The 72,089-nt window shown below is 44.3% G+C and overlaps 1 pseudogene; it reads right to left on the bottom strand.

Moving 5' to 3' along the window:
- Positions 1 to 13,685: 13,685 nt before the first annotated feature.
- Positions 13,686 to 46,544, bottom strand: LOC135570657 (neutral amino acid transporter A-like; annotated as a pseudogene).
- Between the last annotated feature and the right edge of the window lie 25,545 nt (positions 46,545 to 72,089).

The raw sequence follows: 72,089 nt of genomic DNA, 5'->3' as shown, positions 1-72,089 counted from the left end.
TTCCTTATCTTTATCTGTTCTATATCTCTATTTGTTCCTTATCTATATCTGTTCTATATCTGTTCTATATCTCTATCTGTTTTATATCTGTTCTATATCTCTATCTGTTCTATATCTCTATCTGTTCCTTATCTTTATCTGTTCTATATCTCTATCTGTTCTATATCTCTATCTGTTCTATATCTCTATTTGTTCCTTATCTCTATCTGTTCTATATCTCTATCTGTTCTATATTTCTATCTGTTCTATATCTGGTCTTTATCTCTATCTGTTTTATATCTATTCTATATCAGGATAGCCTAGTGGTTAGAGTGTTGGACTAGTAACTGAAAGGTTGCAAGTTCAAATCCCTGAGCTGACAAGGTACAAATCTGTCGTTCTGCCCCTGAACAGGCAGTTAGTTAACCTACTGTTCCTAGGCTGTCATTGAAAATAAAAATTTGTTCTTAACTGACTTGCCTAGTTAAATAAAGGTTAAAAAAAATATATATATTTGTTCTATATCTACATCTGTTCTTTATCGCTATCTGTTTTATTTTTAAAAGTCCACAGACCCACTCCAAAAGGCTTTCGGACCATCATCGACTCAGTGGGTTTTGTCCAACATGTCTCCTGACCTACTCACAAACACAGTCATACTCTGGACCTAGTTTTGTCCCGTGAAATAAATGTTGCGGATCTTGATGTTTTTCCTCATAATCCTGAACTATCGGACCACCATTTTATTATGTTTGCAATCGCAACAAATAATCTGCTCAGACCCCCAACCAAGGATCATCAAAAGTCGTGCTATAAATACTTGGACAACCCAAAGATTCCCAGATGCTCCTCCAGACTCCCTCTGCCTACCCGAGGATGTCAGAGTAAAAAAAACAGTTAACCACCTAACTGAGGAACTCAATTTAACCTTGCGCAATACTCTAGATGCAGTCGCACCCCTAAAAACAAAAAACATTTGTCATAAGACACTAGCTCCCTGGTATCCAGAAAATAGCGAGCTCTGAAGGAAGCTTCCAGAAAATTGAAACAGAAATGGCGCTACACCAAACTGGAAGTCTTCCCACTAGCTTTGAAAGACAGTACCGTGCAGTATCGAAGAGCCCTCACTGCTGCTACACCAAACTGGAAGTCTTCCGACTAGCTTGGAAAGACAGTACCGTGCAGTACCGAAGAGCCCTCACTGCTGCTCAATCATCCTATTTTTCCAATTTAATTGAGGAAAATAAGAACAATCCAAAATGTATTTTTGATACTGTCGCAAAGCTAACTAAAAAGCAGCATTCCCAAAAGAGAATGGCTTTCACTTCAGCAGTGATAAGTTCACAAACTTCTTTGAGGAAAAGCTCATGATCATTAGAAAGCAAATTACGGCCTCCTCTTTAAACCTGCATATTCCTCCAACGCTCAGGTGTCCTGAGTCTGCACAACTCTGCCAGGACCGAGGATCAAGGGAGACACTCAAGTGTTTTAGCACTATATCTCTTGACACAATGATGAAAATAATCATGGCCTCTAAACCTTCAAGCTGCATACTGGATGGACCCTATTCCAACTAAACTATTGAAAGAGCTGCTTCCTGTGCTTGGCCCTCCTATGTTGAACATAATAAACGGCTCTCTATCCACCGGATGTGTACCAAACTCACTAAAAGTGGCAGTAATAAAGCTTCTCTTGAAAAAGCCAAACCTTGACCCAGAAAATATAAAAAACTGTCGACCTATATCTAATCTCCCATTCCTCTCCTAAAAAAATTGAAAAAGCTGTTGCGCAGCAACTCACTGGCTTCCTGAAGACAAACAATGTATGCTAAACGATTCAGTCTGGTTTTAGACCCCATCATAGCACTGTGACTGCACTTGTGAAGGTGGTAAATGACCTTTTAATTGCTTCAGATCGAGGCTCTGCCAACGTCTACCGAATAGAACTTCCGCACTCAACAACCCGGTCGCATTCCGCTTCGCTCCACAGGTAGTATCACATTTTCATTTCATTTCATTACAGTACAACGGTTTGATTTGTTTGATCGTAGCTAGCTACATAGCTAGCTACATAGCCGTCTTTGTATCAAAGATAATTGTGTAGTCTAGAGCGATTTTCTAGGTTAGCTAGCCAGCTATTGTCGTTCTTTTAACGCAACGTAACGTAATCAACACTGTAGAAACTATTACACTCAACGGAACGACTTGATTAGTGTAGTGTCAACAACGCAGCCACTGCCAGCTAGCCTACAAAGTCAAACAACGTAGCCACTGCCAGCTAGCCTACTTCAGCAGTACTGTATCATTTTAATCATCTTAGTCAATAAGATTCTTGCTACGTAAGCTTAACTTTCTGAACATTCGAGACGTGTAGTCCACTTGTCATTCCAATCTCCTTTGCATTAGCGTAGCCTCTTCTGTAGCCTGTCAACTATGTGTCTGTCTATCCCTGTTCTCTCCTCTCTGCACAGACCATACAAACGCTCCCACACCGCGTGGCCGCGGCCACCTAATCTGGTGGTCCCAGCGCGCACGACCCACGTGGAGTTCCAGGTCTCCGGTAGCCTCTGGAACTGCCGATCTGCGGCCAACAAGGCAGAGTTCATCTCAGCCTATGCCTCCCTCAGTCCCTCGACTTCTTGGCACTGACGGAAACATGGATCACCACAGATAACACTGCTACTCCTACTGCTCTCTCTTCGTCCGCCCACGTGTTCTCGCACACCCGAGAGCTTCTGGTCAGCGGGGTGGTGGCACCGGGATTCTCATCTCTCCCAAGTGGTCATTCTCTCTTTCTCCCCTTACCCATCTGTCTATCGCCTCCTTTGAATTCCATGCTGTCACAGTTACCAGCCCTTTCAAGCTTAACATCCTTATCATTTATCGCCCTCCAGGTTCCCTCGGAGAGTTCATCAATGAGCTTGATGCCTTGATAAGCTCCTTTCCTGAGGACGGCTCACCTCTCACAGTTCTGGGCGACTTTAACCTCCCCACGTCTACCTTTGACTCATTTCCTCTCTGCCTCTTTCTTTCCACTCCTCTCCTCTTTTGACCTCACCCTCTCACCTTCCCCCCCTACTCACAAGGCAGGCAATACGCCGACCTCATCTTTACTAGATGCTGTTCTTCCACTAACCTCATTGCAACTCCCCTCCAAGTCTCCGACCACTACCTTGTATCCTTTTCCCTCTCGCTCTCATCCAACACTTCCCACACTGCCCCTACTCGGATGGTATCGCGCCGTCCCAACCTTCGCTCTCTCTCCCCCGCTACTCTCTCCTCTTCCATCCTATCATCTCTTCCCTCTGCTCAAACCTTCTCCAACCTATCTCCTGATTCTGCCTCCTCAACCCTCCTCTCCTCCCTTTCTGCATCCTTTGACTCTCTATGTCCCCTATCCTCCAGGCCGGCTCGGTCCTCCCCTCCCGCTCCGTGGCTCGACGACTCATTGCGAGCTCACAGAACAGGGCTCCGGGCAGCCGAGCGGAAATGGAGGAAAACTCGCCTCACTGCGGACCTGGCAGCCTTTCACTCCCTCCTCTCTACATTTTCCTCTTCTGTCTCTGCTGCTAAAGCCACTTTCTACCACTCTAAATTCCAAGCATCTGCCTCTAACCCTAGGAAGCTCTTTGCCACCTTCTCCTCCCTCCTGAATCCTCCTCCCCCTCCTCCTCCTCTCTGCAGATGACCGTCAACCATTTTGAAAAGAAGGTCGACGACATCCGATCCTCGTTTGCTAAGTCAAAGCGACACCGCTAGTTCTGCTCACACTGCCCTACCCTGTGCTCTGACCTCTTTCTCCCCTCTCTCTCCAGATGAAATCTCGCGTCTTGTGGCAATGTGACCGCCCAACAACCTGCCCGCTTGACCCTATCCCCTCCTCTCTTCTCCAGACCATTTCCGGAGACCTTCTCCCTTACCTCACCTCGCTCATCAACTCATCCCTGACCGCTGGCTACGTCCCCTTCCGTCTTCAAGAGAAGCGAGAGTTGCACCCCTTCTGAAAAAACCTACACTCGATCCCTCCGATGTCAACAACTACAGACCAGTATCCCTTCTTTCTTTTCTCTCCAAAACTCTTGAACGTACCGTCCTTGGCCAGCTCTCCCGCTATCTCTCTCAGAATGACCTTCTTGATCCAAATCAGTCAGGTTTCAAGACTAGTCATTCAACTGAGACTGCTCTTCTCTGTATCACGGAGCGCTCCGCACTGCTAAAGCTAACTCTCTCTCCTCTGCTCTCATCCTTCTAGACCTATCGGCTGCCTTCGATACTGTGAACCATCAGATCCTCCTCTCCACCCTCTCCGAGTTGGGCATCTCCGGTGGCCCACGCTTAGTTGCGTCCTACCTGACAGGTCGCTCCTACCAGGTGGCGTGGCGAGAATCTGTCTCCTCACCACGTGCTCTCACCACTGGTGTCCCCCAGGCTCTGTTCTAGGCCCTCTCCTATTCTCGCTATACACCAAGTCACTTGGCTCTGTCATAACCTCACATGGTCTCTCCCTATCATTGCTATGCAGACGACACACAATTAATCTTCTCCTTTCCTCCTTCTGATGACCAGGTGGCGAATCGCATCTCTGCATGTCTGGCAGACATATCAGTGTGGATGACGGATCACCACCTCAAGCTGAACCTCGGCAAGACGGAGCTGCTCTTCCTCCCGGGGAAGGACTGCCCGTTCCATGATCTCGCCATCACGGTTGACAACTCCATTGTGTCCTCCTCCCAGAGCGCTAAGAACCTTGGCGTGATCCTGGACAACACCCTGTCGTTCTCAAATAACATCAAGGCGGTGGCCCGTTCCTGTAGGTTCATGCTCTACAACATCCGCAGAGTACGACCCTGCCTCACACAGGAAGCAGCGCAGGTACTAATCCAGGCATTTGTCATCTCCCGTCTGGATTACTGCAACTCGCTGTTGGCTGGGCTCCCTGCCTGTGCCATTAAACCCCTACAACTCATCCAGAACGCCGCAGCCCGTCTGGTGTTCAACCTTCCCAAGTTCTCTCACGTCACCCCGCTCCTCCACTCTCTCCACTGGCTTCCAGTTGAAGCTCGCATCCGCTACAAGACCATGGTGCTTGCCTACGGAGCTGTGAGGGGAACGGCACCTCAGTACCTCCAGGCTCTGATCAGGCCCTACACCCAAACAAGGGCACTGCGTTCATCCACCTCTGGCCTGCTCGCCTCCCTACCACTGAGGAAGTACAGTTCCCGCTCAGCCCAGTCAAAACTGTTCGCTGCTCTGGCCCCCCAATGGTGGAACAAACTCCCTCACGACGCCAGGACAGCGGAGTCAATCACCACCTTCCGGAGACACCTGAAACCCCCACCTCTTTAAGGAATACCTAGGATAGGATAAAGTAATCCTTCTTACCCCCCCCCCTTAAAAGATTTAGATGCACTATTGTAAAGTGGCTGTTCCACTGGATGTCATAAGGTGAATGCACCAATTTGTAAGTCGCTCTGGATAAGAGCGTCTGCTAAATGACTTAAATGTAATGTAATGTAAATGTGCTCCTAGACCGTAGTGCTGCTTTTGATACCATCGATCACTACTTTCTTTTGGAGAGATTGAAAACCCAAATTGGTCTACACAGACATATCTTTGATATGTCAATGCCATATTTGATTGTCATATTTATTTTTTTGCCTCTTGTCAACATGCTGGAAAATCCTTGAATATCCTTTGCAGAATACTAACCTGTGGTTTGGAGATTTATTTCTATATTTTCTTGGTCTCTTAACATTAATAAGTTGGCCTGGTTTAGATTTTATCTGTCAGAAAGATATCAGTTTGTCTCTGTAGATGGTTTGTCCTCTGACAAATCAACTGTAAATTTCGATGTTCCTCAAGGCTCTATTTTAGGACCACTATTGTTTTCACTATATATTTTACATCTTAGTGATGTCATTCGGAAACATAATGTTAACTTTCACTGCTATGCAGACGACAAACAGCTGTATTTTCGATGAAACATGGTGAAGCCCCAAAATTGCCCTCCCTGGAAGCCTGTGTTTCAGACATATGGAAGTGGATTGCGGCAAATGTTCTACTTTTAAACTCGGACAAAACAGATATGCTAGTTCTAGGTCCCAAGAAACAAAGAGATCTTCTGTTGAATCTGACAATTAATTTTGATGGTTGTACAGTCCTCTCAAATAAAACTGTGAAGGACCTCGGCATTACTCTGGACCCTGATCTCTTTTTTGACGAATATATCAAGACTGTTTCAAGGACAGCTTTTTTTCATCTACGTAAAATTGCAAAAATCAGAAACTTTCTGTCCAAAAATGATGCAGAAAAGTTAATCCATGCTTTTGTCACTTCTAGGTTAAACTACTGCAATGCTCTACTTTCCGGCTACCCGGATAAAGCACAAAATAAACTTCAGTTAGTGCTAAACACGGCTGCTAGAATCTTCACTAGAACCAAAATATTTGATCATATCACTCCAGTGCTAGCCTCCCTACACTGGCTTCCTGTTAAGGCAAAGGCTAATTTCAAGGTTTTACTGCTAACTGTCATGACGTTGGCCTGGGGATAGGTTTATGACAGTCATAAATACTTCTTCCCCCTTTTTCCTCTCTCTACCGTACTGATGTTACATTTGCAATCCCCTTTGGTTAACATAGAGATTCTGGGAACATCAGAAGGTGGGGGGAAATGAACTATATTCTGGTAATCCGACCAATTGAACATATGCGGTGGTACTTAATGAATATGATGTCAGTTCGGTTGTCATCTGAGACATTCTCATCAATGATAAGATGACATAAACTCTACAGTGGAAAGTCTACACATCAGAGTTATCGGATTCACATGGAATTGTGGTTCAATTTAAATGTTTGAATATGAAATTATTCGTGACGGGATGAAATGTGATTTTAGCTTCTAAAATGTGAGATTTGGGTTTTCATAAGGTAGGGCTCTGCTCAATCAGTGGCCTGCCCCTGTGAAGGACATGGGCTATAAAACTTTTCAAACACGCCCTCCTCTCCTTCCTATAAAAAGCCTTGACGACAATGTAACCTCCTATTCCGAGGATGTGAGGACGACGGTCCGATGTCAGAATGGTTCAGATAATAACTACAGAACGAAGCCAACATCAGTGTGAGCTTTGGTTGCGAATAGTATGAGCTTTGAACTCTTATTCACTACAGAAGTGATACCTCCTAGCCGTTGGGTTAGCAACAGCAGCAGCTGCAAGCGCAAGTTGGGAAGTAACAGACAGAGTATCCCATCTACCCCACAATGACGTTACTACAATGTATACAATTTACCAGCAGAGATATTCTTCAAAGGACAAAGGACTCGGTTGGGCAACACAGCCTTCCATCTACCACCAACCTACCGAAGCGCAGCTCAGAGTAAATATTTATTGCATTTTCCTTTTCCAAATGGGCAGTAATTTAGAATGCATAAGATACTGTATTTACGATAGCACAGCTTCACCCTTTGTCCCTCAGTCTTCCCTCTCTTTCACTCAAACCCAGACCCTTTTCTTTTGTGTAACAAGCTGTCATATCTGTTCCGCCCGCTAGGGACGTTTTCCTTTATGACATCATTTGTAATCAAGTTATGATTAATTATGTGTATGTATAATTAGTTAGGTATTTAGTAAATAAATAATTAAACCCACTTTTGTATTTCTGATTCAACTTGTTAGCCAGGGTTCGTGCAGATAACCAAGAATTTACAACTTTCAGATGAGAGTGAATTAAGATGAAGATTAATATTGACTGCTATTGATGTAAAATATTACTAGCTCTTTAAGAGTTTGTTCTAAATCTATCTGTACTATATCTGTTTTTTTATCTGTCTGTTCTATATCTCTATCTGTTTTATATCTGTTCTAAATCTATATCTGTTCTATATCTGTTCTATATCTCTATCTGTTTTATATCTGTTCTAAATCTATATCTGTTCTATATCTGTTCTATATCTCTATCTGTTCTATATCTATTCTATATCTTCTCTTTTTAAATCTCTGTCTGGTCTTTATCTCTATCTGTTTTATATCTGTTCAATGTCTATATCTGTTCTATTTCTCTATCAGTTCTATATCTGTTATAAATCTATCTGTTCTATATCTTTCTTTGTCTGTTCTTTATCTCTATCTGTTTTGTATCTGTTCTAAATTTATATCTGTTCTATATTTATATCTGTTCTATATCTGTTTTTGTTTTTTTTAAATATCTGTCTGTTCTTTATCTCTATCTGTTTTATATCTGTCTGTTCTATATCTCTATCAGTTCTATATCTGTTCTAAATCTCTATCAGTTCTATATCTGTTCTAAATCTCTATCTGTTCTATATCTATTCTATATCTGTTTTTTTTATCTCTGTCTGTGCTTTATCTCTATCTGTTTTATATCTGTTCAATGTCTATATCTGTTCTAAATCTATATCTGTTCTAAATCTATATCTGTTCTATATCTCTATCAGTTCTATATCTGTTATAAATCTATCTGTTCTATATCTTTCTTTGTCTGTTCTTTAACTCTAACTGTTTTGTATCTGTTCTAAATCTATATCTGTTCTAAATCTATATCTGTTCTATATTTATATCTGTTCTATATTTATATCTGTTCTATATCTGTTTTATTTGATTTATCTCTGTCTGTTCTTTATCTATCTGTTTTACATCTGTTCTATATCGGTCTATTCGATATCAGTATCTGTTCTTTATCTATCTGTTTTACATCTGTTCTATATCGGTCTATTCAATATCAGTATCTGTTCTTTATCTCTATCTGTTTTATATCTGTTCAATAACTCTATCAGTTATATATCTCTCTGTTCTATATCTCTATCTATTCTATATATGTCCAATGCTGGTCAGACCAAGCTGACTCCACACTCCAAGACTGCTTCCATCACGTGGACTGGGACATGTTTCGTATTGCGTCAGATAAAAATATTGACGAATACGCTGATTCGGTGTGCGAGTTCATTAGAACGTGCGTTGAAGATGTCGTTCCCATAGCAACGATAAAAACATTCCCTAACCAGAAACCGTGGATTGATGGCAGCATTCGAGTGAAACTGAAAGCGCGAACCACTGCTTTTAATCAGGGCAAGGTGTCTGGCAACATGACCGAATACAAACAGTGCAGCTATTCCCTCCGCAAGGCTATTAAACAAGCTAAGCGTCAGTACAGAGACAAAGTAGAATCTCAATTCAACGGCTCAGACACAAGAGGCATGTGGCAGGGTCTACAGTCAATCACGGACTACAAGAAGAAACCCAGCCCAGTCACGGACCAGGATGTCTTGCTCCCAGGCAGACTAAATAACTTTTTGCCCGCTTTGAGGACAATACAGTGCCACTGACACGGCCTGCAACGAAAACATGCGGTCTCTCCTTCACTGCAGCCGAGGTGAGTAAGACATTTAAACGTGTTAACCCTCGCAAGGCTGCAGGCCCAGACGGCATCCCCAGCCGCGCCCTCAGAGCATGCGCAGACCAGCTGGCGGTGTGTTTACGGACATATTCAATCAATCCCTATACCAGTCTGCTGTTCCCACATGCTTCAAGAGGGCCACCATTGTTCCTGTTCCCAAGAAAGCTAAGGTAACTGAGCTAAACGACTACCGCCCGTAGCACTCACTTCCGTCATCATGAAGTGCTTTGAGAGACTAGTCAAGGACCATATCACCTCCACCCTACCTGACACCTAGACCCACTCCAATTTGCTTACCGCCCAAATAGGTCCACAGACGATGCAATCTCAGCCACACTGCACACTGCCTAACCCACCTGGACAAGAGGAATACCTATGTGAGAATGCTGTTCATCGACTACAGCTCGGCATTCAACACCATAGTACCCTCCAAGCTCGTCATCAAGCTCGAGACCCTGGGTCTCGACCCATCCCCTGTGCAACTGGGTACTGGACTTCCTGACGGGCCGCCCCCAGGTGGTGAGGGTAGGCAACAACATCTCCTCCCCGCTGATCCTCAACAGGGGGCCCCACAAGGTGCGTTCTAAGCCCTCTCCTGTACTCCCTGTTCACCCACGACTGCGTGGCCACGCACGCCTCCAACTCAATCATCAAGTTTGCGGACGACACAACAGTGGTAGGCTTGATTACCAACAACGACGAGACGGCCTACAGGGAGGAGGTGAGGGCCCTCGGAGTGTGGTGTCAGGAAAATAACCTCACACTCAACGTCAACAAAACTAAGGAAATGATTGTGGACTTCAGGAAACAGCAGAGGGAACACCCCCCTATCCACATCGATGGAACAGTAGTGGAGAGGGTAGCAAGTTTTAAGTTCCTCGGCATACACATCACAGACAAACTGAATTGGTCCACTCACACTGACAGCGTCGTGAAGAAGGCGCAGCAGCGCCTCTTCAACCTCAGGAGGCTGAAGAAATTCGGCTTGTCACCAAAAGCACTCACAAACTTCTACAGATGCACAATCGAGAGCATCCTGGCGGGCTGTATCACCGCCTGGTACGGCAACTGCTCCGCCCTCAACCGTAAGGCTCTCCAGAGGGTAGTGAGGTCTGCACAACGCATCACCGGGGGCAAACTACCTGCCCTCCAGGACACCTACACCACCCGATGTTACAGGAAGGCCATAAAGATCATCAAGGACATCAACCACCCGAACCACTGCCTGTTCACCCCGCTATCATCCAGAAGGCGAGGTCAGTACAGGTGCATCAAAGCTGGGACCGAGAGACTGAAAAACAGCTTCTATCTCAAGGCCATCAGACTGTTAAACAGCCACCACTAACATTGAGTGGCTGCTGCCAACACACTGTCATTGACACTGACCCAACTCCAGCCACTTTAATAATGGGAATTGATGGGAAATGTTGTAAATATAACACTAGCCACTGTACTCTACATCATCGACTGCATCCTTATGTAATACATGTATCACTAGCCACTTTAACTATGCCACTTTGTTTACTTTGTCTACATTCTCATCTCATATGTATATACTGTACTCGATACTATCTACTGTATGCTGCTCTGTACCATCACTCATTCATATATCCTTATGTACATATTCTTTATCCCCTTACACTGTGTATAAGACAGTAGTTTTGGAATTGTTAGTTAGATTACTTGTTGGTTATCACTGCATTGTCGGAACTAGAAGCACAAGCATTTCGCTACACTCGCATTAACATCTGCTAACCATGTGTATGTGACAAATACAATTTGATTTGATTTGATTTGATCAGTATCTGTTCTATATCTGTTCTATATCTTTATCTGTTCTATATCTCTATCTGTTCTATATCTTTGTCTGTTCTATATCTATCTGTTCTATATCTATATCTGTTCTATATCGTTATCTGTTCTATATCTCTATCTATTCTATATCTCTATCAGTTCTATATCTCTATATGTTCTATATCTATCTGTTCTATATCTATATATGTTCTATATATCTATCTAATCTATATCCTACCTGTGTCTTTCTCTATCTGTTCTATATCTCTATCTGTTCTATATCTATATCTATTCTATATATCTATCTAATCTATATCCTACCTATCTATATCTGTTCTATATATCTGTTTTCTCTGTCCTACCTGTGTATATCTCTATCAGTGCAATATCTATATCTGTTCTATAGCTCTATCTAATCTATATCCTACCTGTTTATATCTATCAGTTCTATATCTATATCTGTTCTATGTCTATATCTAATCTATATCCTACCTGTGTATTTCTCTATCTGTTCTATATCTCTATCTAATCTATATCCTACCTGTTTATATCTATCAGTCCTATATCTATATCTGTTCTATATCTCTTATCTCTGTCCTACCTGTGTATATCTCGATTTGTTCTATATCTCTATCTGTTCTATATCCTACCTGTGTAAATCGATCTGTTCTATGTGGTTGATGGTTTTATGTCTTTGACATAGTGCTCTTGAATGCTGGACACATTTCCTGTAAAAGGCCTAATAAATGAACTGAACTGATTATGGGGCTTATCACTGAGCCAACCATCTGTAGTAGGCTTTGCAACATTAAACAAGGTACAACGAGACTTGTAGCTGTTGTGGTCCATTTTAGCTAAATTGGAAGAGCATAGCGTTTGTACCACCAGGGTAGTGGGTTTGATTCCCGGGACCACCCATATATAATATGCATGCAGCAGGACTGTTAGTCTCTTTGGATAAAAGCGTCTGCTGAATGGCATATATTATTATATTATACAGTGCCTTCAGGACATATTCACACCACCTGACTTTTTCTAAATGTTGTGTTACATGGTGGGATTAAAATGGATTGAATGTCATTTTTTGTTAACGATCTACACAAAACACTCTAATGTCATAGTGGAAGAACAATTAACATTTGTTAAAAATGTATAAAAACCCCCACTAATATTCAGTTTTTCTGGGTAAGTCTCTAAAAGATTTGCACACCCGGTGTACAATATTTGCACATTATTCTTTAGCTTTTCAAGCTGATTTAAGTCAAAACTGTAACTAGACCACTCATTCAATTCATCTCCAGTGTAGATTTGGGCCTTGTGTTTTAGATTTGGCCTCGTGTTTTAGGTTATTGTCCTTCTGAAAGGTGAATTTGTATCCCAGTGTTTGTAGGAAAGCAAACTGAACCAGATTTTTCTCTAGGATTTTGTCTGTGCTTAGCTCTATTCCTTTTCTTTTTATCCAAAAAAACTCCCCAGTCCTTGCCGATGACAAGCATACTCATAACATGATGCAGCTACCACAATGCTTGAAAATATGAAGAGTGGTACTCAGTGATGTGTTGGATTTGTCCCAAACATAACACTTTGTATTCAGGACATAAAGTACATTTCTTTGCCACATGTTTTTATTGTTACTTTGTTGCAAACAGGATGCATGTTTTGGAATATTTTTATTCTGTACAGGCTTCCTTCTTTTCACTCTGTCGTTTAGGTTAATATTGTGGAGTAACTACAATGTTATTGGTCCATTCTCAGTTTTCTCCTATCACAGCCATTAAACTCTGTAACTGTTTTAAAGTCACCATTGGCCTCATGGTGAAATCCCTGAGCCGTTTCCTTCCTCTCCAGCAAGTGAATTAGCAAGGATGTCTGTATTCTTGTAGTGACTGGGTGTATTGATACACCATCCAAAGTGTCATTAATATATTCACCATGCTAATATCCAATGTCTGCTTTTAAAAATGTTTACCCATCTACCAATAGGTGCTCTTCTTTGCGAGGCAAACCTACCTGGTCTTGTGGTTAAATCTGTGTTTGAAATTCACTGCTCGACTGAGGTACCTTACAGATAATTGTATGTGTGGGGTACAGAGAGGAGGTAGGTATTCAAAAATCATGTTAAACCCTATTACTGTACACGGAGTGAGTCCATGCAACTTACACTACATATTTTCCTCCAAGCCTCATTGGGGCACATAACGCCACCTATACTCTAGTCTAGTCTAGACAGACAGGTTGCCTTCCACAATGTTCCTCCAAGCCTCATTGGGGCAAATAACGCCACCTATACTCTAGTCTAGTCTAGACAGACAGGTTGCCTTCCACTATGTACCAATGTTCCAGCATAGGTCTGGGATTTCCAAGACTTACCTATATGCCCACCTAAACATGTATTTATTACATATTTGACATGGGTACACCTCTAACCTCATCTCCAGTCTGATTCTGGTAAACCAACAGACTAGGCTACTATTCAGACAATCAGCAAAACACCAGCAAATCATCTCTGTTGCGTGAAACACATTTATATTTAACGTTAAAAGACAGAGACAGGTAAAAGAGACAGCTGTGTTACAAAGATAGACATCATCATTGCACATGAAACAAAGTAGTTATTCCTGTTGGTCAAAATACCACAAAACAAAATGGAGGACATACTTTATAGCCTGTGTGCCAGATCTGTTTGTGCTACCATGTCATGCCACTCATTGTCATGCCAACAGATTGTCTTGACAATTACATCAATGGAGTTGGCAAGAGCACAACCAGAGCTGGACCAGGCTACATACTTTAGGCTGTAAGAAAAGTAGTTCCACATCAGAGAAAGGCGTTAGGAACAGATTTGGCAACTAGAAATTGAGAGAAAATACCTAAATCGTATTTCAAAAATAGAAATTATGCAAAATGATAACACAATTAGAATAAAATAAAAAATTCCTTCATATAGTTTACTCAAATACATATCTGCGATTGTTCCAGATTATTTCAACATATTCTCACGAATACTTTCAATTCAGTCAGCTTCAGGGTAAAAGATTTAAAAGTCATTATAAAAGTAAAGGGTTGTTCGATTGAAAGATGATCATGTTAATTAGAGAAAGAATATTCAAACTTTATTTTACTAGTAGGCAAGTCAGTTAAGAACAAATTCTTATTTTCAATGACGGCCTAGGAACAGTGGGTTAACTGCCTGTTCAGGGGCAGAACGACAGATTTGTACCTTGTCAACTCGGGGATTCGAACTTGCAACCTTTCAGTTACTAGTCCAACGCTCTAACCACTAGGCTACCCTGCTCCTTCTCACAACCAGTTTCTGGTTTCCAAAAAATACATCATTCACTGTCAAACTATGTAGAGCCTCAGTATTCCAATGACAGATTGGCAACCTTTTCACATTTTTAAGGACATGTTTATAGTTTAGAGACAATATATTCCCAAAGATCCTGACAAATCAGGGTGCATAACATTTTGTATAAAACAGTTAATAACATATAATTGTCCTTTCTAGAGGGACAACCTTCCATTTCCAACATCTAAAAACTGCTTCAACAAACAATTAGTCTGAGTAGAAGTGGAATTGTGGAACAGAGTTGATACATTAGTGAGTTAGTACAACATAATTTCCCCCCATACATCAGAGTAAATCATTTCCAGCAAACAGCAATAGTGATTCATTACAAAGAAAAAAAGAAATACATTTGACCAGATAGATAAACGAGGCCACATTGGCCCATATAGGATCAAATTAAAGTACGCTGTAGTACGCTGTATAGTACGCTGTACTATCAAATGCCTGCTCCATTCTCATGTCAGAACTCAAAACATTGAGCCACGCCACCACTAGGTGGCAGCAGAACCACTACACCACGCCACCACTAGGTGGCAGCAGAACCACTACACCACGCCACCAATAGGTGGCAGCAGAACAACTACACAACGCCACCACTAGGTGGAAGCAGAACCACTACGCCACACCACCACTAGGTGGCAGCAGAACCACTACGGCACGCCATCAATAGGTGGCAGCAGAACAACTAAACAACGCCAAAATTTTAGTCATTTGGAAAACATACACGTATCCCATAGACTGTATAAGATGTATCTAGCAACAGGAAAAGGCTGCTCTAACAACTTTGGCAGTTTCCAACATGTCCAAGGATTTTGATAAATACTAGTCAATAATGAGAGCATGCCTTTATCAATGCCATGTGTCGTCACAAATGGCTATCTATTCCTTACATAATGTAATGCTTTTAACCAGAGCCCTATGGGGCAAAATGTAGTGCCCTATATAGGGAACCGGGTGCTGGGCTCAGGTTAAAAGAAGTGCACTATGTAGGGAACAGGCTACCATTTGTAACATAGCCTGTCTGACCATGCTTCCTCTCAATTCAAAAAGAAAAAGTTCCAAAGAACGTATGGTTTGGTTTCTTCAGTAAATGAAACCCATAGTAGCAAGGGTCTGGGACATCACTGATGGAGGCAACAGAAAGGATAGAAGGATAGTTGGCCTCGGTCTGCACTTTAACAGTTTAGTAAATGGAGTGTGCTCACCACCATATTTCTAAAGTCCATTTAAGGCAGATGTCCACGTAGTCCTGCACTGATGTCAATCTGAGACAAAGTGAAAATCAAATTTAAGTAGAAGATAGGATTTGCTCTAATTGAACCTGCACTATATCGACACAGATCCTTATGGTCCTAAATCCAATATTAGATACAGGCACCATAGTAGGCCATTGGGTCAGTATGTTCCCAGTACATAAACAGAAAGTCAACTGTGGCTCTTCCTCAATATTTACCCCAAATATTTGAGAGACTTTTGTCATTCCAGGGGTTAATGTTTCACGTTCTGTGTTGACTATCGACAGAAAACAAACAAAAAACTCCAGGTCAGTTAGTAAAAATGATTCTCCTTCCCATCTGCCTTGTGAGGTCACAGCCATGTCATGGTTAGGAGAGATTCCCTTTTTTAGATTCAGACCACTCTCACCCAAAACCAGAAAGCAGCCTGGATTCATTGTAAAGGGCGAGGCTAACCTTCCTGTGGCTTTTAAATACACTCTTAGAATACTCCAAATAGGAAGTACCACTATATAAAACTAACTTTATCTAGGGCACTTTTTTCCTAGAAGTGAAATGACTCATGAACTGTTTTAAGAGGTATGGTAAAGGTGATCCGAGTTGATTCAGAGACGATTCGGTTGACTCGGTCGTGTCACGAGTAGCAGCAGCAGCATCGTAACCTTAGACACCAGAGGGGGCTGGTGAGGGGAGGACGGCTAATAATAATGTCTGGAATGGAAAAAAAAACATATATTTGATGTGTTTAGATACGATTCAATTCATTTCGTTCCAGCCCTTGCTATGAGCCCGTCCTCCGAATTGAAGTGCCACCAGCCACCACTGATTGTAACCATAGAGACAGAATTCACAGTTGTTTTACGAGTTCACAGGACAGACTCAATGGCTTCCGCGGTCTCCCTGGGGGATTGGTCGCCTGCTGAACCCAGGGTTTGGTGCGTGACGAGCGGGGAGGTCTCCTCGTCAGCCTGGGTGTTGGCCACCGCTTCCACCAGGACCTCCGCTAGCTCCTCCCCCAGGTGTTGTTTCTTCATCTCCTGTTGGTTGATGTGGTGGAGGATCCCTGCCCCGAGGGCGTCTCCCTCCACGTTCACTACGGTGGTGGTGCGGTCCCTGAAAACACCCACGCACATAAGTACACGCACATGTACATACGCACACGTACACACACACAATTTATTAGGATACTTTTTGTCAGAAGCTAAGCAGTATATCAAGCCGGCTAAGATGAATCAGGAGCTCTCTTTAACTGTTAGCATACATCTAATGTAACATAACCACAGTTGCTATGCAGAACACATATATTTCTGTACAGGTCTACTGTCTACTGTACAGGTCTACTGTCTATTGTCTACTGTACAGGTCTACTGTCTACTGTACAGGTCTACTGTCTACTGTACAGGTCTACTGTACAGGTCTACTGTCTACTTTACAGATCTACTGTCTACTGTACAGGTCTACTGTCTACTGTACAGATCTACTGTCTACTGTACAGGTCTACTGTCTACTGTACAGGTCTACTGTCTACTGTCTACTGTACAGATCTACTGTCTACTGTACAGATCTACTGTCTACTGTACAGGTCTACTGTCTACTGTACACTGTCTACTGTACAGGTCTACTGTCTACTGTACACTGTCTACTGTACAGGTCTACTGTCTACTGTCTAGGTCTACTGTCTACTGTACAGATCTACTGTCTACTGTACACTGTCTACTGTACAGATCTACTGTCTACTGTACAGGTCTACTGTACAGATCTACTGTCTACTGTACAGGTCTACTGTACAGGTCTACTGTCTACTGTACAGATCTACTGTCTACTGTACAGGTCTACTGTCTACTGTACAGGTCTACTGTCTACTGTACAGATCTACTGTCTACTGTACAGGTCTACTGTCTACTGTACAGATCTACTGTCTACTGTACACTGTCTACTGTACAGGTCTACTGTCTACTGTACAGATCTACTGTCTACTGTACACTGTCTACTGTACAGATCTACTGTACAGGTCTACTGTCTACTGTACAGGTCTACTGTCTACTGTCTACTGTACAGGTCTACTGTCTACTGTACAGGTCTATTGTCTACTGTACAGGTCTACTGTCTACTGTACAGGTCTACTGTACAGGTCTACTGTCTACTGTACAGGTCTACTGTTTACTGTCTACTGTACAGGTCTACTGTCTACTGTACAGGTCTACTGTTTACTGTCTACTGTACAGGTCTACTGTCTACTGTCTACTGTACAGGTCTACTGTCTACTGTACAGGTCTACTGTTTACTGTCTACTGTACAGGTCTACTGTCTACTGTCTACTGTCTACTGTCTAGGTCTACTGTCTACTGTACAGGTCTACTGTCTACTGTCCAGGTCTACTGTCTACTGTCTAGGTCTACTGTCTACTGTACAGGTCTACTGTCTAGGTCTACTGTCTACTGTACAGGTCTACTGTCTACTGTACAGGTCTACTGTCTACTGTCTATTGTCTACTGTACAGGTCTACTGTCTACTGTCTAGGTCTACTGTCTACTGTACAGGTCTACTGTCTACTGTCTACTGTACAGATCTACTGTCTACTGTACAGGTCTACTGTCTATTGTCTACTGTACAGGTCTACTGTCTACTGTACAGGTCTACTGTCTACTGTACAGGTCTACTGTTTACTGTCTATTGTCTACTGTACAGGTCTACTGTCTACTGTACAGATCTACTGTCTACTGTACAGATCTACTGTCTACTGTCTACTGTACAGGTCTATTGTCTACTGTACAGGTCTACTGTCTACTGTACAGGTCTACTGTTTACTGTACAGGTATACAATCTACTGTACAGGTCTACTGTCTATTGTCTACTGTACAGGTCTATTGTCTACTGTACAGGTCTACTGTCTATTGTCTACTGTACAGGTATACAATCTACTGTACAGGTCTACTGTCTATTGTCTACTGTACAGGTCTACTGTCTACTGTACAGATCTACTGTCTACTGTACAGGTCTACTGTCTACTGTCTACTGTACAGGTCTACTGTATCTTACTGGAAATAACACCTGATATTTTGATATAGCAGCTGGCCAAAATGAGTGAGTACATTAAGAGTGTGTCTATGCGTGTGTGTTTGTACATATGTCCATGCAAATGTACATACATGTGTCTGTCCATGTGTGTATGCTTGTCTGTGTGTGTGTGTGTGCTTGTCTGTTTATGTGTGTGTGTGTGTGTGCTTGTCTGTATGTGTGTGTACTTGTATGTGTATGTGTGTGTGTATGTGCGTGCGTGCGTGCGTGCGTGCGTGTGTTTGCTGTATTGGTTCTCTATACTGTACATGTGTTACTCACACGATCCAGTCGACGGCCAGCATGAGTGACAGGTCGTTGGTGGGCAGGCCGATAGCCTCCAGGATGATGGCGATGGTGATGATGCCCCCGGCTGGGATGCCTGCTGCGCCCACACTGGACGCTGTGGCTGTCACACTGTGGGGACAGAGCCACTGCATGTGATACATTGTCAGAGCATCAGACACAGGGTCGCAAAATTCCAACCCACCATTCCTTCTGTCCCCACCCACCCTTCCTTCTGACCCCACCCACCCTTCCTTCTGACCCCACCCACCCTTCCTTCTGTCCCCACCCACCCTTCCTTCTGACCCCACCCACCCTTCCTTCTGACCCCACCCACCCACCCTTCCTTCTGACCCCACCCACCCCTTCCTTCTGACCCCACCCACCCTTCCTTCTGACCCCACCCACCCTTCCTTCTGACCCCACCCACCCTTCCTTCTGACCCCACCAAACATTCCTTCTGACCCCACCAAACATTCCTTCTGACCCCACCCACCATTCTACCATTCCTTCTGTCCCCACCCATCATTCCTTCTGTCCCCACCCACCATTCCTTCTGACCCCACCCACCATTCCTTCTGACCCCACCCACCATTCCTTCTGACCCCACCCACCATTCCTTCTGACCCCACCCCACTCACAGGATGGTGAAGATCTGACCGGCGTTGAGCTCTATGTTGTTGAGCTGAGCGATGAAGACAGCCGCGACACACTGGAAGATGGCCGCCCCGTCCATGTTGACGGTGGCTCCGATGGGAAGGATGAAACGACTGATCCGCTTGTCCACTCCGTTGTTCTCCTCTACACACTTCATCATGGAGGGCAGGGTCGCCGAGCTGAGGAGAGAGATACAGGACACAGTGGTTCAATTACAGCATATTCATCTAGAACATTTTACTGTACTTTACTAGCAACTTCAGTTCCTCTGCTTTGACAATATTTACATGAGTATTCTGCAAGTAAAGATGTATTGAATAGCAAGAGAAGGAAGGGGAGAGAAATAGAGGGAGAATGAGAGCGAGAGAGAGAGACACCTGAAAAACGTATTGTAGTGTAACTTGAACCAAAACCTTTCCATACAGAGAGAGGGTAAATAACACAGAACTAAAATGAATAGAAGTCATGTTACAAGCCATTCTACTCATTCTATTTCTATGGTAAAGACCCTCCAAATAAAATAAAATAGTATTTATATAGCCCTTCGTACATCAGCTTATATCTCAAAGTGCTGTACAGAAACCCAGCCTAAAACCCCAAACAGCAAGCAATGCAGGTGTAGAAGCACAGAATGTCCTGGCTCCCCATTGATTAGATAGAGAGGTGGTGGGGTCCAGAGTCTGAAGATTGAGGTTGGAACAACTCAGCCAAAGGTTTAGGTCACTTACAGCAGGTTACTTGCAGGTCACTTACAGCAGGTCACTTACAGCAGGTCACTTACAGCAGGTCACTTACAGCAGGTCACTTACAGCAGGTTACTTACAGCAGGTCACTTACAGCAGGTCACTTACAGCAGGTTACTTACAGCAGGTCACTTACAGCAGGTCACTTACAGCAGGTCACTTACAGCAGGTTACTTACAGCAGGTCACTTACAGCAGGTCACTTACATCAGGTCACTTACAGCAGGTTACTTACAGCAGGTTACTTACAGCAGGTCACTTACAGCAGGTCTCTTACAGCAGGTCACTTACAGCAGGTCACTTACAGCAGGTTACTTACAGCAGGTCACTTACAGCAGGTCACTTACATCAGGTCACTTACAGCAGGTTACTTACAGCAGGTTACTTACAGCAGGTTACTTACAGCAGAGGATATTTGGAGAAGATGACTGTGTCCCAAATGGCACTACTTTTGACCAGAGCCCAGGTGTATGTTCAGGCTCTAGTCAAAAGTAGTGCACTATAGAGGGAATAGGGTGGGGTGTAGCCTTGGAGACAAAGCCTGCTAGCAATGCACTGCTAATGGACTGTGTTCATAGGGGTGGAGGGATTTACTGGGTAATCAGGTCACACTGGGTTAACAGAAGTGGAGGGATTTACTGGGTAATCAGGTCACACTAGGTTAACAGAAGTGGAGGGATTTACTGGGTAATCAGGTCACACTGGGTTAACAGAAGTGGAGGGATTTACTGAGTAATCAGGTCACACTGGGTTAACAGAAGTAGAGGGATTTACTGGGTAATCAGGTCACACTGGGTTAACAGAAGTGGAGGGATTTACTGGGTAATCAGTTCACACTAGGTTCACAGAAGTGGAGGGATTTACTGAGTAATCAGGTCACACTGGGTTCACAGAAGTGGAGGGATTTACTGGGTAATCAGGTCACACTGGGTTAACAGAAGTGGAGGGATTTACTGGGTAATCAGGTCACACTGGGTTCACAGAAGTGGAGGGATTTACTGGGTAATCAGGTCACACTGGGTTCACAGAAGTGGAGGGATTTACTGGGTAATCAGGTCACACTGGGTTCTGGGTAACAGGTCAAGTGGAGGGATTTACTGGGTAATCAGGTCACACTGGGTTAACAGAAGTGGAGGGATTTACTGGGTAATCAGGTCACACTAGGTTAACACTGGGTTAACAGAAGTCACACTAGGTTGAAGGATTTACTGGGTAATCAGGTCACACTAGGTTAACAGAAGTGGAGGGATTTACTGGGTAATCAGGTCACTAGGTTAACAGAAGTGGAGGATTTACTGGGTAATCAGGTCACTAGGTTAACAGGAGTGGAGGGATTTACTGGGTAATCAGGTCACACTAGGTTAACAGAAGTGGAGGGATTTACTGGGTAATCAGGTCACACTGGGTTAACAGAAGTGGATTTACTGGGTAATCAGGTCACACTGGGTTAACAGAAGTGGAGGGATTTACTGGGTAATCAGGTCACACTGGGTTCACAGAAGTGGAGGGATTTACTGGGTAATCAGGTCACACTGGGTTAACAGAGGTGGAGGGATTTACTGGGTAATCAGGTCACACTGGGTTAACAGAAGTGGAGGGATTTACTGGGTAATCAGGTCACAGGTTCACAGAAGTGGAGGGATTTACTGGGTAATCAGGTCACACTGGGTTAACAGAAGTGGAGGGATTTACTGGGTAATCAGGTCACACTGGGTTAACAGAAGTGGAGGGGAGTTTACTGGGTAATCAGGTCACACTGGGTTAACAGAAGTGGAGGGATTTACTGGGTAATCAGGTCACACTGGGTTAACAGAAGTGGAGGGATTTACTGGGTAATCAGGTCACACTGGGTTAACAGAAGTGGAGGGATTTACTGGGTAATCAGGTCACACTGGGTTAACAGAAGTGGAGGGATTTACTGGGTAATCAGGTCACACTAGGTTAACAGAAGTGGAGGGATTTACTGGGTAATCAGGTCACACTAGGTTCACAGAAGTGGAGGGATTTACTGGGTAATCAGGTCACACTGGGTTAACAGAAGTGGAGGGATTTACTGGGTAATCAGGTCACACTGGGTTCACAGAAGATTTACTGGAGGGATTTACTGGGTTAATCAGGTCACACTGGGTTCACACTAGGGAAGTGGAGGGATTTACTGGGTAATCAGGTCACACTGGGTTCACAGAAGTGGAGGGATTTACTGGGTAATCAGGTCACACTGGGTTCACAGAAGTGGAGGGATTTACTGGGTAATCAGGTCACACTGGGTTAACAGAAGTGGAGGGATTTACTGGGTTAACAGAAGTGGAGGGATTTACTGGGTAATCAGGTCACACTGGGTTAACAGAAGTGGAGGGATTTACTGGGTAATCAGGTCACACTGGGTTAACAGAAGTGGAGGGATTTACTGGGTAATCAGGTCACACTAGGTTAACAGAAGTGGAGGGATTTACTGGGTAATCAGGTCACACTGGGTTAACAGAAGTGGGAGGGATTTACTGGGTAATCAGGTCACACTGGGTTAACAGAAGTGGAGGGATTTACTGGGTAATCAGGTCACACTGGGTTAACAGAAGTGGAGGGATTTACTGGGTAATCCCAGGTCACACTGGGTTCAGAAGTGGAAGATTTACTGGGTAATCAGGTCACACTGGGTTAACAGAAGTGGAGGGATTTACTGGGTAATCAGGTCACACTGGGTTAACAGAAGTGGAGGGATTTACTGGGTAATCAGGTCACACTGGGTTAACAGAAGTGGAGGGATTTACTGGGTAATCAGGTCACACTGGGTTCACAGAAGTGGAGGGATTTACTGGGTAACTGGGTTCAGGTCACACTGGGTTAACAGAAGTGGAGGGATTTACTGGGTAATCAGGTCACACTGGGTTAACAGAAGTGGAGGGATTTACTGGGTAATCAGGTCACACTAGGTTAACAGAAGTGGAGAGGATTTACTGGGTAATCAGGTCACACTAGGTTCACAGAAGTGGAGGGATTTACTGGGTAATCAGGTCACACTAGGTTAACAGAAGTGGAGGGATTTACTGGGTAATCAGGTCACACTGGGTTAACAGAAGTGGAGGGATTTACTGGGTAATCAGGTCACACTGGGTTAACAGAAGTGGAGGGATTTACTGGGTAATCAGGTCACACTGGGTTCACAGAAGTGGAGGGATTTACTGGGTAATCAGGTCACACTGGGTTAACAGAAGTGGAGGGATTTACTGGGTAATCAGGTCACACTGGGTTAACAGAAGTGAAGGGATTTACTGGGTAATCAGGTCACACTGGGTTAACAGAAGTGGAGAGGGATTTACTGGGTAATCAGGTCACACTGGGTTAACAGAAGTGGAGGGATTTACTGGGTAATCAGGTCACACTGGGTTAACAGAAGTGGAGGGATTTACTGGGTAATCAGGTCACACTGGGTTAACAGAAGTGGAGGGATTTACTGGGTAATCAGGTCACACTGGGTTAACAGAAGTGGAGGGATTTACTGGGTAATCCCAGGTCACACTGGGTTAACAGAAGTGGAGGTTCTGGGTAACAGGTCACACTGGGTTAACAGAAGTGGAGGGATTTACTGGGTAATCAGGTCACACTAGGTTAACAGAAGTGGAGGGATTTACTGGGTAATCAGGTCACACTAGGTTAACAGAAGTGGAGGGATTTACTGGGTAATCAGGTCACACTGGGTTAACAGAAGTGGGAGGGATTTACTGGGTAATCAGGTCACACTGGGTTCACAGAAGTGGAGGGATTTACTGGGTAATCAGGTCACTGGGTTCACAGAGGTGGAGGGATTTACTGGGTAATCCAGGTCACACTGGGTTAACAGAAGTGGAGGGATTTACTGGGTAATCAGGTCACACTGGGTTAACAGAAGTGGAGGGATTTACTGGGTAATCAGGTCACACTGGGTTAACAGAAGTGGAGGGATTTACTGGGTAATCAGGTCACACTGGGTTCACAGAAGTGGAGAGGATTTACTGGGTAATCAGGTCACACTGGGTTAACAGAAGTGGAGGGATTTACTGGGTTCAGGTCACACTGGGTTAACAGAAGTGGAGGATTTACTGGGTAATCAGGTCACACTAGGTTAACAGAAGTGGAGGGATTTACTGGGTAATCAGGTCACACTGGGTTAACAGAAGTGGAGGGATTTACTGGGTAATCCAGGTCACACTGGGTTAACAGAAGTGGAGGGATTTACTGGGTAATCAGGTCACTGGGTTCACAGAAGTGGAGGATTTACTGGGTAATCAGGTCACTGGGTTCACAGAAGTGGAGGGATTTACTGGGTTCAGGTCACACTGGGTTAACAGAAGTGGAGGGATTTACTGGGTAATCAGGTCAACTGGGTTAACAGAAGTGGAGGTTACTGGTAATCAGGTCACTGGGTTAACAGAAGTGGAGGGATTTTACTGGGTTAACAGTTAACAGAAGTGGAGGGATTTACTGGGTAATCAGGTCACACTGGGTTAACAGAAGTGGGAGGGATTTACTGGGTAATCAGGTCACACTGGGTTAACAGAAGTGGAGGGATTTACTGGGTAATCAGGTCACACTGGGTTAACAGAAGTGGAGGGATTTACTGGGTAATCAGGTCACACTGGGTTAACAGAAGTGGAGGGATTTACTGGGTAATCAGGTCACACTGGGTTAACAGAAGTGGAGGGATTTACTGGGTAATCAGGTCACACTAGGTTCACAGAAGTGGAGGGATTTACTGGGTAATCAGGTCACACTGGGTTAACAGAAGTGGAGGATTTACTGGGTAATCAGGTCACACTGGGTTCACAGAAGTGGAGGGATTTACTGGGTAATCAGGTCACACTGGGTTCACAGAAGTGGAGGGATTTACTGGGTAATCAGGTCACACTGGGTTAACAGAAGTGGAGGGATTTACTGGGTAATCAGGTCACACTGGGTTAACAGAAGTGGAGGGATTTACTGGGTAATCAGGTCACACTGGGTTAACAGAAGTGGAGGGATTTACTGGGTAATCCAGGTCACACTGGGTTAACAGAAGTGGAGGGATTTACTGGGTAATCAGGTCACACTAGGTTCACAGAAGTGGAGGGATTTACTGGGTAATCAGGTCACACTGGGTTAACAGAAGTGGAGAGGGATTTACTGGGTAATCAGGTCACACTGGGTTAACAGAAGTGGAGAGATTTACTGGGTAATCAGGTCACACTGGGTTAACAGAAGTGGAGGGATTTACTGGGTAATCAGGTCACACTGGGTTAACAGAAGTGGAGGATTTACTGGGTAATCAGGTCACACTGGGTTAACAAGACGTGGAGACTGGGTCAGGTCACACTGGGTTCACAGAGTGGATTTACTGGGTAATCAGGTCACACTGGGTTAACAGAAGTGGAGGGATTTACTGGGTAATCAGGTCACACTGGGTTAACAGAAGTGGAGGGATTTACTGGGTAATACCAGGTCACACTGGGTTAACAGAAGTGGAGGATTTACTGGGTAATCAGGTCACACTGGGTTCACAGAAGTGGAGGGATTTACTGGGTAATCACTGGGTTCCAGGTCACTGGGTTAACAGAAGTGGAGGGATTTACTGGGTAATCAGGTCACACTGGGTTAACAGAAGTGGAGGGATTTACTGGGTAATCAGGTCACTGGGTTAACAGAAGTGGAGGGATTTACTGGGTAATCAGGTCACACTAGGTTAACAGAAGTGGAGGGATTTACTGGGTAATCAGGTCACACTGGGTTAACAGAAGTGGAGGGATTTACTGGGTAATCAGGTCACTGGGTTAACAGAAGTGGAGGGATTTACTGGGTAATCAGGTCACACTGGGTTAACAGAAGTGGAGGGATTTACTGGGTAATCAGGTCACACTGGGTTCACAGAAGTGGAGGGATTTACTGGGTAATCAGGTCACACTGGGTTCACAGAAGTGGAGGGATTTACTGGGTAATCAGGTCACACTGGGTTCACAGAAGTGGAGGATTTACTGGGTAATCAGGTCACACTGGGTTAACAGAAGTGGAGGGATTTACTGGGTAACCAGGTCACACTGGGTTAACAGAAGTGGAGGGATTTACTGGGTAATCAGGTCACACTGGGTTAACAGAAGTGGAGGGATTTACTGGGTAATCAGGTCACACTGGGTTAACAGAAGTGGAGGGATTTACTGGGTAATCAGGTCACACTGGGTTCACAGAAGTGGAGGGATTTACTGGGTAATCAGGTCACACTGGGTTAACAGAAGTGGAGGATTTACTGGGTAATCAGGTCACACTGGGTTAACAGAAGTGGAGGGATTTACTGGGTAATCAGGTCACACTGGGTTCACTGGATTTACTGGGTTCACACAGGTTAACAGAAGTGGAGGGATTTACTGGGTAATCAGGTCACACTGGGTTAACAGAAGTGGAGGATTTACTGGGTAATCAGGTCACTGGGTTAACAGAAGTGGAGGGATTTACTGGGTAAGTCAGGTCACACTGGGTTCACAGAAGTGGAGGGATTTACTGGGTAATCAGGTCACACTGGGTTAACAGAAGTGGAGGGATTTACTGGGTAATCAGGTCACACTGGGTTAACAGAAGTGGAGGGATTTACTGGGTAATCAGGTCACACTGGGTTAACAGAAGTGGAGGGATTTACTGGGTAATCAGGTCACACTGGGTTAACAGAAGTGGAGGGATTTACTGGGTAATCAGGTCACACTGGGTTAACAGAAGTGGAGGGATTTACTGGGTAATCAGGTCACACTGGGTTAACAGAAGTGGAGGGATTTACTGGGTAATCAGGTCACACTGGGTTAACAGAAGTGGAGGGATTTACTGGGTAATCAGGTCACACTGGGTTCACAGAAGTGGAGGGATTTACTGGGTAATCCCAGGTCACACTGGGTTCACAGAAGTGGAGGGATTTACTGGGTAATCCAGGTCACACTGGGTTCACAGAAGTGGAGGGATTTACTGGGTAATCAGGTCACACTGGGTTAACAGAAGTGGAGGGATTTACTGGGTAATCAGGTCACACTGGGTTAACAGAAGTGGAGGGATTTACTGGGTAATCAGGTCACACTAGGTTAACAGAAGTGGAGGATTTACTGGGTAATCCAGGTCACTAGGTTAACAGAAGTGGAGGGATTTACTGGGTAATCAGGTCACACTGGGTTAACAGAAGTGGAGGGATTTACTGGGTAATCAGGTCACACTGGGTTAACAGAAGTGGAGGGATTTACTGGGTAATCAGGTCACACTGGGTTCACAGAGTGGAGGGATTTACTGAGTAATCAGGTCACACTGGGTTCACAGAAGTGGAGGGATTTACTGGGTAATCAGGTCACACTGGGTTAACAGAAGTGGAGGGATTTACTGGGTAATCAGGTCACACTGGGTTAACAGAAGTGGAGGATTTACTGGGTAATCAGGTCACACTGGGTTAACAGAAGTGGAGGATTTACTGGGTAATCAGGTCACACTGGGTTAACAGAAGTGGAGGGATTTACTGGGTAATCAGGTCACACTGGGTTAACAGAAGTGGAGGGATTTACTGGGTAATCAGGTCACTGGGTTAACAGAAGTGGAGGGATTTACTGGGTAATCAGGTCACACTGGGTTAACAGAAGTGGAGGGATTTACTGGGTAATCAGGTCACACTAGGTTAACAGAAGTGGAGGGATTTACTGGGTAATCAGGTCACACTGGGTTAACAGAAGTGGAGGGATTTACTGGGTAATCAGGTCACACTGGGTTCACAGAAGTGGAGGGATTTACTGGGTAATCAGGTCACACTGGGTTCACAGAAGTGGAGGGATTTACTGGGTAATCAGGTCACACTGGGTTCACAGAAGTGGAGGGATTTACTGGGTAATCAGGTCACACTGGGTTAACAGAAGTGGAGGGATTTACTGGGTAATCCAGGTCACACTGGGTTAACAGAAGTGGAGGGATTTACTGGGTAATCAGGTCACACTGGGTTCACAGAAGTGGAGGGATTTACTGGGTAATCCAGGTCACACTGGGTTAACAGAAGTGGAGGGATTTACTGGGTAATCAGGTCACACTGGGTTAACAGAAGTGGAGGGATTTACTGAGTAATCAGGTCACACTGGGTTAACAGAAGTGGAGGGATTTACTGGGTAATCAGGTCACACTGGGTTAACAGAAGTGGGAGGGATTTACTGGGTAATCAGGTCACACTGGGTTAACAGAAGTGGAGGGATTTACTGGGTAACCAGGTCACACTGGGTTAACAGAAGTGGAGGGATTTACTGGGTAATCAGGTCACACTGGGTTAACAGAAGTGGAGGGATTTACTGGGTAATCAGGTCACACTGGGTTCACAGAAGTGGAGGGATTTACTGGGTAATCAGGTCACACTGGGTTCACAGACGTGGAGGGATTTACTGGGTAATCAGGTCACACTGGGTTAACAGAAGTGGAGGGATTTACTGGGTAATCAGGTCACACTGGGTTAACAGAAGTGGAGGATTTACTGGGTAATCAGGTCACACTGGGTTAACAGAGTGGAGGGATTTACTGGGTAATCAGGTCACACTGGGTTAACAGAAGTGGAGGGATTTACTGGGTAATCAGGTCACACTGGGTTAACAGAAGTGGAGGGATTTACTGGGTAATCAGGTCACACTGGGTTCACAGAAGTGGAGGATTTACTGGGTAATCAGGTCACACTGGGTTAACAGAAGTGGAGGGATTTACTGGGTAATCAGGTCACACTGGGTTAACAGAAGTGGAGGGATTTACTGGGTAATCAGGTCACACTGGGTTCACAGAAGTGGAGGGATTTACTGGGTAATCAGGTCACACTGGGTTCACAGAAGTGGAGGGATTTACTGGGTAATCCCAGGTCACACTGGGTTAACAGAAGTGGAGGGATTTACTGGGTAATCAGGTCACACTGGGTTAACAGAAGTGGAGGGGATTTACTGGGTAATCAGGTCACACTGGGTTAACAGAAGTGGAGGGATTTACTGGGTAATCAGGTCACACTGGGTTAACAGACGTGGAGGGATTTACTGGGTAATCAGGTCACACTGGGTTACCCACAGAAGTGGAGGGATTTACTGGGTAATCAGGTCACACTGGGTTAACAGAAGTGAAAAGGGATTTACTGGGTAATCAGGTCACACTAGGTTAACAGAAGTGGAGGGATTTACTGGGTAATCAGGTCACACTAGGTTAACAGAAGTGGAGGGATTTACTGGGTTATCAGGTCACACTGGGTTAACAGAAGTGGAGGGATTTACTGGGTAATCAGGTCACACTGGGTTAACAGAAGTGGAGGGATTTACTGGGTAATCAGGTCACACTGGGTTCACAGAAGTGGAGGATTTACTGGGTAATCAGGTCACTGGGTTAACAGAAGTGGAGGGATTTACTGGGTAATCAGGTCACACTGGGTTCACAGAAGTGGAGGGATTTACTGGGTAATCAGGTCACACTGGGTTAGAGGGGATTTACTGAGTAATCAGGTCACACTGGGTGGAGGGATTTACTGGGTAACCCAGGTCACACTGGGTTCACAGAAGTGGAGGACTGGGTAATCAGGTCACACTGGGTTAACAGAAGTGGAGGGATTTACTGGGTAATCAGGTCACACTGGGTTCACAGAGGTGGAGGGATTTACTGGGTAACCAGGTCACACTGGGTTCACAAGGTGGAGGGATTTACTGGGTAATCAGGTCACACTGGGTTCACAGAGGTGGAGGATTTACTGGGTAATCAGGTCACACTGGGTTCACAGAAGTGGAGGGATTTACTGGGTAATCAGGTCACACTAGGTTAACAGAAGTGGAGGGATTTACTGGGTAATCAGGTCACACTGGGTTAACAGAAGTGGAGGGATTTACTGGGTAATCAGGTCACACTGGGTTCACAGAAGTGGAGGGATTTACTGGGTAATCAGGTCACACTGGGTTCACAGAAGTGGAGGGATTTACTGGGTAATCAGGTCACACTGGGTTAACAGAAGTGGAGGGATTTACTGGGTAATCAGGTCACACTGGGTTAACAGAAGTGGAGGGATTTACTGAGTAATCAGGTCACACTGGGTTAACAGAAGTGGAGGGATTTACTGGGTAATCAGGTCACACTGGGTTAACAGAAGTGGAGGGATTTACTGGGTAATCAGGTCACACTGGGTTAACAGAAGTGGAGGATTTACTGGGTAATCAGGTCACTGGGTTAACAGAGTGGAGGGATTTACTGGGTAATCAGGTCACACTGGGTTAACAGAAGTGGAGGGATTTACTGGGTAATCAGGTCACTGGGTTAACAGAGTGGAGTGGAGGGATTTACTGGGTAATCAGGTCACACTGGGTTAACAGAAGTGGAGGGATTTACTGGGTAATCAGGTCACACTGGGTTAACAGAAGTGGAGGGATTTACTGGTAACCAGGTAAGTTCACACTGGGTCACACTGGGTTAACAGAAGTGGAGGGATTTACTGAGTAATCAGGTCACACTGGGTTAACAGAAGTGGAGGGATTTACTGGGTAACCAGGTCACACTGGGTTCACAGAAGTGGAGGATTTACTGGGTAATCAGGTCACTGGGTTAACAGAAGTGGAGGATTTACTGGGTAATCAGGTCACACTGGTTTGTTCATGTTTATTACTGTCTGTATGCTGATTGGCTGCTTTGTGTGTTTGAGCCGATCTGAATCCTATGCAAAAAAGCTCTTAAACGATGTGGAATGATAATTATTTTCCTGACACTGGTCTAAGACCCAAACAAGATCACTTTGAAGACAGCCAAAGGGAGCATGATAAGATAATTGTTGAGCAGTTGAAAAAACATTTGATTGAAATGGATAACACGATTGAAGAGAAACGCACAGCCCTGCAAGGAGCTGTTAATGATGATGGCATATTTAATGAACTGATGAAAACTAACCGAGCGCTCCAGGACAAGTTGTCTACAGAAATAAAGGAACTTAAAATCAAGATTTTCAACCACGACAAAAAAGACAAGGCCGAGGATAAAGTCTACTTCTGGAGAAACCCTGACGAGGTCCTGCTCCTCCTCTCCATGACAGACGCAGGAGGGATGCCGCTTCCTTCTATCCAGCCCGTCTGACCAACACTACAACCAGCGCCTCATCTGCTTCCAGTGGCAGATGTTTATCCAACGAGAGCCTGGGCCAACGGAAGGGCGGAGGTGGCCGTGGACACGCGCACCGACGAGATGCCGCTGCCTTCTATCCACCCGTCTGACCAACACTACAACCAGCGCCTCATCTGCTTCCAATGGCAGATGTTTATCCAACGAGAGCCTGGGCCAACGGAAGGGCGGAGGTGGCCGTGGACACGCGCACCGACGAGATGCCGCTCCGGCAGAGGTAAGAAGAAAGCGACTACCAGAGGCAGAGGGAGGCGTTCACACGGTCCCAGAACCCACGAGGCTGAGTGTCTTCAATTTATCAAGCAAGATATTGAGCCCTGCCCATGTCTCCTTGCTTTGTAAAGGACACCAGCAGTATGACCTCAGAACAGCTCCCCTCCTTTGTAAAGGTCACCAGCAGTATGATCTCAGAACAGCTCCCCTCCTTTGTAAAGGACACCAGCAGTATGAACTCAGAACAGCTCCCCTCATTTGTAAAGGACACCAGCAGTATGATCTCAGAACAGCTCCCCTCCTTTGTAAAGGACACCAGCAGTATGATCGCAGAACAGCTCCTCTCCTAAAGGACACCAGCAGTATGACCTCAGAACAGCTCCCCTCCTTTGTAAAGGACACCAGCAGTATGATCTCAGAACAGCTCCCCTCCTAAAGGACACCAGCAGTATGATCTCAGAACAGCTCCCCTCCTTTGTAAAGGACACCAGCAGTATGATCTCAGAACAGCTCCCCTCCTTTGTAAAGGACACCAGCAGTATGATCTCAGAACAGCTCCTCCTTTCCTTTAAAGGACACCAGCAGTATGATCTCAGAACAGCTCCCCTCCTAAAGCACACCAGCAGTATGATCTCAGAACAGCTCCCCTCCTTTGTAAAGGACACCAGCAGTATGATCTCAGAACAGCTCCCCTCCTTTGTAAAGGACATCAGCAGTATGATCTCAGAACAGCTCCCCTCCTTTGTAAAGGACACCAGCAGTATGATCTCAGAACAGCACCCCTCCTTTGTAAAGGACATCAGCAGTATGATCTCAGAACAGCTCCCCTCCTTTGTAAAGGACACCAGCAGTATGATCTCAGAACAGCTCCCCTCCTTTGTAAAGGACACCAGCAGTATGATCTCAGAACAGCTCCCCTCCTTTGTAAAGGACACCAGCAGTATGATCTCAGAACAGCTCCCCTCCTTTGTAAAGGACACCAGCAGTATGATCTCAGAACAGCACCCCTCCTTTGTAAAGGACACCAGCAGTATGATCTCAGAACAGCACCCCTCCTTTGTAAAGGACACCAGCAGTATGATCTCAGAACAGCTCCCCTCCTTTGTAAAGGACACCAGCAGTATGATCTCAGAACAGCACCCCTCCTTTGTAAAGGACACCAGCAGTATGATCTCAGAACAGCTCCCCTCCTTTGTAAAGGACATCAGCAGTATGGTCTCAGAACAGCTCCCCTCCTTTGTAAAGGACATCAGCAGTATGATCTCAGAACAGCTCCCCTCCTTTGTAAAGGACACCAGCAGTATGATCTCAGAACAGCTCCCCTCCTTTGTAAAGGACACCAGCAGTATGATCTCAGAACAGCTCCCCTCCTTTGTAAAGGACATCAGCAGTATGATCTCAGAACAGCTCCCCTCCTTTGTAAAGGACATCAGCAGTATGATCTCAGAACAGCTCCCCTCCTTTGTAAAGGACATCAGCAGTATGATCTCAGAACAGCTCCCCTCCTTTGTAAAGGACACCAGCAGTATGATCTCAGAACAGCTCCCCTCCTTTGTAAAGGACACCAGCAGTATGATCTCAGAACAGCTCCCCTCCTTTGTAAAGGACATCAGCAGTATGATCTCAGAACAGCTCCCCTCCTTTGTAAAGGACACCAGCAGTATGATCTCAGAACAGCTCCCCTCCTTTGTAAAGGACACCAGCAGTATGATCTCAGAACAGCTCCCCTCCTTTGTAAAGGACACCAGCAGTATGATCTCAGAACAGCTCCCCTCCTTTGTAAAGGACACCAGCAGTATGATCTCAGAACAGCTCCCCTCCTTTGTAAAGGACATCAGCAGTATGATCTCAGAACAGCTCCCCTCCTAAAGGACATCAGCAGTATGATCTCAGAACAGCTCCCCTCCTTTGTAAAGGACATCAGCAGTATGATCTCAGAACAGCTCCCCTCCTTTGTAAAGGACATCAGCAGTATGATCTCAGAACAGCTCCCCTCCTTTGTAAAGGACATCAGCAGTATGATCTCAGAACAGCTCCCCTCCTAAAGGACATCAGCAGTATGATCTCAGAACAGCTCCCCTCCTTTGTAAAGGACATCAGCAGTATGATCTCAGAACAGCTCCCCTCCTAAAGGACACCAGCAGTATGATCTCAGAACAGCTCCCCTCCTAAAGGACACCAGCAGTATGATCTCAGAACAGCTCCCCTCCTTTGTAAAGGACATCAGCAGTATGATCTCAGAACAGCTCCCCTCCTTTGTAAAGGACATCAGCAGTATGATCTCAGAACAGCTCCCCTCCTAAAGGACACCAGCAGTATGATCTCAGAACAGCTCCCCTCCTTTGTAAAGGACATCAGCAGTATGATCTCAGAACAGCTCCCCTCCTTTGTAAAGGACATCAGCAGTATGATCTCAGAACAGCACCCCTCCTTTGTAAAGGACATCAGCAGTATGATCTCAGAACAGCTCCCCTCCTTTGTAAAGGACATCAGCAGTATGATCTCAGAACAGCACCCCTCCTTTGTAAAGGACATCAGCAGTATGATCTCAGAACAGCTCCCCTCCTTTGTAAAGGACACCAGCAGTATGGTCTCAGAACAGCTCCCCTCCTTTGTAAAGGACACCAGCAGTATGATCTCAGAACAGCACCCCTCCTTTGTAAAGGACATCAGCAGTATGGTCTCTATTATTAAATCTCTTGATCCTCTCCCTGATAATACTTTGTTAGCTACTTTTGATGTTGAGTAGTTATACACATATTCCACACGAGGGCGCTATTGAAGCTATGGAACATTTTCTTCCTCAACGTGACCCTAATGAACTACCTTCCAGTGCCTGCATTATAATATTGGTTGAAATAGTACTCACACACAACTACTTCATGTTTCTAAATTATTTATTTATTCAGACGAAGGGTACTGCTATGGGATTCCCCATGGCTCCTAACTATGCTAATTTGTATGTGGGTTACATGGAGAAACAGTCCATTTTTAATCCACTCAAGAAACGATTATTGCCTAACATCATTATTTGAAAACGGTATATTGCTGATATTTTTGTTCTATAGAGGGGTGATGCAAAACAGCTCCAGGCATTCCATGCTTTTCTTAACTCTTGTTCTGAGCATCTGAGATGTACAATGTAATCTGATACACGTCAGATCAGTTTCTTTGATCTTCTGATCCTGTGTGAGGATAATGTTCTATACACTGATCTTTACAGGAACCCACTGATCTTTACAGTTTGTTGAGGGCTGATAGTTGTCACCCACTTCCCTTGAAAAACAGTTTGCCCTACAGCCAATTCTGTCGAATCAAAGAATTTGCAAAAACAATCAGATTTCATGTCACGACATCCGCCAAAGTCGGTCCCTCTCCTTGTTGGGGCGGCATTCGGCGGTCGCGTCACCGGCTTTCTAGCCACCACCGATCCACTTTTCATTTTCCATTTGTTCTGTCTTTGTCTTATCACACCTGGCTTCACTCAATCAATTACTTGTTTATTATTTAACCCTCTGTTCCTCGTGTTGTATTTGTGAGTGATTGTTTATTGTATTTTCGGTCTGTCGTGGTGTGCTCGTGATGTACTTTTACTCAAAATGACAAATGTACAAAGTAATGTTGATTACTCATATTTGCTGTCCTGCGCCTAATTCTCCACACCAGCTACACACCGGACCCTTACAGAGTCACTCACCCGAAGAAGGAGCAGCAGGAGCAGACGCCCTACCAGTTGCAGTGGAGGAGCGAGTTCAGCAGCACGCGACCATGTTGCAACGTCTGGGCACAACCATGGATCGCTTGCTGTAGACGATGGATCGTTGGGAGGGAGAAGGAGGTTTTCCAGCACCTTCACCACCGCCCCACTACAACAGGTGCCACTGTCCACCCCTCTTCCACCTGGTGCCAGCGGGATTCGACTCTCGCTCCCGAGGAGTATGATGGGACTGCTGCCGGATGCCAGGGGTTTCTACTACAGCTGGAGCTCCACCTGGCGACCGTCTACCCGGCTCCTTCGGGGCGTGAGAGTGTGTCCGCCGTCGTCTCCCGCCCCTCAGGCAAAGCCCTGGAGTGAGCCAACGCCGTATGGAGTGAGGGGAGACGCGGCGTTGGACCATTATGCAGAGCGTTTGTTCCACCTGAGGCAGGGGGCGGAGCGAGCAGGATTTTGCCTTGGTCTTCCGGACCCTGGCCGCCAGCGGGATGGAACGACAGGGCCCTGATCGATCACTACAGGTGCAGTCTGCGCAAGGACGTCTGCCGGGAGTTGGCCTGCCGAGACACCACCCTCACATTGGACAAGCTGGTGGACAGGTCCATCCGGCTGGACAACCTGCTGACTGCCCGCGGACGTCTGGATCGGGACCTGTCAGTTCCATCCCCCAGCACCCCAGCACCTCCGCTCCGATGCCCGTGGAGCTGGGAGGTGCTGCACTTAGGGTGACCAGAGGAGGGGCCATTCCCTGTACCATCTGTGGCCGCAGAGGGCACACTGCTGGTCGGTGCTGGGGGGGAGGGTTCCTCAGGGAGTCGAGGCAGCAGGCAGGGCACTATCGCGTCACCCCAGGTGAGTTGGCACCAGGCTCACCCAGAGCCCCCCTGTTGCTCACATGTATGTGTTTATTTCATTTCCTGAGTTTTCCCCGCATTCCCAGCATAAGGCCCTAGTAGATTCAGGCGCAGCTGGGAATTTTATTGATTGTTCATTTGCTCCTAGTTTAGGGATTCCCATTGTTCCTGTGGATATGCCCTTCACTGTGCATGCCGAAGATAGTCGACCACTAGGGTCAGGGCTTATAAGGAATGCCACCGCTCCACTTGACATGGTTATGCAGGAGGGTCATAAGGAGAGAATCAGCCTCTTCCTTATTGATTCTCCTGCGTTTCCCGTGGTGCTGGGTCTACCCTGGTTGGCCTGTCATGACCCCACTATTTCGTGGCAACAGAGGGCTCTCACGGGGTGGTCACATGAGTGCTCAGGGAGGTGTGTGGGTGGTTTCCATCGGTGCGACTACGTTGGAAAGCCCAGACCAGGTCTCCACCATGCACATCCCCTCAGAATATGCCGATTTGGCTCTCGCCTTCTATAAGAAGAGGGCGACTAAATTACCACCTCATCGACGGGGGGATTGTGCGATAAATCTCCTGGTAGACGCAGCACTTCCCAGGAGTTGTGGGATCCTGTGTTTTACATTATAGCCATTACCATATATATATGATTAAATATGATCTGATATTGGCTGTGTGAAGTATTTGCATTTGTGCACTTGAGCATCATCATGAGATTAAACAACTGCTTGCTACATCTACTTGCCTGTTTGTGTGTGTGACAAGAACTGAGTAACATGGTGTGACCTGCATGTTGCAAAACTGTAGATAACAGCCCAGCAGATGCTTTGTCCTTGTGTTTGTATGTAACAATATTGAGCATGTGGTGTGACTTGCTGTATCTTACAAAGTTGTGATAGGGAGGGGTGGTCATCACGAGGTTTAATTGAGATGGAGAAATACTGAACAACACAATAGCACAATACCAGAACAGTAGGAATCTATACATCGACGGAGGGAGGACTCCAAGAAGCGCCAAGAGGCGGGGACCCGCCTGAGCGCCTGCAATAGGCTGAGCAAGTTTAAACCACGCCCAGCCTCTACTGTGATATGCCAACAGACTGGTTGGAACTATGTCCATCACAGTATAAGAACACTGTTTACATACATCCTGTCAGTTCCCTGTTCTGCCCTGCGTGGTATTACAGCGAGCCCATATATACGAAAGTTGCATTTGCCATTTATTACTTAGCTAATAAAAAATACATAGTATACAACCGGTGACTCATTATTATATTTATCCTGATACCAGATTCAAATTTACACAACTCTAACAGAGTCACGTGTATCGTCTGTCACAGGAAGATACGGTGACTATGTAAACATATGTCTCTGAATCCCTGGAGCTGGGATACATTTAGCCCTCCACTTCACCCGCCTCCTCTAGTTTCTTTTTTGTGAAGAAGAAGGATGGAGGTCTGCGCCCGTGTATTGACTATCAGGGTATCAATCAGATCACTGTGAAGTAGAGCTACTCGCTGTCTCTCATCACCAGTGCGATAGAGTCAATGCGCGGGGCACGCTTCTTCACAAAATTGGATCTCAGGAGCGCTTACAACCTGATGCGTATCCGGGAGGGAGACAAGTGGAAGACGGCATTTAGTACCACCTCAGGGCACTATGAGTAGCTCGTCATGCCATACGGGTTGATGAATGCTGAATCAGTCTTCCTGGCCTTTGTTGACGAGATTTGTCCGGGACCTGCGGGCAGGGTGTAGTGGTGTATATCGACGACATTCTGATATACTCCACTACACGCGCCGAGCATGTGTCCCTGGTGCGCAGGGTGCTGTTGGAGCCTGACCTGTACGTCAAGGCTGAGAAATGTCTGTTCTTCCAACAGTCCGTCTCCTTCTTAGGGTACTGCATTTCCACTTCAGGGGTGGAGAATGGAGAGTGACCACATTTCAGCCGTGTGTAATTGGCCAACTCCCACAACGGTAAAGGAAATGCAGTGGTTTCTGGGGTTTGCCAACTACTACCGGAGGTTTATCCGGGGTTTTGGTCAGGTAGCAGCTCCCATTACCTCACTGCTGAAGGGGGGCCTGTTACGATTACAGTGGTCAGCTGAGGCGGACAGGGCTTTGGTCACCTGAAGGCTCTGTTTACCTCGGCTCCTGTGTTGGCTCATCCGGATCCCTCTTTGGCGTTCATAGTGGAGGTGGATGCGTCCGAGCCTGGGATAGGAGGTGTGCTCTCTCAGTGCTCGGGCACGCCACCAAAGCTCTGCCCTGGGCTTTCTTTTCAAGAAGCTCAGCCCGGCAGAGCGAAACTATGATGTGGGGGACCTGGAGCTGTTGGCTGTTGTCAAGGCTCTGAAGGCGTGGAGACATAGTCTTGAGAGGGCTAAACACCCTTTTCTCATCTGGACTGACCACTGCAATCTGGAGTACATTCGTGCGGCGAGGAGACTGAACCCTCGCCAGGCAAGGTGGGCTATATTCTTTACCCGTTTTGTTTTCAGACCAGGTTCCCAGAACGCTAAGACAGATGCACTGTCCCGGATGTATGACACAGAGGAGCGGTCCATGGATCACACTCCCATACTTCCGCCTCTTGCCTGGTGGCACCGGGTGATGTGGGAGCTGGACGCGGACATCGAGCGGGCGTTACGCACAGAGCCCACTCCCCCCCAGTGTCCAGAGCTGGGTGCCTGTACGTTCCGTCTGCTGTCCACGACCGTTTGATCTATTGGGCCCATACGTCACCCTCCTCTGGTCATCCTGGCATCGGTCGGACGGTGCGTTGCCTTAGTGGGAAGTACTGGTGGCCCACCTTGGCCAAGGACGTGAGGGTTTATGTTTCCTCCTGCTCGGTGTGCCCCCAGTGCAAGGCTCCCAGGCACCTGCCCAGAGGGAAGTTACAACCCCTACCCGTTCCACAACAGCCGTGGTGGCACCTGTCGGTGGACTTCCTGATGCATCTTCCTCCCTCACAGGGCAACACCACGATCCTGGTGGTTGTGGATCAGTCCTGCCGTCTCCTTCCTCTGCCCGGTCTCCCTATGGCCCTACAGACTGCGAAGGCCCTGTTCACTCACGTCTTCCGGCACTACGGGGTGCCTGAAGACATAGTCTCTGATCGGGGTCCCCAGTTCACGTCCGGGGGGTCTGGAGAGCGTTCATAGAACGCCTGGGGGCCTCAGCCTTACTCTCAGGTTTTCACCCTGAGAGTAACGGGCAGGTGGAGAGAGTAAAATCAGGACGTGGGTAGGTTTCTGCGGTCATATTGCCAGGACCGCCAGGTTTTCACCCGCCACTCCTCCACTAACCACTCTCCTTTCCAGTGCGTACTGGGTAGGTGGGCATCAGACAGTCAATGCTCCGCGGGTACGAATGGTTCAAGTGCTTGAGGAGACCTGGGACAGCCATGTGCACCTGAGGCGGCAAAAGCGAGAGCCGACCGCTCACCGCAGCAGGTTTCGACCCTGAGGCCATTTAAAGTCCTGAGGAGACTGAACGAGGTGTGAGTTACAGCTTCCTGATTAGCATTAACCCTGCTCCATGTGTCTCTCCTCAGGCCGGGTGGTGGCTGGTCCGTCCCAGGAAGCTGAGGTTTCCTCCGCCCCTCTGGTCATATTGCCAGGACTCGAGTCGGGGGCAGTACACGTTCATCGTGACCCTTCGTTGCTGCGGAATTTCCACTGTCTCCATCCGGATCGCCCTGCGCCTCGTCCCCGGGTCGCCCCCGAGGTCGGTGTGGGCGCTGCTGGAGACGGGGGGTGACCTCGACAATTTATTGTTAAAATGAGAGGCTGCCTGGATCTTTAATTTAAAGAGTCTTGCTTCCTTCGGTCTCAACGTAGACTTTGATATGAAGCCATTCTTGTGATTATTGTGATTTTGCTGTTGTAAATGCCAAATTGTATCTATGATCGCACGTAATCAATCATGTTTTTGATATGTTATTTTTATATCTGAGAATTAACCAATGATATCAGGTGGAGGGATAGTACCTACTGATCTGGTGGAGGGACAGTACCTGGACTGGTGGAGGGATAGTATGGACAATCATGTACCTGGACTGGTGGAGGGATGTACCTGGACTGGTTATTTTTGGAGGGATAGTCTGGACTGGTGGAGGGAGACTGGTGGAGGGATAGTACCAATGAGTGGAGGGATCACTGGTGGAGGGATAGTACCTGGACTGGTGGAGGGATAGTACCTGGACTGGTGGAGGGATAGTACTGGACTGGTGGAGGGATAGTACCTGGACTGGTGGAGGGATAGTACCTGGACTGGTGGAGGGATAGTACCTGGACTGGTGGAGGGATAGTACCTGGACTGGTGGAGGGATAGTACCTTGGACTAGTACTTGGTGGATAGGGATAGTACTTGGACTGGTGGAGGGATAGTACCTGGACTGGTGGGGATAGTACTTGGACTGGTGGAGGGATAGTACCTGGACTGGTGGAGGGATAGTACTTGGACTGGTGGAGGGATAGTACCTGGACTGGTGGAGGTATAGTACCTGGACTGGTGGAGGGATAGTACCTGGACTGGTGGAGGGATAGTACCTGGACTGGTGGAGGGATAGTACTTGGACTGGTGGAGGGATAGTACTTGGACTGGTGGAGGGATAGTACCTGGACTGGTGGAGGGATAGTACTTGGACTGGTGGAGGGATAGAGGACTAGTGGAGGGATAGTACTTGGACTGGTGGAGGGATAGTGGACTGGTGGAGGGATACAGTAACAGAGGCCTACCTGGAGCAGGTGGCGAAGGCGGTGGTGAAGGGCGTGATGAGGCCGGACAGGAAGCTGAAGGGGTTCTTGCGTGTGAACCCAAAGTAGATGAGAGGCAGGATAACCCCGTGGATGATATGACCCAGGACAGAGGCAAATATGTATTTCCCAGACTGGTCACCAACAGAACCACATCCTCCATCTCCACTATCTTACTTCCCACCAGGAACATGATGCCGAACGGGACGTACCTGAGTTAGGAGAAATATAGAATGTATACCATTTGGTGAGGTGATGACTAACAGAATATCTATTTTTGCTGCAGATTTATTTGAAAGGAAAAGCTAAAACATTTATCAGAAATGTAATTAAATGTTTAATTTGATTCTACATAAGTAGGCAGCTTCAGAGTCAAAAAGTAGCTTCTCATTTCAGTGTCAAATGCATAGCCAGCAGCCTACAACACCTCCTGCAGTTCTTAAGGAATAAACAGTACAGACTTTATCTAGTGAGCCATCAGAAGCTCCTCTTGTTTTCCCTTGGGAATAGTCTTGGGAACCAGGAGAGGCTAATCACATGATCTGGGTTGTTTAAGGTCACTCACCACATGATCCAGGACACCAGCACCATGGTGGCTTCATTGAAAGCGTTGAAGAAGCGTATGAGCTCCTCCCCTCCTCTCCCAGCTTCCTCAGTGCCACACCGAACACCATGGCAAAGAGAACCAGGCCCAAGATGTTCATACCATCTGGTTCTGTGCCCACAGGAACCTACATAGAACACATAACACAGTTTTGTTTATGTATGGTTGTTAGTTTAAAAATATATATTTAAAAAAAACACAGATCATAACATTTGAACACAGAAAATTACAACACATAAAATAGAACATTAGAACATAGAACATCAGAACATGATAACATCAGAACATCTGAACACAGAATATCAGAACACATAACATTAGAACATAGAACACAGAATATCAGAACATCATAACATCTGAACACAGAATATAGAAACATAAAATAGAACATCATAACATAGATACAAAACATCAGAAACATAACATAACATCATGAACACAGAACATCAGAAACAGAACATAACATCAGAACATAGACATCAGAACATAAAACATAGGACATCAGAACATAAAACATAGGACATCAGAACATCAGAACACACATCAGAACATAGACATCAGAACATAAAACATAGGACACAGAATATCAGAACATAAAAATAGAACATCAGGAACATCAGAACATAAAACATAGGACATCAGAATATAGGACATCAGAAACATCAGGACATCAGAACATAAAACACAGGACATCAGAACATAAAACATAGGACATCAGAACATAAAACATAGGACATCAGAACATAGGACATCAGAACATAGGACATCAGAACATCAGAACATAAAACATAGGACATCAGAACATAAAACATAGGACATCAGAACATAAAACATAGGACATCAGAACATAGGACAAACATAGGACATCAGAACATAAAATCAGAACATAGGACATCAGAACATAAAACATAGGACATCAGAACATAAAACATAAAACATAGGACATCAGAACATAAAACATAGGACATCAGAACATAAAACATAGGACATCAGAACATAAAACATAGGACATCAGAACATAAAACATAGGACATCAGACATCAGAAATAAAACATAGGACATCAGAACATAAATCAGAACACAGGACATCAGAACATAAAACATAGGACATCAGAACATAGGACATCAGAACATAAAACATAGAACATAGGACATCAGAACATGTAGGAAATCAGAACATAAAACAGGACATCAGAACATAAAACATCAGAACATAGGACATCAGAACATAGGACATCAGAACATAAAACATAGGACATCAGAACATAGGACATCAGAACATAGGACATCAGAACATAGGACATCAGAACACAGGACATCAGAACACAGAACATCAGAACATAGGACACAGAACATTAGAACATCTGAACATAGCCTTTCAGTTTATTTGATTCAGTAGGCTACCATTTATATAGTCTCCTCAAATGATATTCAGAACAGAGAAAAGAGTTATGCTCCTATTGACCCCTTTAGGGGGACCCACCATTATTGGCACTGGTCAGTGGAGGGTCTACCGTGTCTGTTCATCAGTACCCCTCATAGACTGGTAATTCTCTGCCAATGAATGAGCCAAGCATTTCTATGGGAGCGCCCCAAATGGTACCACAATCCCTATAAAGCGCCATAGGGCCCTGGTTAAAAGTAGTGCACTATATAGGTAATAGAGTGGCATTTGGGACGCATTCCCTTGTCAGTCTGACAGCTGGGTACAAGGGGCGATTCAGAAAACTACCCAGCTGAGTGATGACATGGCTGGGCTTCCTTCCAGCCTCGCTTGGAGGTCAGGTCAACAAGTCAGAAACATTGTCACGTTCAAGCCGACTACAGTGCAGTCGAGCTGCGCACATTAACCATTGCATGGTGGTCATCTGTGGATTTTATTCCATGTTCATGGTGAACCGACATGTCACGTTTGTTGGCGTTTCGTTTCTTTGGAACATCATCCCCTGTGAAGCGCTGTGCCTACATGTTTTCACCTCATGAAGCTCTTTGGGATCAAAACGTTGTCAACAGAGGTGATAGTTGGCAGCATCTGCAGGAACAGGGTGTGCAGGCCTTTCTGTTCTTTTTACATCTGTAGGCTTTCAAAATGGTAGACTACTGAATCTTCCTCAGACAGGTGGGTGGAGCTCATATCATCTGGACCATGACATAAGTATCTTGGTGATACAGAATTTGTTCTCTTTTTCAAAAGTCTTCTGAAATTCACACAGAAAAGAAAACAGAGAAAAAAAATGGTGTCACGTTTTCCTGTAGCGATGGTTGACCTTCTCACCCCAGCTCTGTACACATGCACACATACACACAAACACTCTGCAATGCCAACCAGCCACTACATCTGAGTGTATCTGGACAACGGTCGCTGCAGGAATCCATCCTCGGACCGTGCCAGACCAGTGTTCCCTGTTTGGACTCTCTCTCTTAAAGGCAGAGTCGTTGGTCAAACGTACATGCTAGCGGGCCAACAGTCCGGGCCTGCCTGGCTACATATATATGACTATGACACATGGCATAACTGAACAAACACAGGACAGTGACTGACATTGACGTCACAACAGAGTAGCTTGGTCTGATCAGGCTTAAGGATGTGGATGAATACTGATCACATTTTCAAGAAAGAAGTGTTAAACTTGTATTGAGTCCTTTCTGTTTGTTACCAGGCTCCAGGGACATTGCTATGTGTGTTGCTATGGAAGCGGCTGGTCACTTGCATAGCGTATCGTGACAAGTGTATTCAACATTTGACAGTGAATCATAGAACGGTGTGAGTGTGTCCAGTACGTTGTCCAGTACGTTGTCCAGTACGATGTCCAGTACGTTGTCCAGTACGTTGTCCAGTACGTTGTTCAGTACGTTGTCCAGTACGTCGTCCAGTACGTCGTCCAGTACGTCGTCCAGTACATCTTCCAGTACATCGTCCAGTACATTGTCCAGTACGATGTCCAGTACGTTGTCCAGTACGTTGTACAGTACATTGTCCAGTACGATGTCCAGTACGTTGTCCAGTACGTTGTACAGTACGTTGTCCAGCACGCTGTCCAGTACGTTCCTCCCCCAGCACGCTTCCACTTACCCCAATCACCAGACCCAGGGCTGTTCCAGTACGTCATTACCAGACCCAGGGCTGTCCACGTACCAGACCCAGGGCTGTATGGGACTTACCTCAGTTCAGCACGTTTTGGGTACCCCAGTACGCCAAAGCAGGCGTTTGGGACTTCCAATACGCTGTCCAGGGCGTTGTCCTCCCACTGGTCTCTCATACCAGACCCAGCTGTTTGGGACTTACCCCCAATACCAGACCCAGGCTGTTTGGGATGTACCCCAATACCAGACCCAGGGCTGTTTGGGATGTACCCCAATACCAGACCCAGGGCTGTATGGGACTTACCCCCCTAATATATGACTTCCCCAGGGCTGTTTGGGACTTACCCCAAATACCAAACCCAGGGCTGTTTGGGACTTACCCCAATACCAGACCCAGGGCTGTTTGGGATGTACCCTCAATACCAGACCCAGGGCTGTTTGGGACTTACAGTAACCCAATACCAAACCCAGGGCTGTTTGGGACTTACCCCAAATACCAAAACCCACCAGGCTGTTTGGGACTAACCCCAATACCAGACCCAGGAACCAGCTGTTTGAACCAGGATGTGAACCAGCCCCCTCCTGTCTGTGAACCAGCCCTCCTGTCTGTGGACCAGATCCCTCCTGTCTTGGGATGTAGCCCCTCCTGTCAGTGGACCAGCCCCCTCCTGTCAGAATCCTGTCTGTGGACCAGATCCCTCCTGTCTGTGGACCAGCCCCTCCATTTGGACCAGCCCTTTCTTCCTGTCTGTGGACCAGCCCTCCTGTCTGTATCTGTGGACCAGCCCCTCCTGTCTGTGAACCAGATCCCTCCTGGACCAGATCCCTCCTGTGGACCAGATCCCTCCTGTCTGTGGACCAGATCCCTCCTGTCTGTGGACCAGATCCCTCCTGTCTGTGGACCAGCCCCCTCCTGTCTGTGGACCAGACCAGATCCCTCCTGTCTGTGGACCAGATCCCTCCTGTCTGTGGACCAGATCCCTCCTGTCCGTGGACCAGATCCCTCCTGTCTGTGGACCAGATCCCTCCTGTCTGTGGACCAGATCCCTCCTGTCTGTGGACCAGCCCTCCTGTCTGTGGACCAGCCCCTCCTGTCTGTGGACCAGCCCCTCCTGTCTGTGGACCAGATCCCTCCTGTCTGTGGACCAGACCAGATCCTCCTGTCTGTGGACCAGATCCCTCCCTGGCTGTGAACCAGATCCCTCCTGTCTGTGGACCAGATCCCTCCTGGACCAGATCCCTCCTGTCTGTGGACCAGATCCCTCCTGTCTGTGGACCAGATCCCTCCTGTCTGTGAACCAGATCCCTCCTGTCTGTGGACCAGATCCCTCCTGTCTGTGAACCAGCCCCTCCTGTCTGTGGACCAGCCCTCCTGTCTGTGGACCAGCCCCTCAATCTCCAACACAGACACCTGTTATTTTATAGTGTATGTTTCAATGTGTCTTTGTTCTTACTGTACTGTGGTTGTAATTCCACTTCCTTAAGTTGTCATTCGTTTGGTATTTTGGTCTTTCTTGGACGAATAGCCTATGACAGGCTAAAATGAGACCCTAACAAACAATCAAACAAACAAACCAACAAACATGAGGGATGTCATAATAAGCACCTTCTGGTAGAGGATGGTTCCATTGGTGTCGTTTCCCACGGCGACCATCTTGTAATCAGTGGCATACTGTGACACCTTTCTGTTTGTTACCAGGCTCCAGGGATATTGCTATGTGTGTTGCTATGGAAGCGGCTGGTCACTTGCGTAGCGTATCGTGACAAGTGTCTTCAACATTGGACAGTGAATCATAGAACGGTGTGAGTGTGTCCAGTACGTTGTCCTCCCACTGGTCTCTCATAGCTGTTTGGGACTTACCCCCAATACCAGACCCAGGGCTGTTTGGGATGTACCAGACCCAGGGCTGTTTGGGAATACCAGACCCAGGGCTGTTTGGGACTTACCCCCAATACCAAACCCAGGGCTGTTTGGGACTTACCCCCAATACCAGACCCAGGGCTGTTTGGGATGTACCCTCAATACCAGACCCAGGGCTGTTTGGGATGTACCCTCAATACCAGACCCAGGGCTGTTTGGGATGTACCCTCAATACCAGACCCAGGGCTGTTTGGGATGTACCCTCAATACCAAACCCAGGGCTGTTTGGGATGTACCCTCAATACCAAACCCAGGGCTGTTTGGGATGTACCCTCAATACCAGACCCAGGGCTGTTTGGGACTAACCCCCAATACCAAACCCAGGGCTGTTTGGGATGTACCCTCAATACCAGACCCAGGGCTGTTTGGGATGTACCCTCAATACCAGACCCAGGGCTGTTTGAGATGTACCCCCAATACCAGACCCAGGGCTGTTTGGGATGTACCCTCAGTAACACATGCAGAATATGGTGACTAGGATCTTCACTCCATTTCCACTTTCTTCCTGTCTGTTTCGTTATTTGTCCTGTCTGTGAACCAGATCCCTCCTGTCTGTGGACCAGATCCCTCCTGTCTGTGGACCAGATCCCTCCTGTCTGTGGACCAGATCCCTGCTGTCTGTGGACCAGATCCCTCCTGTCTGTGGACCAGATCCCTCCTGTCTGTGGACCAGATCCCTCCTGTCTGTGGACCAGATCCCTCCTGTCTGTGGACCAGATCCCTCCTGTCTGTGGACCAGCCCTCCTGTCTGTGGACCAGCCCCCTCCCTGTGGACCAGCCCCTCCTGTCTGTGGACCAGCCCTCAATCTCCAACACAGACACCTGTTATTTTATAGTGTATGTTTCCAATGTGTCTTTGTTCTTACTGTACTGTGGTTGTAATTCCACTTCCTTAAGTTGTCATTCGTTTGGTATTTTGGTCTTTCTTGGACGAATAGCCTATGACAGGCTAAATGAGACCCTAACAAACAATCAAACAAACAAACCAACAAACATGAGGGATGTCATAATAAGCACCTTCTGGTAGAGGATGGTTCCATTGGTGTCGTTTCCCACGGCGACCATCTTGTAATCAGTGGCATACTGTGACACGGAGGAAGAGACAGAGAAAACATCAACAGAATATATTTTTTTAAATTATAACTTTATTTAAACAACAATTATTTGTAAGTACATGTATGTTAACAAAGCCATTCATAAACAAGTAACTAGTTAAATTAAAGTACTTAGGATCAAGTATTTATTGTCAGATGTATTAAGTGTTTACACCTGTGCAAGGTTTGCTCCAATATTCTTCAGATCAGGTGGGAATGAAAGCTAAAACCATGAGTCATTTTTACATTTTAGCTCTATGATTGTGATCCTTCTGAACTCTACGTGTTATACCCTTCAATAAATAACAGGGTAGCACCAGTACATGCAAACACTAAGCAGACGAGACCCTGTTTCAGATGTGTCTTTAGTTCCTGTGCTGATGAATGCCTGTTTCAGAGATGTGTCTTTAGTTCCTGTGCTGATGAATGCCTGTTTCAGAGATGTGTCTTTAGTTCCTGTGCTGATGAATGTCTGTTTCAGAGATGTGTCTTTAGTTCCTGTGCTGATGAATGCCTGTTTCAGAGATGTGTCTTTAGTTCCTGTGCTGATGAATGCCTGTTTCAGAGATGTGTCTTTAGTTCCTGTGCTGATGAATGCCTGTTTCAGAGATGTGTCTTTAGTTCCTGTGCTGATGAATGTCTGTTTCAGATATGTGTCTTTAGTTCCTGTGCTGATGAATGCCTGTTTCAGAGATGTGTCTTTAGTTCCTGTGCTGATGAATGTCTGTTTCAGAATGTGTCTTTAGTTTCAGATGCCTGTTTCAGAGATGTGTCTTTAGTTCCTGTGCTGATGAATGCCTGTTTCAGAGATGTGTCTTTAGTTCCTGTGCTGATGAATGCCTGTTTCAGAGATGTGTCTTTAGTTCCTGTGCTGATGAATGTCTGTTTCAGATATGTGTCTTTAGTTCCTGTGCTGATGAATGCCTGTTTCAGAGATGTGTCTTTAGTTCCTGTGCTGATGAATGCCTGTTTCAAAGATGTGTCTTTAGTTCCTGTGCTGATGAATGCCTGTTTCAGAGATGTGTCTTTAGTTCCTGTGCTGATGAATGCCTGTTTCAAAGATGTGTCTTTAGTTCCTGTGCTGATGAATGCCTTTTTCAGAGATGTGTCTTTAGTTCGTGTGCTGATGAATGCCTGTTTCAGAGATGTGTCTTTAGTTCCTGTGCTGATGAATGTCTGTTTCAGATATGTGTCTTTAGTTCCTGTGCTGATGAATGCCTGTTTCTTTAGTTCCTGTGCTGATGAATGCCTGTTTCAGAGAGTCTTTAGTTCCTGTGCTGATGAATGTCTGTTTCAGATATGTGTCTTTAGTTCCTGTGCTGATGAATGCCTGTTTCAGAGATGTGTCTTTAGTTCCTGTGCTGATGAATGCCTGTTTCAGAGATGTGTCTTTAGTTCCTGTGCTGATGAATGTCTGTTTCAGATATGTGTCTTTAGTTCCTGTGCTGATGAATGCCTGTTTCAGAGATGTGTCTTTAGTTCCTGTGCTGATGAATGCCTGTTTCAAAGATGTGTCTTTAGTTCCTGTGCTGATGAATGCCTGTTTCAGAGATGTGTCTTTAGTTCCTGTGCTGATGAATGCCTGTTTCAGAGATGTGTCTTTAGTTCCTGTGCTGATGAATGCCTGTTTGAGTTTGAGTTTATTTTTTATTTTTTACAGGGACAGTGCACATTAATCAACGTTTCAGTAAAAGTGCCGGTTTTAGCCAGCCGGCTAATTTTCAACCGCAGACCCTGGGCAGGTTATTAAAAACAATTACAATATAGACAATAGCAACATAGAACAAGCAAGACATAGCAACATAGGACAAGCAAGACATAGCATACAGACAGAGCAACATAGGACAAGCAAGACGTAGCATACAGACAGAGCAACATAGAACAAAAAGCAGCAAGACAAAATTCATAAAAGCAACAAAGTGTTTCCACACCTCACAAGCTACAGACAACAGACAACATGGAAAGCGGCAACACACAGCTAGGGACCATGTTCACAAATCTGATTGACCTTAGCCATGTCTTCAAGCATTTTGTGAAAGTGTGATATGTGGTGCAGTTATGTGTGTCTGATGGCAGTGTATTCCAGACATGGGAAGCTCTCACAGAGAATGCAGATTTACTAAAGGTGCTTTTCCTTAGGGGAACTATACAGTCACCTCTCATGGCAGACCTTGTGGATTTGCTGCCATATGTCTGGGTTTTCTGTTTAACAAAAATATTGAGTGGAGGGGGAGCCAGGCCATTAAGGATCTTGAATACAAGACATGCGTCGGTGTATTGCACAAGATTTTCCCAACTCAAGAGCTCATGCTTTCTAAGGATGTGACAATGATGATGGCTATTGGGCTTCCTATCAGCACTTTGAGAGCCTGTTTGTAGACAGACTGAATAGGTTTTAATGTTGTACAGCAAGCTTGGGCCCAACTAGTCAAGCAGTATGTTAAGTGGGGAGTATCATAGATTGAAGTACAGTTTTGCTACCTCTGTAGTCAAACAATTTCGTATAAATCGGAAATTAGCTAGGTTGAATTTGGTTATTTGAATTACCTTTTTCACATGCTTTTTAAAAGAGAGGTTGGAATCAAGTATGATGACAAGGTACTTAAAATCGGATACCACCTGGAGCTTCTCCCCTGACACATAGACATCTGGCTCAGTAGCATCTGTTGCCCTCTTTGTGAAGAACATGCAAACAGTTTTTTTCACATTGAGATGCAAACACGAGTCACTGAGCCACTTTGTAACCTGGACCATTACAGTAGTGAGTTCTTGTGCAGCTTGTTGTTTGCTCTTTGCATGCACATATATCACTGTATCATCTGCATACATTTGAACTTCAGACCCAGTACAGACAGAAGGCAGATCATTAATGTACAGGCTGAACAGGAGGGGCCCCAGTATTGAACCTTGGGGCACGCCCACATCATAGCTACGAGTGGGCGACAGCTCATTGCTCACTCTGACACACTGAGTTCTGCCTTCAAGGTATGATTTCATCCATCTCAAGGCATCAGGGGAAAAGTTGAACTTGGACAATTTTGTGATGAGAATCTCATGGTTAACAGTATCAAAAGCCTTTCTTAGGTCCAGAAACACAGCCCCAACAGCACCCCCTTTGTCCATCTACATTCAGAGATGTATTTAGTTCCTGTGCTGATGAATGCCTGTTTCAGAGATGTATTTAGTTCCTGTGCTGATGAATGCCTGTTTCAGAGATGTATTTAGTTTCTGATTTAAAAAAAATAAAAAAAGAAGATAAAAGTCATTTTAGTAAGAACTGACTGTTCTTTATGGGACCAGAGACCAGCAGAGACACAAAGCATCTTCAGAGCTGTGGTGGAGAGGACCTGGCAGGACCTGGCAACCAGAGACCAGCAGAGACACAAAGCAGCTTCAGAGCTGTGGTGGAGAGGACCTGGCAGGACCTGGCAACCAGAGACCAGCAGAGACACAAAGCAGCTTTAGAGCTGTGGTGGAGAGGACCTGGCAGGACCTGGCAACCAGAGACCAGCAGAGACACAAAGCAGCTTTAGAGCTGTGGTGGAGAGGACCTGGCAGGACCTGGCAACCAGAGACCAGCAGAGACACAAAGCAGCTTTAGAGCTGTGGTGGAGAGGACCTGGCAGGACCTGGCAACCAGAGACCAGCAGAGACACAAAGCAGCTTTAGAGCTGTGGTGGAGAGGACCTGGCAACCAGAGACCAGCAGAGACACAAAGCAGCTTTAGAGCTGTGGTGGAGAGGACCTGGCAGGACCTGGCAACCAGAGACCAGCAGAGACACAAAGCAGCTTTAGAGCTGTGGTGGAGAGGACCTGGCAGGACCTGGCAACCAGAGACCAGCAGAGACACAAAGCAGCTTTAGAGCTGTGGTGGAGAGGACCTGGCAGGACCTGGCAACCAGAGACCAGCAGAGACACAAAGCATATTCAGAGCTGTGGTGGAGAGGACCTGGCAACCAGAGACCAGCAGAGACACAAAGCAGCTTTAGAGCTGTGGTGGAGAGGACCTGGCAGGACCTGGCAACCAGAGACCAGCAGAGACACAAAGCATATTCAGAGCTGTGGTGGAGAGGACCTGGCAGGACCTGGCAACCAGAGACCAGCAGAGACACAAAGCAGCTTCAGAGCTGTGGTGGAGAGGACCTGGCAGGACCTGGCAACCAGAGACCAGCAGAGACACAAAGCAGCTTTAGAGCTGTGGTGGAGAGGACCTGGCAGGACCTGGCAACCAGAGACCAGCAGAGACACAAAGCAGCTTTAGAGCTGTGGTGGAGAGGACCTGGCAGGACCTGGCAACCAGAGACCAGCAGAGACACAAAGCATATTCAGAGCTGTGGTGGAGAGGACCTGGCAGGACCTGGCAACCAGAGACCAGCAGAGACACAAAGCAGCTTCAGAGCTGTGGTGGAGAGGACCTGGCAACCAGAGACCAGCAGACAATGGCAGAGACCCCTCTCCCTGTTCTCACACTCTCTCACACACCCACACACACCCCCCCCCCCCCACACACACACACACACACACACACACACACACACACACACACACACACACACACACACTTCTTTTTCCTCTCTGTCCATTGAGTCCCTGCACTCTGAAAGATCTGGACCCCCACTGCTGTTCAGCTGGTCTCTACCATTCGCCAAAACAACACACACCTTTTCCTCTCTGTCCATTGAGGCCCTGCACTCTGAAATATTTGGACCCCCACTGCTGTTCAGCTGGCCCCCTACCATTTGCCCAAACAACACAGACACAGACACACACAGACACACACACACACACACACACACACACACACACACACACACACACCAATAGCACTGATGCCACTAGCCAGCCCAAACTGGTGAATATTAATGTTTCTTTTAATGGCATAGAATGATCTTCTTGCTTTGTCTCTGAGCTAATTTACCGCCATGCTAAAGATACCTGTGTTGCAGGTAGCTAGATACACTATATATAGATACACTATATATACAAAAGTATGTGAACACCCTTCAAATTAGTGGATTCGCTATTTCAGCCACACCCATTGCTGACAGGTGTTTAAAATCTAACACACAGACATGCAATCTCCATAGACAAACATTGGCAGTAGAATGGCCTTACTGAAGAGCTCAGTGATTTTCAACGTGGCATCGTCATAGGATGCCACCTTTCCAACAAGTAAATTCTTCAAATTTCTGCCCTGCTAGAACTGCCCCGGTCAACTGTAAGTGCAGTGGTGAAGTAGAAACGCTCTAGAGCAACAACAGCTCAGCGACAAAGTGGTAGGCCACACAAGCTCACAGAATGGGACCACCAAGTGCTGAAGCTCGCAGAGTGTAAAATTGTCTGTCCTCGATTGCAATACTTACTCCGAGTTCCAAGCGGCCTCTGGAAGCAACGCAGCACAAGAACTGTTCATCGAGAGCTTCATGAAATGGGTTTCATGGCCGAGCAGCTGCACACAAGCCTAAGATTACTGCGCAATGTCAAGCGGCTGGAGTGGAGTAAAGCTCACCGCCATTGGACTCTGGAGCAGTGGAAACACGTTTCTGGAATTATGAATCACGCTTACCATCTGGCAGTCAGACTAATCTGAGTTTGGCGGATGCCAAGAGAACACTACCTGCCCCAATGCATAGTGCCAACTGTAAAGTTTGGTGGAGGAGGAATAATGGTCTGGGGCTGGTTTTCATGGTTCGGGCTAGGCCCCTTAGTTCCAGTGAAGGGAAATCTAAAGCTACAGCATACAATGACATTCTAGATTCTGTACTTCCAACTTTGTGGCAACAGTTTGGGGAAGGCCCTTTCCTGTTTCAGCACGACAATGCCCCCATGCACAAAGCAAGTTCAATAAAGAAATGGTTTGTTGAGAATGTGTGGAAGAACTTGACTGGTCTGCACAGAGCCCTGACCTCAAAACCCCATCGAATACCTTTGGGATGAATTGGAATGCTGACTGCGAGCCAGGCCTATTCGCCCAACATCAGTGCCCAACCTCACTAATGCTGTTGTGGCTGAATGGAAGCAAGTCCTCACACCAATTTTCCAACAACTAGTGGAAAGCATTCACAGAAGAGTGCAGGCTGTTATAGCAGCAAAGGGGGACCAACTCCATATTAATGTCTATGATTTTGGAATGAGATGTTTGACGAGCAGATGTCCACATACTTTTGGTCGGTAGTTTTTGGTGTTTTCTAAAAAGAACTGTGTCCAAATAGAATTTGTATTTATAATCCTGATTTTTACCTCTCTTGGAATATCATTATATTTGTTTTCTTTTAGGTTAACGGTCAGAGCCCAGGTCTGACAGAACCTGTGATTAATTTGTCAGAGCCCAGGTCTGACAGAACCTGTGATTAACTGTCAGAGCCCAGGTCTGACAGAACCTGTGATTAACTGTCAGAGCCCAGGTCTGACAGAACCTGTGATTAACGGTCAGAGCCCAGGTCTGACAGAACCTGTGATTAACGGGGTCAGAGCACAGGTCTGACAGAACCCGTGATTAACGGTCAGAGCCCAGGTCTGACAGAACCTGTGATTAACGGGTCAGAGCCCAGATCTGACAGAACCTGTGGTTAACGGTCAGAGCCCAGGTCTAACAGAACCTGTGATTAACTGTCAGGGCCCAGGTCTGACAGAACCTGTGGTTAACGGTCAGAGCCCAGGTCTGACAGAACCTGTGATTAACTGTCCTGGGCCCTGACCATTAATCACAGGTTTTGTCAGACCTGGGCTCATTTTTCCAAATTTAATCAAATTTTTTTGAAGTCTACAAAACATGAGTAGATGAGTGTGGAGGGTATAAATGTGGTCTGGTCTTTATCTCTCACTCTCTAAAACATGTATGTTTCAGTCCATCAGTACCCGTCTCTTATTTCTCTCTCCCTCCCTCCTCTCTCTCTAAAACATGTATGTTTCAGTCCATCAGTACCCGTCTCTTATTTCTCTCTCTGTCTCTCCCTCCTCTCTCTCTCTCTAAAACATGTATGTTTCAGTCCATCAGTACCCGTCTCTTATTTCTCTCTCTCTGTCTCTCCCTCTCTCTCTCTCTAAAACATGTGTTTCAGTCCATCAGTACTTGTCTCTTATTTTCTCTCTCTGTCTCTCCCTCCTCTCTCTCTCTCTAAAACATGTATGTTTCAGTCCATCAGTACCTGTTTCTTATTCTCTCTCTCTCTGTCTCTCCCTCCCTCTCTCTTTCTTTAAAATATGTTTCAGTCCGTCAGGCCAATAGGGGCTATTCCCAGTGGACAGTGTCTACATATGTAATCTGTGTTCAGCATGGTTGAAGATTAGATTCCTCTCCCGCTCTCTCCGTCCCCCTCCATCTCTCTGTTACCCCCCCACCCTTACTCTACCACATCCCATCTGCCTGACGCCTGTACCCTACTTTGGGGGCTCATTCTCTGGGCAGATAGTCTGCCCCCTTAGCCTCTCACTCCGGAAGTTTTTCCTAAATTGGCTGACATAGTTTGTGGAAGTGGGGGCCTCCAGACTTTTAATTAAGTCTATCCCACACCAAAAGAGAGGGGAGTTGGTTTAACCATGATGTAATACTACAGTAGATGGTGACAACAGGTTTAACCATGATGTAATACTACAGTAGATGACAACAGGTTTTACCATGATGTAATACTACAGTAGATGACAACAGGTTTTACCATGATGTAATACTACAGTAGATGACAACAGGTTTTACCATGATGTAATACTACAGTAGATGACAACAGGTTTTACCATGATGTAATACTACAGTAGATGACAACAGGTTTTACCATGATGTAATACTACAGTAGATGACAACAGGTTTTACCATGATGTAATACTACAGTAGATGACAACAGGTTTTACCATGATGTAATACTACAGTAGATGACAACAGGTTTTACCATGATGTAATACTACAGTAGATGACAACAGGTTTTACCATGATGTAATACTACAGTAGATGACAGTTTTTACCATGATGTAATACTACAGTAGATGGTGACAGGTTTAACCATGATGTAATACTACAGTAGATGACAACAGGTTTTACCATGATGTAGTACTACAGTAGATGACAACAGGTTTTACCATGATGTAGTACTACAGTAGATGACAACAGGTTTTACCATGATGTAATACTACAGTAGATGACAACAGGTTTTACCATGATGTAATACTACAGTAGATGACAACAGGTTTTACCATGATGTAGTACTACAGTAGATGGTGACAACAGGTTTAACCATGATGTAATACTACAGTAGATGACAACAGGTTTTACCATGATGTAATACTACAGTAGATGACAACAGGTTTTACCATGATGTAGTACTACAGTAGATGGTGACAACAGGTTTTACCATGATGTAATACTACAGTAGATGACAACAGGTTTTACCATGATGTAATACTACAGTAGATGACAACAGGTTTTACCATGATGTAATACTACAGTAGATGACAACAGGTTTTACCATGATGTAATACTACAGTAGATGACAACAGGTTTTACCATGATGTAATACTACAGTAGATGACAACAGGTTTTACCATGATGTAATACTACAGTAGATGACAACAGGTTTTACCATGATGTAATACTACAGTAGATGGTGACAACAGGTTTTACCATGATGTAATACTACAGTAGATGACAACAGGTTTTACCATGATGTAATACTACAGTAGATGACAACAGGTTTTACCATGATGTAGTACTACAGTAGATGGTGACAACAGGTTTTACCATGATGTAATACTACAGTAGATGACAACAGGTTTTACCATGATGTAATACTACAGTAGATGGTGACAGGTTTAACCATGATGTAATACTACAGTAGATGACAACAGGTTTTACCATGATGTAATACTACAGTAGATGACAACAGGTTTTACCATGATGTAATACTACAGTAGATGACAACAGGTTTAACCATGATGTAATACTACAGTAGATGGTGACAACAGGTTTTACCATGATGTAATACTACAGTAGATGACAACAGGTTTTACCATGATGTAGTACTACAGTAGATGACAACAGGTTTTACCATGATGTAATACTACAGTAGATGGTGACAACAGGTTTTACCATGATGTAATACTACAGTAGATGGTGACAACAGGTTTTACCATGATGTAATACTACAGTAGATGACAACAGGTTTTACCATGATGTAGTACTACAGTAGATGGTGACAACAGGTTTTACCATGATGTAGTACTACAGTAGATGACAACAGGTTTTACCATGATGTAGTACTACAGTAGATGACAACAGGTTTTACCATGATGTAGTACTACAGTAGATGGTGACAGGGTTTACCATGATGTAGTACTACAGTAGATGGTGACAACAGGTTTAACCATGATGGAATACTACAGTAGATGGTGACATGGTTTACCATGATGTAATACTACAGTAGATGACAACAGGTTTTACCATGATGTAATACTACAGTAGATGGTGACAGGGTTTACCATGATGTAATACTACAGTAGATGGTGACAGGTTTTACCATGATGTAATACTACAGTAGATGACAACAGGTTTTACCATGATGTAATACTACAGTAGATGACAACAGGGTTTACCATGATGTAATACTACAGTAGATGACAACAGGTTTTACCATGATGTAATACTACAGTAGATGGTGACAACAGGTTTTACCATGATGTAATACTACAGTAGATGACAACAGGTTTTACCATGATGTAATACTACAGTAGATGACAACAGGTTTTACCATGATGTAATACTACAGTAGATGGTGACAACAGGTTTTACCATGATGTAATACTACAGTAGATGGTGACAACAGGTTTTACCATGATGTAATACTACAGTAGATGGTGACAACAGGTTTAACCATGATGTAATACTACAGTAGATGACAACAGGTTTTAACATGATGTAATACTACAGTAGATGGTGACAGGTTTAACCATGATGTAATACTACAGTAGATGGTGACAACAGGTTTAACCATGATGTAATACTATAGTAGATGACAACAGGTTTTACCATGATGTAATACTACAGTAGATGACAACAGGTTTTACCATGATGTAATACTACAGTAGATGGTGACAACAGGTTTTACCATGATGTAATACTACAGTAGATGACAACAGGTTTTACCATGATGTAATACTACAGTAGATGACAACAGGTTTTACCATGATGTAATACTACAGTAGATGGTGACAACAGGTTTTACCATGATGTAATACTACAGTAGATGGTGACAACAGGTTTTACCATGATGTAATACTACAGTAGATGACAACAGGTTTTACCATGATGTAGTACTACAGTAGATGGTGACAACAGGTTTTACCATGATGTAGTACTACAGTAGATGACAACAGGTTTAACCATGATGTAGTACTACAGTAGATGACAACAGGTTTTACCATGATGTAGTACTACAGTAGATGGTGACAACAGGTTTAACCATGATGTAATACTACAGTAGATGACAACAGGTTTTACCATGATGTAATACTACAGTAGATGACAACAGGTTTTACCATGATGTAATACTACAGTAGATGGTGACATGGTTTACCATGATGTAATACTACAGTAGATGACAACAGGTTTTACCATGATGTAATACTACAGTAGATGGTGACAACAGGTTTTACCATGATGTAATACTACAGTAGATGGTGACAACAGGTTTTACCATGATGTAATACTACAGTAGATGGTGACAACAGGTTTTACCATGATGTAATACTACAGTAGATGGTGACAACAGGTTTAACCATGATGTAATACTACAGTAGATGACAACAGGTTTTACCATGATGTAATACTACAGTAGATGACAGTTTTTACCATGATGTAATACTACAGTAGATGGTGACAGGTTTAACCATGATGTAATACTACAGTAGATGACAACAGGTTTTACCATGATGTAATACTACAGTAGATGACAACAGGTTTTACCATGATGTAGTACTACAGTAGATGACAACAGGTTTTACCATGATGTAATACTACAGTAGATGACAACAGGTTTTACCATGATGTAATACTACAGTAGATGACAACAGGTTTTACCATGATGTAATACTACAGTAGATGACAACAGGTTTTACCATGATGTAATACTACAGTAGATGGTGACAACAGGTTTTACCATGATGTAATACTACAGTAGATGGTGACAACAGGTTTTACCATGATGTAATACTACAGTAGTAGATGATGTAATACTACAGTAGATGACAGTTTTTACCATGATGTAATACTACAGTAGATGGTGACAGGTTTAACCATGATGTAATACTACAGTAGATGACAACAGGTTTTACCATGATGTAGTACTACAGTAGATGACAACAGGTTTTACCATGATGTAATACTACAGTAGATGACAACAGGTTTTACCATGATGTAATACTACAGTAGATGACAACAGGTTTTACCATGATGTAGTACTACAGTAGATGGTGACAACAGGTTTTACCATGATGTAGTACTACAGTAGATGACAACAGGTTTAACCATGATGTAGTACTACAGTAGATGACAACAGGTTTTACCATGATGGAATACTACAGTAGATGACAACAGGTTTTACCATGATGTAGTACTACAGTAGATGGTGACAACAGGTTTTACCATGATGTAGTACTACAGTAGATGACAACAGGTTTAACCATGATGTAGTACTACAGTAGATGACAACAGGTTTTACCATGATGTAGTACTACAGTAGATGGTGACAACAGGTTTAACCATGATGTAATACTACAGTAGATGACAACAGGTTTTACCATGATGTAATACTACAGTAGATGACAACAGGTTTTACCATGATGTAATACTACAGTAGATGGTGACATGGTTTAGATGTAATAACAGTAGATGACAACACGTTTTACCATGATGTAATACTACAGTAGATGGTGACAACAGGTTTTACCATGATGTAATACTACAGTAGATGGTGACAACAGGTTTTACCATGATGTAATACTACAGTAGATGGTGACAACAGGTTTTACCATGATGGAATACTACAGTAGATGGTGACAGGGTTTACCATGATGTAATACTACAGTAGATGGTGACAGGTTTTACCATGATGTAATACTACAGTAGATGACAACAGGTTTTACCATGATGTAATACTACAGTAGATGACAACAGGTTTTACCATGATGTAATACTACAGTAGATGACAACAGGTTTTACCATGATGTAATACTACAGTAGATGACAGTTTTTACCATGATGTAATACTACAGTAGATGGTGACAGGTTTAACCATGATGTAATACTACAGTAGATGACAACAGGTTTTACCATGATGTAGTACTACAGTAGATGACAACAGGTTTTACCATGATGTAATACTACAGTAGATGACAACAGGTTTTACCATGATGTAATACTACAGTAGATGACAACAGGTTTTACCATGATGTAGTACTACAGTAGATGACAACAGGTTTTACCATGATGTAATACTACAGTAGATGACAACAGGTTTTACCATGATGTAATACTACAGTAGATGACAACAGGTTTTACCATGATGTAGTACTACAGTAGATGGTGACAACAGGTTTTACCATGATGTAGTACTACAGTAGATGACAACAGGTTTTACCATGATGTAATACTACAGTAGATGGTGACAGGTTTTAACATGATGTAATACTACAGTAGATGGTGACAACAGGTTTTACCATGATGTAGTACTACAGTAGATGACAACAGGTTTTACCATGATGTAATACTACAGTAGATGACAACAGGTTTAACCATGATGTAATACTACAGTAGATGACAACAGGTTTTACCATGATGTAATACTACAGTAGATGGTGACATGGTTTACCATGATGTAATACTACAGTAGATGGTGACATGGTTTACCATGATGTAATACTACAGTAGATGACAACAGGTTTTACCATGATGTAATACTACAGTAGATGGTGACAACAGGTTTTACCATGATGTAATACTACAGTAGATGGTGACAACAGGTTTTACCATGATGGAATACTACAGTAGATGGTGACAGGGTTTACCATGATGTAATACTACAGTAGATGGTGACAGGTTTTACCATGATGTAATACTACAGTAGATGGTGACAACAGGTTTAACCATGATGTAATACTACAGTAGATGACAACAGGTTTTACCATGATGTAATACTACAGTAGATGACAACAGGTTTTACCATGATGTAATACTACAGTAGATGACAACAGGGTTTACCATGATGTAATACTACAGTAGATGACAACATGTTTTACCATGATGTAGTACTACAGTAGATGGTGACAACAGGTTTAACCATGGTGTAATACTACAGTAGATGACAACAGGTTTTACCATGATGTAATACTACAGTAGATGGTGACAGGTTTTACCATGATGTAATACTACAGTAGATGGTGACAGGTTTAACCATGATGTAATACTACAGTAGATGGTGACAACAGGTTTTACCATGATGTAATACTACAGTAGATGGTGACAACAGGTTTAACCATGATGTAATACTACAGTAGATGACAACAGGTTTTACCATGATGTAATACTACAGTAGATGACAACAGGTTTTACCATGATGTAATACTACAGTAGATGACAACAGGTTTTACCATGATGTAATACTACAGTAGATGGTGACAACAGGTTTTACCATGATGTAATACTACAGTAGATGGTGACAACAGGTTTTACCATGATGTAATACTACAGTAGATGACAACAGGTTTTACCATGATGTAGTACTACAGTAGATGGTGACAACAGGTTTTACTATGATGTAGTACTACAGTAGATGGTGACAACAGGTTTTACCATGATGTAATACTACAGTAGATGACAACAGGTTTTACCATGATGTAATACTACAGTAGATGGTGACAACAGGTTTTACCATGATGTAATACTACAGTAGATGACAACAGGTTTTACCATGATGTAGTACTACAGTAGATGGTGACAACAGGTTTTACTATGATGTAGTACTACAGTAGATGGTGACAACAGGTTTTACCATGATGTAATACTACAGTAGATGGTGACAACAGGTTTTACCATGATGTAGTACTACAGTAGATGGTGACAACAGGTTTTACTATGATGTAGTACTACAGTAGATGGTGACAACAGGTTTTACCATGATGTAATACTACAGTAGATGGTGACAACAGGTTTTACCATGATGTAATACTACAGTAGATGACAACAGGTTTTACCATGATGTAATACTACAGTAGATGGTGACAACATGTTTTACCATGATGTAATACTACAGTAGATGACAACAGGTTTTACCATGATGTAATACTACAGTAGATGATGACAACAGGTTTTACCATGATGTAATACTACAGTAGATGACAACAGGTTTTACCATGATGTAATACTACAGTAGATGACAACAGGTTTTACCATGATGTAATACTACAGTAGATGGTGACAGGGTTTACCATGATGTAATACTACAGTAGATGGTGACAACAGGTTTTACCATGATGGAATACTACAGTAGATGGTGACAGGGTTTACCATGATGTAATACTACAGTAGATGGTGACAACAGGTTTTACCATGATGGAATACTACAGTAGATGGTGACAGGGTTTACCATGATGTAATACTACAGTAGATGGTGACAGGTTTTACCATGATGTAATACTACAGTAGATGGTGACAACAGGTTTAACCATGATGTAATACTACAGTAGATGGTGACAACAGGTTTTACCATGATGTAGTACTACAGTAGATGGTGACAACAGGTTTTACCATGATGTAATACTACAGTAGATGACAACAGGTTTTACCATGATGTAATACTACAGTAGATGGTGACAACAGGTTTTACCATGATGTAGTACTACAGTAGATGGTGACAACAGGTTTAACCATGATGTAATACTACAGTAGATGACAACAGGTTTTACCATGATGTAATACTACAGTAGATGACAACAGGTTTTACCATGATGTAATACTACAGTAGATGGTGACAACAGGTTTAACCATGATGTAATACTACAGTAGATGACAACAGGTTTTACCATGATGTAATACTACAGTAGATGACAACATGTTTTACCATGATGTAATACTACAGTAGATGGTGACAACAGGTTTTACCATGATGTAATACTACAGTAGATGGTGACAACAGGTTTAACCATGATGTAATACTACAGTAGATGACAACAGGTTTTACCATGATGTAATACTACAGTAGATGACAACAGGTTTTACCATGATGTAATACTACAGTAGATGGTGACAACAGGGTTTACCATGATGTAATACTACAGTAGATGGTGACAGGTTTTACCATGATGTAATACTACAGTAGATGGTGACAACAGGTTTTACCATGATGTAATACTACAGTAGATGACAACAGGTTTTACCATGATGTAGTACTACAGTAGATGGTGACAACAGGTTTTACCATGATGTAATACTACAGTAGATGACAACAGGTTTTACCATGATGTAATACTACAGTAGATGGTGACAACAGGTTTTACCATGATGTAATACTACAGTAGATGGTGACAACAGGTTTTACCATGATGTAATACTACAGTAGATGGTGACAACAGGTTTTACCATGATGTAGTACTACAGTAGATGACAACAGGTTTTACCATGATGTAGTACTACAGTAGATGGTGACAACAGGTTTTACCATGATGTAGTACTACAGTAGATGACAACAGGTTTTACCATGATGTAGTACTACAGTAGATGACAACAGGTTTTACCATGATGTAATACTACAGTAGATGACAACAGGTTTTACCATGATGTAATACTACAGTAGATGGTGACAACAGGTTTTACCATGATGTAGTACTACAGTAGATGACAACAGGTTTTACCATGATGTAATACTACAGTAGATGACAACATGTTTTACCATGATGTAGTACTACAGTAGATGGTGACAACAGGTTTTACCATGATGTAATACTACAGTAGATGACAACAGGTTTTACCATGATGTAATACTACAGTAGATGACAACAGGTTTTACCATGATGTAATACTACAGTAGATGGTGACAACAGGTTTTACCATGATGTAGTACTACAGTAGATGACAACATGTTTTACCATGATGTAGTACTACAGTAGATGGTGACATGGTTTACCATGATGTAATACTACAGTAGATGGTGACATGGTTTACCATGATGTAGTACTACAGTAGATGGTGACATGGTTTACCATGATGTAATACTACAGTAGATGACAACAGGTTTTACCATGATGTAATACTACAGTAGATGGTGACATGGTTTACCATGATGTAATACTACAGTAGATGACAACAGGTTTTACCATGATGTAATACTACAGTAGATGGTGACAACAGGTTTTACCATGATGTAGTACTACAGTAGATGGTGACAACAGGTTTTACCATGATGTAATACTACAGTAGATGGTGACAACAGGTTTTACCATGATGTAATACTACAGTAGATGGTGACATGGTTTACCATGATGTAGTACTACAGTAGATGGTGACATGGTTTACCATGATGTAATACTACAGTAGATGACAACAGGTTTTACCATGATGTAATACTACAGTAGATGGTGACATGGTTTACCATGATGTAATACTACAGTAGATGACAACAGGTTTTACCATGATGTAGTACTACAGTAGATGGTGACAACAGGTTTTACCATGATGTAATACTACAGTAGATGGTGACAACAGGTTTAACCATGATGTAATACTACAGTAGATGGTGACAGGTTTAACCATGATGTAATACTACAGTAGATGGTGACAACAGGTTTTACCATGATGTAATACTACAGTAGATGACAACAGGTTTTACCATGATGTAATACTACAGTAGATGACAACAGGTTTTACCATGATGTAATACTACAGTAGATGACAACAGGTTTTACCATGATGTAATACTACAGTAGATGACAACAGGTTTTACCATGATGTAGTACTACAGTAGATGGTGACATGGTTTACCATGATGTAATACTACAGTAGATGACAACATGTTTTACCATGATGTAGTACTACAGTAGATGGTGACATGGTTTACCATGATGTAATACTACAGTAGATGGTGACATGGTTTACCATGATGTAGTACTACAGTAGATGGTGACATGGTTTACCATGATGTAATACTACAGTAGATGACAACAGGTTTTACCATGATGTAATACTACAGTAGATGGTGACATGGTTTACCATGATGTAATACTACAGTAGATGACAACAGGTTTTACCATGATGTAGTACTACAATACATGGTGACAGGTTTATTAAAACTGAATTATAGTAATGATTAATTGTTCTTGGTGTTGTTTTGTTAATGTTTGGTATCAGTAATATGAATGAAAAGGCATTACATGGATGTCATTTCTCATTCCTGACCTGCTGATGATTATTTTTCAGCTGTGTGTCTGTGTGTGTGTGTGTGTGTGTGTGTGTGTGTGTGTGTGTGTGTGTGTGTGTGTGTGTGTGTGTGTGTGTGTGTGTGTGTGTTGTGGTCTTGTTCTTCTCTATCCTCATGGGGACCTGAAATCCCTAAATGTCCCCATGAGAACATGGATAAAAGGACACATTTGCGTGTGTGTGTGTTCCTCCCCAAAAATGGAACCCTCCTGACCCTCTTTTAGCCTTAATAGACAGACACTCACACAGTTCCAGGAAATGGTACCGGGCAGCCACTGGGCACATTAAAGAGCAACGAGGCGAGACAGGTTGCTAGGCTGTCTGGAATGGAATCACCTCACTATGGTAACGGTTGGTGAAAGGAAGATGAGAGGTGCTAAGACGAGAGGGAGAGCAGAACTCTCTTTATTCTGAGTCTCTTCCTTAATGACCTTATATAGACTTTTAACGCTAAGGAAAGGATTTATGGTATATATATATGAAGAGGTGAGCATAGGACACTATGTGTGTGTGAAAGAGAGACAGAGGTGGAGAGAGAGAGAGAGAGAGAGAGAGAGAGAGAGAGAGAGAGAGAGAGTGATGAAGAGAGAAAGAAAGTTAGAGAAAGAGATGAAGAGAGGGGAGAGAGACTGATAGGTAGAGAGAGAGAGGAGAGAAAGATGACGAGGGGTTAAGAGAGAGATAGATATACTTACAGAACGGAATGCTGCAGCCACAAGGTTAGCTGGGAACAAATTCCTGCAGAGGAAGACAAGATAAACAGTTGAGGTTTCATTAATGTGTTAGGCTTGAACCAGGGGTACATCATAATAATATCCCCTTTCTCCTGACGTGTGCACTTGTTCACAACTTCCCACAAATCTTGAAGCATTGGATTGGTGGAGGCATGGATTAGTGGGAGTTTCCTTCATATTTCTTAAACCAGTAATCTCCTTGTGAATGATTTTTAAATGTTTTTATTTAACCTTTATTTAACTAGGCAAGTCAGTTAAGAACCAATTCGTATTTACCATGACGGCTTACCGGGGAACTGTGGGTTAACTGCCTTGTTCGGGGGCATAACGACAGATTTTCACCTTGTCAGCTCAGGGATTCGATCCAGCAACCTTTCAGTTACCTGGCCCAACGCTCTAACCACTAGTGGTTAGACATTTACATTTACATTTAAGTCATTTAGCAGACGCTCTTATCCAGAGCGACTTACAAATTGGTGCTTTCACCTTATGACATCCAGTGGAACAGCCACTTTACAATAGTGCATCTAGGTCTTTTAAGGGGGAGGGGAGAAGGATTACTTTATCCTATCCTAGGTATTCCTTAAAGAGGTGGGGTTTCAGGTGTCTCCGGAAGGTGGTGATTGACTCCGCTGTCCTGGCGTCGTGAGGGAGTTTGTTCCACCATTGGGGGGCCAGAGCAGCGAACAGTTTTGACTGGGCTGAGCGGGAACTGTACTTCCTCAGTGGTAGGGAGGCGAGCAGGCCAGAGGTGGATGAACGCAGTGCCCTTGTTTGGGTGTAGGGCCTGATCAGAGCCTGGAGGTAGTGAGGTGCCGTTCCCCTCACAGCTCCGTAGGCAAGCACCATGGTCTTGTAGCGGATGCGAGCTTCAACTGGAAGCCAGTGGAGAGAGCGGAGGAGCGGGGTGACGTGAGAGTTAGAAGCGAACAAGTGAACACTTTGAGGCAGGAGACATACTTGGGACAAAGCCCCTCTCTGGTTCATCAGTAACACAACAGAAAACTGTTTAACCACTGCAAAGCAAGCCTTACAGGATGAATAACTACAGAATCTGCGTTTTTCTCTGATTACATAATATTAATGAAAGCAGAGGTTAAGAAACAAATTAAATGTTGAAATCAATTGTTCAATGAGGCCATGGAATTTATTGAACAATGGCATTTATTGACCAATGGAATTTATTGAACTTATAAACCAACATCTCTTAAAGGAGAAGTTTACCCAAAATCCAGGGACTCCCAAGTGATTCCATAGATTGAAACTAGTTCAGTGGAGTTGGCCCTCTCCCCCTCTCTCCCTCTACTGGAGAACTGAAACAGCTGCGGGTCACGTGACTCGTGACGTTGCTGGCTCTGGTCCATTGTCAATGAATGCATAAATACGCAAACTGTGGACAAATTCATTATTTTATTGAAAGTGTACACATTAGCTAATTTTGTCAAAAGTACTAGCGGTTTTGAATCAGGAAATGTGTACTTTTCTACCTAAAATATATGTGATTATTTTATATAATATTTGATGTAGCCGACTGCCATAGCAGCAGAGATACGTAACGACTGACAACAGAGCAGAGTGAGGCCGGCATCCAGCATGACCCGTTTCTGCAGCTGTCTCCGTTCTGCACTCCAGGGGAGACAGAGGGGGAGAGGGCAAACTTCCCTGAACTACAGAGGTTTCAATGTATGGAATCACTTGGCAGTTCCTGGATTTTTTTTAAACTTCTCCTTTAATTTACCCACATAGTTAAATTACATAATGCTGGGGTGCAGCACTACCCACATAGTTAAACCACATAATGATGGGGTGCATCACTACCCACATAGTTAAACTACATAATGATGGGGTGCATCACTACCCACATAGTTAAACTACATAATGCTGGGGTGCATCACTACCCACATAGTTAAACTACATAATGATGGGGTGCATCACTACCCACATAGTTAAACCACATAATGATGGGGTGCATCACTACCCACATAGTTAAACTACATAATGATGGGGTGCAGCACTACCCACATAGTTAAACCACATAATGCTGGGGTGCATCACTACCCACATAGTTAAACTACATAATGATGGGGTGCATCACTACCCACATAGTTAAACCACATAATGCTGGGGTGCATCACTACCCACATAGTTAAACTACATAATGATGGGGTGCATCACACCCACATAGTTAAACTACATAATGATGGGGTGCATCACTACCCACATAGTTAAACTACATAATGATGGGGTGCATCACTACCCACATAGTTAAACTACATAATGCTGGGGTGCATCACTACCCACATAGTTAAACTACATAATGATGGGGTGCAGCACTACCCACATAGTTAAACTACATAATGATGGGGTGCATCACTACCCACATAGTTAAACTACATAATGATGGGGTGCAGCACTACACATAGTTAAACTACATAATGCTGGGGTGCAACACTACCCACATAGTTAAACTCCATAGTTAAACTACATAATGATGGGGTGCAACACATAGTTAAACTACATAATGATGGGGTGCATCACTACCCACATAGTTAAACTACTTAATGATGGGGTGCAAACACATAGTTAAACTACATAATGATGGTGCAACACTACCCACATAGTTAAACTACTTAATGATGGGGTGCATCACTACCCACATAGTTAAACTACATAATGCTGGGGTGCATCACTACCCACATAGTTAAACCACATAATGCTGGGGTGCATCACTACCCACATAGTTAAACTACATAATGATGGGGTGTAACACTACCCACATAGTTAAACTACATAATGCTGGGTGCAACACTACCCACATAGTTAAACTACATAATGATGGGGTGCATCACTACCCACATAGTTAAACTACATAATGATGGGGTGCGTCACTACCCACATAGTTAAACTACATAATGCTGGGGTGCATCACTACCCACATAGTTAAACTACATAATGATGGGGTGTAACACTACCCACATAGTTAAACTACATAATGCTGGGGTGCATCACTACCCACATAGTTAAACTACATAATGCTGGGGTGCATCACTACCCACATAGTTAAACTACATAATGCTGGGGTGCATCACTACCCACATAGTTAAACTACATAATGCTGGGGTGCATCACTACCCACATAGTTAAACTACATAATGATGGGGTGTAACACTACCCACATAGTTAAACTACATAATGCTGGGGTGCATCACTACCCACATAGTTAAACTACATAATGCTGGGGTGCATCACTACCCACATAGTTAAACTACATAATGCTGGGGTGCATCACTACCCACATAGTTAAACTACATAATGATGGGGTGCAACACTACCCACATAGTTAAACTACATAATGATGGGGTGCATCACTACCCACATAGTTAAACTACATAATGATGGGGTGCAGCACTACCCACATAGTTAAACTACATAATGCTGGGGTGCATCACTACCCACATAGTTAAACTACATAATGATGGGGTGCAGCACTACCCACATAGTTAAACTACATAATGATGGGGTGCAGCACTACCCACATAGTTAAACTACATAGTTAAACTACATAATGATGGGGTGCAACACATAGTTAAACTACATAATGATGGGGTGCATCACTACCCACATAGTTAAACTACATAATGATGGGGTGCCAGCACTACCCACATAGTTAAACTACATAATGATGGGGTGCATCACTACCCACATAGTTAAACTACATAATGATAATGATGGGGTGCATCACTACCCACATAGTTAAACTACATAATGATGGGGTGCAGCACTACCCACATAGTTAAACTACATAATGATGGGGTGCAGCACTACCCACATAGTTAAACTACATAATGATAGGGTGCATCACTACCCACATAGTTAAACTACATAATGATGGGGTGCATCACTACCCACATAGTTAAACTACATAATGATGGGGTGCAGCACTACCCACATAGTTAAACTACATAATGATGGGGTGCATCACTACCCACATAGTTAAACTACAGTTAAACTACATAATGATGGGGTGCAACACTACCCACATAGTTAAACTACATAATGATGGGGTGCATCACTACCCACATAGTTAAACTACATAATGCTGGGGTGCAACACTACCCACATAGTTAAACTACATAATGATGGGTGCAACACTACCCACATAGTTAAACTACATAATGATGGGGTGCATCACTACCCACATAGTTAAACTACATAATGCTGGGTGCATCACTACCCACATAGTTAAACCACATAATGCTGGGGTGCATCACTACCACATAGTTAAACTACATAATGATGGGGTGTAAACTACCCACATAGTTAAACTACATAATGCTGGGGTGCAACACTACCCACATAGTTAAACTACATAATGATGGGGTGCATCACTACCCACATAGTTAAACTACATAATGATGGGGTGCGTCACTACCCACATAGTTAAACTACATAATGCTGGGGTGCATCACTACCCACATAGTTAAACTACATAATGATGGGGTGTAACACTACCCACATAGTTAAACTACATAATGCTGGGGTGCATCACTACCCACATAGTTAAACTACATAATGCTGGGGTGCATCACTACCCACATAGTTAAACTACATAATGCTGGGGTGCATCACTACCCACATAGTTAAACTACATAATGCTGGGGTGCATCACTACCCACATAGTTAAACTACATAATGATGGGGTGTAACACTACCCACATAGTTAAACTACATAATGCTGGGGTGCATCACTACCACATAGTTAAACTACATAATGCTGGGGTGCATCACTACCCACATAGTTAAACTACATAATGCTGGGGTGCATCACTACCCACATAGTTAAACTACATAATGATGGGGTGCAACACTACCCACATAGTTAAACTACATAATGATGGGGTGCATCACTACCCACATAGTTAAACTACATAATGATGGGTGCAGCACTACCCACATAGTTAAACTACATAATGCTGGGGTGCATCACTACCCACATAGTTAAACTACATAATGATGGGGTGCAGCACTACCCACATAGTTAAACTACATAATGATGGGGTGCAGCACTACCCACATAGTTAAACACATAGTTAAACTACATAATGATGGGGTGCAACACATAGTTAAACTACATAATGCTGGGGTGCATCACTACCCACATAGTTAAACTACATAATGCTGGGGTGCATCACTACCCACATAGTTAAACTACATAATGATGGGGTGCAACACTACCCACATAGTTAAACTAGTTAAACTACATAATGATGGGGTGCATCACTACCCACATAGTTAAACTACATAATGATGGGGTGCAGCACTACCCACATAGTTAAACTACATAATGCTGGGGTGCATCACTACCCACATAGTTAAACTACATAATGATGGGGTGCAGCACTACCCACATAGTTAAACTACATAATGATGGGGTGCAGCACTACCCACATAGTTAAACTACATAATGATGGGGTGCATCACTACCCACATAGTTAAACTACATAATGTTAACACTACCCACATAGTTAAACTACATAATGATGGGGTAGTTGCACCCACATAGTTAAACTACATAATGATGGGGTGCATCACTACCCACATAGTTAAACTACATAATGATGGGGTGCATCACTACCCACATAGTTAAACTACATAGTTAAACTACATAATGATGGGGTGCAACAACACATAGTTAAACTACATAATGATGGGGTGCATCACTACCCACATAGTTAAACTACATAATGATGGGGTGCATCACTACCCACATAGTTAAACTACATAATGATGGGGTGCATCACTACCCACATAGTTAAACTACATAATGATGGGGTGCAACACTACCCACATAGTTAAACTACATAATGCTGGGGTGCATCACTACCCACATAGTTAAACTACATAATGATGGGGTGTAATCACTACCCACATAGTTAAACTACATAATGATGGGGTGCATCACTACCCACATAGTTAAACTACATAATGATGGGGTGCATCACTACCCACATAGTTAAACTAC

The sequence above is a fragment of the Oncorhynchus nerka genome, unplaced genomic scaffold (assembly GCF_034236695.1).
Source record: "Oncorhynchus nerka isolate Pitt River unplaced genomic scaffold, Oner_Uvic_2.0 unplaced_scaffold_949, whole genome shotgun sequence".
Classification (NCBI taxonomy): Eukaryota; Metazoa; Chordata; class Actinopteri; order Salmoniformes; family Salmonidae; genus Oncorhynchus; species Oncorhynchus nerka.
The sequence above is the reverse complement of the archived record's forward strand: the minus strand, read 5'-3'. Positions and strand labels throughout refer to the sequence as shown.